Below are 70,558 nucleotides of genomic sequence, written 5' to 3' on the forward strand. Positions count from 1 at the left end.
AGAAGGTCCTAATGAAGCCTATTTAGCTCTTTCTTTGAACAGTGGGGCGGACCCTTTGGGAGGCTCCACACCTCCTAGCTGGGTACGTATCCCCACTCCTCTTATTTCCACAGGGCTCTGGCATTGGAGCTCTGGCTTAATGAGGTTCTTTCAGCTGAGGGTGACCCCCTCATTTGGGACAGGTTGGTACAGTCCTGCTCCCCTTCATTCATACAATAATGACAACATTGGTAACAGTATTTCACTACCCCTGCATTCAGTACTGCAGTGATTTGTAACCCAACACCAGCTAAAGTTGATTACTTTGAGCAACACCGCTCTATCGGCTGGATATCTAAGCAGAGCAGGAGCAAACTGTATGTACATAAACATACCAAAAGTCTCTCCCCCTCCCAGCTAGCTGTCAGGGAAGAATACATTCATACCCTGCTTACAGATGTATGACAAGGAAACTCACACGGAGAACAAAAGGCAGGTTTAAGCCTTTTATTGAGATAAATGAAACAGTAATGGACTAGTAAATAATAGTCAAATCTACCAATTACTAAAGCAAGCAAGCAGGCTGGCCGTATAGGCTAAGTGCGACTGTTCTAGTCTAGGGTTTAAAGTTTTTAGGGGGTTGGGTTGGACTGTTGGGCCAAGATTGCAGGGGAGGAGTTCAATTTTGATGAAGGTTTCTGAGTTGGTTTCAGGTTTCAGCCTCTTTGTGTGTGGGCTCAGCAGAGAACCAAGGATTAATGGGCCACAGAGGATATGTCTACACTGCAATTAAAAACCCACAACTGGCCCAGGCCAGCTGACCCTGGCTTACAGGGCTCAGGCTGAGGAGATGTTTACTTGAGGTGTAAATGTTTGGGCTCAGGCTGGAGCCTGGGCTCTAGGATCCTGCGATGTGAGAGGGTCATGATAAACAGGCCTTTAGCCCGAGAACTCAAGTCTGCGGGCATAGGCCAGCCGCAGGTGTCTAACTGCAGTGTAGACATAGATTGAACTCTCTAGCTCCAGGTCATGGAGAAGACTCTTTGGCAAGGGATAGCATGTATGTGGGGACTTTACATTGATGTTGCCTTTGTTTCAGGGGAAGGTTTCATTGTTCAGTCTGAGCTCTGGGGCCCTTGTCTGAGTTTAGGGAGTGAGAACTGAGACATGTTCTCATTCACTCCAAACTCTCTCTCATTCAACGCCTGGGTACTCTATCGTGAAGACAAAGTTACTTTCACTTGAGATGGCGGAGAGAGTGAGAAACATTTTCCAGCTTCTGTCTCTCTATAAAAGATCTTACGTTCTGAGGGATGGATGCCAACAGCCCCACTTTAAACCTGCCCCTTTGCCTGAGATCCATGATTCTCCCATGAAAACCACCAGAATGGATCTGTCATGAGCCAATAAACAACAGCTAAGGAGTGCCAGCTCCCGGCACAGGTGCCAGTGCCATGAACAGAGGGAGGCTGGGCCTGAAGCTGAGAGAACTCTCTGACCTGTGTGTTCCTGCTCCTGCTGCTTTGTTTTCCCAGCTTGCTCTCCACCCTTTACTTGGCTTTCTGAGCCAGTGTGCTCAGTTACAGCAGTGTAAAGCAGGAGGAGCTCCACTGAAATCACGGACTGACTGAGTTACAGAAGTGGCACTGTGATCTCAGTGTAGCCAGACTGTCAGGGCTGGAGCCCAGCAGGGCCCTGTCAGTGTCATGTCTTTCTTTCTAGGAATGTTTTTAGTGTATTCCTTCCTTGTGAATGTTGCTGGATCAACAGTCATGGGGAGTGAAGGGCCCTGTGCATCCCTGATAAAAACAATCTTTGTTAAACTGCAGCAAAGGAACATCAGTAATGAGAACAAAATACATACGTCCAAACTCTTGAAAGAACATTCTAGTTCCAAAAATTAAAAAGTCAGCAAACCAGGAGAGTCAAAGTGCAGGGCACATTTCAACATTTGTGATTAAAGTATATGACTGAGAGGCAAGAGACCTACATCTTATCCCAGCTCTGCCCCTGACTTTGAGTGAAACGTGACCTTGAGCGAGTCACTTTTCTCTGTGCTATCGTTTCCCCATGTTAGAAGGGAGATAATAACCACAAGGGGGTGGAGTGGCTATAAATTATTCATGTTTGCAAAGAATTTTGAAACCTGTGGATGGGAGGGGCCGGAGAAGGGCACATTGTTACTCTCTTACAGAACCACTCAATGTTTGGGGCTGGAGTGCCGAGTGAAGGGGAGGTGCATGTTGGGGACATGCTAGTAGCATCAGCTGTACTGTCCCCCAAGGGAAAGTTTCCCCCCAGATCTCTGGCATGACAGTTGTTCTGGAGCCCAGTCAAATACCACAGCACCCAAGTCCATGATTTTCCCCTTTATTTTCATTTTTTTCAAACTCAGGAAAATTCCAAGATTAAAATGATCAAAAATAATCAGATACCCCAAAATTTTACCAGGAAATGGCTACTGGGGCGAGGAGTGTTAGCTCAGCCTGCGCCTTGCCCTGCAATCCAACATGCACCGTGTGGACATCACCCACCCAGTGCCGATAACCCAGACTGTCACAGTTGGAGCTGTTGGGGCATCCCTTGTCCCTCAGCCCTGCAAGGACAGCTCAGGAATCCTGCTGAATTGGGGCAAGGTCTGCTGCTGGGAGCACGACTTCCATCTGATATCCTCCTCCATGTGTGTCAGAACAGAAGAGAGGGGCAGATCACCCAGGAGCCATTTAGGGAGGTGAGTAAGTCAGCGGTGATAAACAGACATATTCTATGTTGCACCTCTTAGACATGCAGCACAGACCAAAGGAGAGGAGGCAGAGGTGACTTTAAGCTGCTTTGGGCTACACAAACTTTGAGCTAGCTGGGAACCAGTGAAACACCTACCATGTTTGTAAATTAGTAGGGCTGTGGTTAGTTGGCACCCCCTCCCCTTGCTTGCAGTCTCAGCTGAGAGGTCAAGGATTGAATCGATCATGTTTACAGAATGCCTATCTTCATGCTAGAGGAGAATGCCTGGGTGAGGCACATATTTGAGGGTTGATAACAAGAATGGGATTGTACCAGTGCTGTCTCTGGGGGCTGTGGAGAGATGCTGTAGAGGAATATTTGCATAGTTATAATTACCAGATTGTGGACTGTGAAAGTTTATGGATGCTGCAGATAGTATAAACTGTGTGTGGATCCCAACATTAGTTTAAAAGTACATGAATACTTCACTGCTAGAGAAAAATAGCATATTAGAAAATCAATAACACACCCCAGAATATCATGAATCTATTTCTTAAAAATGATTTGTGTTGTTTCCACTTAATATTAAGCAAAACAAGAGAGCTCAGGGAGGAAGGGAAGATCGTGTGGATTTCCTCTTTGACGAAGGTGGGAAGATCTTTCACAGAGGGGGTAGAGGGTGGTGAAGTGGGAAGAAATAACAGGTGTTGGAGGTTAGTAGGATGGACGTTGTGGTGCGAAGGAAGGGCAAAGGAGACGGGTGAATAAGCTCCATGTGCCATCATAAGGATGTGTTGAGGGTCTGAGAGAATTAAAATTGCCTTGGTTGCTTAGTGACTTTTACTCTGCACTTTTAGACTCTCAGATATTTGTTTGCCTCTTAAAAAATAGGAATAATTTGCCTTTCTCCTGCATATTCCACCTTTACAAACACAATGCCCTTAATGAGTTAGCTCAGTGTGGCTACCCCCACTTTAACCATAGAGAAACTAAAGCACAGAGATGTGAACTGATTTGCCAGCATCCCCAGAGTCCCAGTCTTGACCTTGGACCATACAATGATGCACTTCATATTTACATAGGACCTCATCTTTGAATCTCCTCTTCTTCTGCCTTTTCATTTTTAAATTAAAATGTGCATTTAGGAGTTTGTGTGTATTTAGTTTGCTCGCATTCATGGTAGGAATTTGCAGCCTTCACTCCCCGGGGCTGTCTAATCCAGCAACTTTCAGAGGGAAGAAATCTGCTAAACACATTCATAGAAAGAAATGACACAGACATGAGCCACGTGCATCCTTGCTCGTTTCCATCCAGTTCTGAGTCTCCAGCCACACTGAGATCTTAGGCCAGGTCTACAGTAAAAAGTTAGGTCAGGCCCAGCTACATCACTGAGGCTTGTAGTTAAGCCAACCTAACCCCCAATGTAGACAGCGCTAGGTTGACAGGAGAATTCTTCCATTGACCTAGCTACCAACTCTCAGGGAGCTGGATTACCTGTGCTGATGGGAGCACCCCTCCCATATTGGCTACACTGAAGCTTTCAGTCAGTCAATGACTTCACTGGAGCACCTCCAGATTTACACGGCTGTAACTGAGAGGTGTACTTGGTCACTGGCTCAGAACACTGGATAGAGACTGAGTAGAGAACACAGCTGGACAAACAAAGCAGCGGGAGCAGGAATGGGCAGGTCAGAGAGCTCTCGCAGGTGCATGCCCAGCCTCACTGTATTCATGGTACTCACACCTGTGCTGGCACCTGGTGCTCCCCATAAGCTGTCATTTATTAGCTCATTGCAGATCCACACGGACAGTTTATATGGGAGAATCATGGATCTCAGGCAAAGGGGCAGGTTTAAAGTGGGTCCAACATGCCCGCCACTCAGAATGTAAGGGGTCCCTTTTCTATGAAGAGATGGAATCTGGAGAAAATGTCCTCCTCAAGAGAAAGTAACTTTGTTGTCATGATATAGTGCTTATGGATGCAGACAGAAATGGTTTGGACTGAATGAGAATAAGCCTCAGCCTTCACCCCTAACCTCAGACAGCAGATCCAGAGCTCAGAGTCTACGGTGCAATCTTCACCCAGAACAAAGGCAGCATCAGTGCAAACTCTTCTCCATGCTATGTGCTATCCCTTGCCAATGTGTCTCAGCCCTGCCTCAGAGCAGCCCAACACTAGGGACTACAGGGAGTTCAGCCTCCACAGGCCAGCTTGGGAGGAAAAGCCTGGTTCTTGCCTGAGCTTTTCAGCCTCTGACTCTGCAAACCCAAGAGATCTCCACTGGCCCACCAACCATTGGGTTGATTCCAAACACATGGAAGTTCTGGAGTTCGGAGTTCAGACCTGACTCCCAAACTACAGCTGGCTCCTGTCTGAATACTGGGCTGAACCAAAGCAAGGGACTGGCCATCCCTGATCTTGAGAGTTTTAAAGGTCCAAATGTGTGGTAGTATTAATGAACAGGAACTGGCCCCAGTTCCACAGCCCAGTAAGACAGTTGTAGGCATCAGGGCAAGAGCAAGTGGCTCAGGGACAAGTGGGCAGCTGTGGATGCAGTAAGATCAGAGGGAACCATGGTGTCCAGTTGATATTTAAATATCCCTTTTTTTACCTGTGGTTTTGCAGTGGGAAGCCCCGACACTGGTCTCTCTCCAACAAGTAAGTAAAGGCTGAGAGCAGCTGGTGAGAGTTGCCAGTGCTGGTGTCAGTCCCACCTAAGGCACATGCAGGGAACAGAGTAGATTGCCTCTGTTCCCAAGGCAGCTCTCTTCCCTGCTGCTTTGTTTGTCCAGTTGTGTTCTCGCCACTTCGCTGTAGACCCAGAGGCAGAGTCTCTGCTGGGGAGTTCACAGACGGCCGGGCCTCATTCCAGCTTCCCGAACATCTTTTCTTTATAACTTTTTTCTCTCACTTTCATGAGTAAATTTTAGCAGCTGGTGGATCAACAGCCACTAGAGACCAAAGTATTCAGTGTATTCGCAGAACAAGTTCAGCATGGACAAACTTCTCCACCCAACACCCACACTGCCAAGCAATGTGTCTCACTCTGATCTACAGGGATCACCTACTTTGGATGCGTCTGGGCAAGGGAAACATGGCTGGGATGCCAGGACACTGCTGGCATGTGCTGTTTGGTGGGTTCGCTTATTCTTGTACGTTTCAGTGTACTGTGCGCAGCACTGGAGGTTTTTACAGAACTGGTTGTATGCATCCACGCACAGTAGTGCCTTCCAGCTTTGGCTGCTTCAGAGTGTTCTCACACTCCTGGAGCATCTATTCCATTTTGTCCAGTGCTGTTAGAAGCAGTTTTCGAGGAACTTTTCCACTGCAAAGCATTGCATTGTGTGATGGAGTCTGGAGGATCAGCTGCCCCTGGACAGTGGTAACCCTTATGAATTCCCACCAAAGCTGGGTACTAATTATTTTAGATGACACCAGTTCAGTTGGACCTGAATGCAGACCTTCATCCCAGGCATTGCAAACAATTGGCACAACCAATGCTGGCAAAATGTCTGGCTCTGCTGTGGTGTGTGGACTCCAGGTGCTGTGCAGGCACTGCAGGCTTAAGGCAACCCAAGCACTGGTTTGCTGCACTGCTTTTTTGTTGATGGGGGCCCTACAGCTAAGAAGGTTGTTTGCTCTTTTTGGCCCACTCAACCACTGGCTTCTCTACTGAGCCATCAACAAGGGGGCAAGGCAGATCTGCTTGTGATGCTGACTTTCCTTCGCGGCACTAGGATATGGACTGGGACTCACTGTATCATTTCACAGAGCCCACTGACAAGTGGTTTGCTGGGAACTACTTCCACCTGCTACAGTTCTAAGTCCAAAGGGACCCCAAGAATGCCTAGGGCAGTGGTTCTCAAACTTTTGTACTGGTGACCCCTTTCACACAGCAAGCCTCTGAGTGCTATCTCCCCCTTATAAATTAAAACCACTTTTTTATATTTAACAACTATTATAAATGCTAGAGGCAAAGCGGGTTTTGGGGTGGAGGCTGACAGCTTGTGACCCCCCCCATGTAATAACCTCACGACCCCCTTAGGGTTCCTGACCCCAAGTTTGAAAACCCTTGGCCTAGGGGAAGGGCTCCATATCTCCTATCCAGATCCCCCTGCCTGAATTGCATGGCATAACTGCCTTCTTTGCTCCAAGGAGGAGCCCTCCCAGGAGACAATACAATGGGCAATTCATTTCCAGCCAGAACAAAGGGATACAAGTGACAGGTGATCAGGACCAGGCCCGGGTCACTGAGCAGCAACATTCAAGCTGTTTATCCAGGAAAAGCATTTGGTCAATTGTCTCTATGGGGACTTTGGAGGGGGACACCATGTACTGATTGGTGGACAGACTACAGGAGGCTGTCATTGGCTAAGGGACATTCCATATGGTACACCCCCCTTGCTGCTGAGGAGTATAATCATGGGAAGGAGACTGAGGGAGAGAAGGGGAGGGAGACAAAACCCCCTCCGTTCGCTTTGCTCAGGCTGCCCCCCAAAGAAATTACTCAGCAGCAGCTTCAGAGACTTGGAGGAAGAGAAATATTTCAGCCCCTGCTCCCCACACTCTGAGAGTCTCCTGGGAGAATGTGGACAGCCATCACCCTAAGCTGCTTGCTGCACTTCACGGCCACTTCACCCATACTGTGAGTGATGCCAAAACTCCATTTCAATCCCAGTCATCGGGGAACAACTTAAACAGATGGACCATTTCCCCATCTAGTCTGCTACCATGCCTCCTGCCACAGCGGGTCAGATCAATGGGCCATTGAGTCTGGGATCCCACTTTCCAGACTAGATCAGATCATTCATCCTTCAGCTCACACATCCTGCCTCCTGTGCTCCCATGGAGCCTGGCATCCTGCCCTTGTCACACTAGAGCACATCATGGGCCATCTAGACTGCAGCCATCCGAGGCTACAGGTATCTGGAGGGTATAAACACCAAGGAGGGAGAGGAGTTGTTTAGGGGAGCCCAAGAAAAGGAAGAAAGGTGTCAAGACAAGAAACTGAACATGGAGGAATCTCCAACCTGAATCAGCGGGAAACATTTCCTATGAGTGAGGGGTCAACTAATCCTCTCTGTGGGATCCCCATTGCTTTTGACATTTACACTATGTCAAAGCGCAGCCTTGAAAGGGACTGTCCTGCCTGGGGCTTCTGGGCAGCGTGTGTGTATAGCGGTGTGTGTACAGGGGTGCCCGTTCCTCTTGCTGAATCCTCACTTTGATTCACTGCTGTGCTGTTTCCTCCCTGCTGCAGACATTACGTGGTGGTGATCCCTGCAGATCTCCACTACCCATCATCCCAGGCCGCCTGCGTGCATATCAGCTATAACTCAGGGAAGCTCTATGCGACCCTGCTGCTGGAGCGCTCTGGGGGACAGGATGTCTTGTTGCAAAAAGAGATCACCAAGGAAAAGACCTTTGAGTGTGGCAAGTTCCAGGTGAGCCTCCCTCTGCCAATGCTCTCACTCCTCATTTTCCTCTCCTCAAGGATCTTAGCACAGGGAAAGGTGTTGGCTTGGTAACCTTTTCAGGCTGTACCCTGGAGTTATCCCCAGGTCAGGTACATGGTGGATACGTTTCCCACACCGACCACAGCCACTAAAGTTCCTCACCCTGCCCTGGAAGGACTCATTGCAGTGGGAAGCAGGACAGGTCTGTCTCCATGTTCCTATTCTGTCCCTGGCCTCTTTCCTGAGAGAACCAATGAGGAGGCCAGTTAGTGCCAAAGCATGATGGTGCTTTTTGTGGTGTGGGGACTGAGACCCAACAGTCCAGTTCACACAGAGGCCTCTGACAGCAGCCAGAGAATGTGTGTGCATGTTATGTACAAGCTGCATTGTCACGGCTGATTCCCAGGAAGAGAGAATCTACAAAAGAGCTAGGACTTAGCTGTGGTTTCTTTATTGAGGCTGCTGGACACAGGCAGACCCTGTGGCTCTCTCTGGTTCTCCCACTGACTGACATGGCCTGGCCTGCCTGCTAGCACCACACTAAAGACCTAGCATCATGGAAGTGGCTGCTGATTACACTGCAGCCCTCTCTCTCCCCTATGCTTCCTTGCTAACTTCTCCCATCTTTCTGTCCCCCTGGGCCTTTGCTCACCTTCCCCCATTACGTGCCAGGGCTCAGAGGCATCACTTGCTTCCTTTTCACTGCCACTGCAGTCTCCTGGCCAGTAAGGAAATGGATGAAGCCCATGCCTGGTGGTTTCTAGCTAAATCTGGATCTGGGGAATGGAGACTTTTCAGTATATGCCACTGGGTGATGGGGTGGGAGTGGGGGTTTCCACTGTTCTCCTTTCCCCTCCCCCGCTCATAGCCAGGACCCCAGGGAGCTAACCTGGGGGCTGATCACTCTCTCTCTTCATATTCAGGTTGTGCTTCCAGCTAACAGCACCGAGGAGGTTGCCCGCATCAAACTGTTCATCACTGGCCGCAGGATTGATATTCACGAGGAGAAGAAGGTTCTGATCCGTCGAGTCAACAGTGGCGCCTTCATCCAGACAGACAAGCCCATTTACAAACCAGGACAGACAGGTGAGAGCTCCAGCTAGGAGCAGGTAGTGCCCATATGTGTGGCTGTTCACTCACATATACCTTCCCCTGTACACAGCCTGGGGCAGATCCTCTTGAGAAGGGGGGTCTGAGTGGTTTTCAAACACTGTTCCACCCTTTTCTCTAACCTTGGGGGTCATTTCAGCCTTCGGCATACATTGGAATTGCCTCTAGGTTGTTTTAACTTGTGCTGGCTTGAACAGACCAGTAAGGATATGACATTCCAGGGTGCAGTCCAGAGCAGAAAGGGGCTGTGTCCTGCAACCCGGGGCGCCTCACAATGCTTTGCTTCTGTAGCTCCCAACAAACAAGTTGTTAGTTTTCAAATGATACCTCCCAAGGCATATTTTGTACAAAGATTACTACACTGGTGCATAGGTGTGAATACACTGGTGCGTTCCATCACAAAGGGCCATTCCACTAGTCTAGGAACACCAGAGCACAAATGTGCTCTAGGCCTTTTTCCAGCCTGAGCCTCTCCCCATTGTGCTACTACACCACCAGCCACAGCCACTTTACCCCACCCAGGGAGTCCCCTACCATAGCTGCCCTGCGTATAGCCTAGTCTAGTGTGAGCCTCACTGCCCTCTATTGGATGGAGTGCAAACTGCTCAGCAGTATGTCATAGGCCCTATACGGGTAAAAGTCAATGGAGATTCTCCTTTAGCTCAAGTGGATAGAGCCAGGGCTCTTGGAACAGGAGGATCTGAGTTATATCCTTGCTGCTGCTGTGAAGTTCTGAATGGTCACAGTGTGTAGCATTTGTGATGAGTGTGAAGCTCCAGGAGGCCACACATCAAGTATCAGTAGGTGAACGTGCTGGGAATGTACATGTGAATGTTTGTGTGTGCACTGGTGACCTAATCAATACTACTCACAAATGGATACCCTGTGTGTGTACAAGGTAGGGACAAAGGTAAATAAGGACTGGGATAGCAGTGAAGGCTGCAAGGCAGGATTGATGACCACTCGCAGAGCTGTGTGGGGAGCCCAGGACAGGAATAGCAGGGCAGCTGCAGGGCAGGACTGACATAAATAGCTGATGGGTCTCCATCTTCTAAATTCTCTCCATTTTCTTTTCCCCTCTCAGTGAAATTTAGAATCGTGACCCTGAATGAGGATTTCATTCCACTCAATGACACGGTGAGACATGTATGAAAGGATGTGAAAGAGTCTTCCCTGTTTCAGATCCCTTTTGTTTTACTCTCCCCCATCCTTGTCCAAGTTCTGCCTCTTCTTTAGCTCCCAAATACATACACAGGCCTTGTTTGTCAAGTGTCTGAAGAAGAGCAACACCCAGAATAACAACTGGTAACTCAGTGTTAAAGGCAGATGGGAATGGTGTCCAGTTGCTGTGCATGGAGCCCTGCCTGTCAGTAACATGGCCGTCCAACACAGAAATGTTGTAAATGTTGATTCCTTATTGACAGTCTATCAACTCTTTCTGCTGGCTGTGCATGTGCAGCCTCCACTCTAGAGATGACACAGGAAAACTGGTTTGTTAGGAGTGCACCACTGCCTGCTCTTGGATGTTCTGTGCGGAGTAGATTGTTTGTAATGAGGGCTCCCTCAAGTTCAAATTTACCTGGGACTCTTCTAAGGAATGGGCATTCCATAGCAGAGTTTGAGCTAGTGTCAGACAGGGAGGGGATTCCCTATGTGGGGACTATTGGAGAAAAATCTAGTTGCAAACATGAGGTGATTACCAACCTGGCTTTTACACCCTTCCTCTCGCCAGGCCTCATTGTAATGGGCTGTGCCACAATTTCTCTGGTGATCCTTACGCAATTAGTATTGTTTGTCAGAGATCTCAGCTCCCAGGTCATTGATCAAACTGCTCTCCTTGAGAAGCTGTGTGTTTCTAATGCATTGTTTACAGTGCTGAGAGTACGTTTCTCTCTTCTAACGTTGCTGCCTCTTTTTTCCCCAGTACCCGCTGGTGTTCCTTCAGGTGAGTGCCACACATGCACAAAAAATGATATTTTTTGATGCAGGTTGCAATAATTTGTTTACATTCTTGACTGTATAGATGCCACAGGTCTATGTTTTGAATTTTAGAAGTTAATGGTTCTAGAAAATAGATGTTTTCAGGGCTTCCCTCTGTATTCTAGAGACTTTGAACCAAGTTCTGCTCTGTTGCACCAGTGCCAGTCTGAGTTTCTGGAGATTCATACCAGTATGAATGAGTATTCACTTTGGACCTTTATAATTACAGTTTAGAATTTTAAGAGATCTTTTCTCTAGATCAGAGCATCACTGGTCGTAGAAGCTACAACTGTGTAGTCTTCAGGATTTCTAGAATATCTAGGCCATATGAAGCCCAAGAGAAAATGTATTCTAGAAGCTTTAGAACTTGGTTTCTAGAGCCAAGGCCAGTTTAGAACCTGTTAGGTAATATCATCTAGAACCCTTGAAATAGCTGGATGTTGTGGATTCTGGATCATTTAGATGCTGGAACAATTAATTATGCCTCTCTGCTGCGGGTGCAGGACCCTAATAATAACCGGATTGGCCAATGGCTGGATGTGGCTCCACAGGAAGGCATTGCAGATCTGTATTTCCAGTTAGCTGCTGAGCCCCCATTGGGGACGTACATCATCAGCGTGGCCAAAGAGAAAGCGCACAGCAGCTTCTCCGTGGAGGAGTATGGTATGCCTGGGGAGAAAGACAGCTATAGGGCAGGGGAAATTTAATCTGTGGGAGACAGATCACACCCGGGGAGAGGAACTGCATCTTGAGATGAGAAATCTCCTGTGGATGGATGGGGAAGTGCTTTCTAGGAGGGAAGGTAGTCACCTCTGATAAGGAAGGGAATCAGATCTGGTCTGATCTGAGAAGATATCCCTGGATATTGCTAAGGAAGGAGATGATTTTCTGATCCCCAGCTTAGTGTGGGCAAAGAGAGCTGTGTGTACACACCAGTCTGGTTAGGTACAAACTGTAGAGGCTATGACAGGACAATAGCAGCACTGGAGCTTTCTGTCACAGCTGGCTGATCTCCAAAGCTGACTGTACCAAGGATGTTAGGGGGAGATTTTCAAAAGAGCCCAAGTGACACAGGAGAACTTTGACTTTCAATAGGACATATGCTCCTAAATCATGTGAGTGCATTGGTTATTTCTAGGGGGCAAAGTTGAATTCGTATACTCCCCTTCTGAAAACTGCTGGAGAAGGGGTTCATAGCTAGTGTTTTCTGCCTGGTCACTATAGAGGGGCAACAGGAGCACATTGATAGCTATGGCAGCCTCTTTCCCTCTCCACGCATTACAAACAGCTGTCATAAGGTGAGGGACATTAACAGACAAATTCACTGTTATTTGGCCCCTACAGAGCCACAGATCCAACACCAACAGAGAGCATCAGGCAGGAGTGGAACTATATCTACATTTCATAAAATTAAAAAATGGGACCCCCAACTCTACTACAGTCCAGCCCATATTCATTCTCTTCATGGCCTGCTCCTCACCAGGGTGTAACTCTTCCCTCCATTCTCTCTGGTTCTTTCCTTCCAGTGCTGCCAAAATTTGAAGTGGTTTTTGAGGAACCAACTCAGATTTATGCCTTGGATAAAACGTTTCCACTCCGAGTATGTGGCAGGTGAGGTGGCTGATCTGGCGGGGGAGGGAGCTTCTAATACACTCCAGCCTGGAATGAGCAACCTCCTCACCCCGATTTATTAGGGGAACCTCAATGGAAGTATTTAACTTAGTGACTGTAAATATATTTCACCGTGTCTCAATTATATTAGGCCAAGCTCATTCCTGGTCACCCTTTGACATCTTTAAATAGCTAGAAAAATCACCCTAATTATTAATTGTATCTCATTGCTCTAGCTCCCTTCAGCCTAAAGGATCTCCAAGCTCTTGACAGAGTGCATATGCAGGGATCACCCAACCACTGAAATACAGCCAGTTCTGGGGTGGAGCACAGCAGATATTCTGTGCTAGTCACACTACAGAACAAGACAATGAGAGGGGAAAGGAAGAACACTTTCACCAGATGATACTGGAGGGGAAATTCTAGGGAGGAGAATGGGAGGAGGGATAGCTCAGTGGTTTGAGCATTAGCCTGCTAAACCCAGGGTTGTGAGTTCAATCCTTGAGGGGGCCATTTGGGGATTGGCCCTGCTTTGAGCAGGGGGTTGGACTAGATGATCTCCTGAGGTCCCTTCCAACTCTAATAATCTATGATTCATGGATGGCTGCAGATGGAATTTGGCCAGGACAGGTGGATTACAGCTTGATGAAGACGAGCAGCCCCTCATCAGACCCTGCAGTATCATGCCTCTACCATCTCTCAGGGCACTGGAGTTTAGGGCTAGTCTACACTGGCAATGCTAAAACACTGCTGTGGCAGTGCTTTAATGTGGCTTGTGTGGTCATGGCAGAGTGCTCGGAGAGAGCTCTAAAAACTCCACCTCCCCAAGGGGCATAGCTCCCAGCACTGGTGCACTGTCTACACTGGTGCTTTACAGCGCTGAAACCTGCAGCACTCAGGAGACTGTTTTTTCACATCTCTGAGCGAGAATGTTGCTGCACTGTAAATTGCCAGTGTAGATAAGCCCTTAGTACAGACTTAAAGGGTCTTACACCACTTCACACCTTGCAGCACAGGCTCCCCTAGCACTGTGTGCTCAGATACCATAGTGATGGGTGCAGGGTAAGAGCTTACACAGATAGATAAAGAGAGAGGTGCTGGGACATTGACTCAGAGGGAAGAATCTGAGAAGACTTAACAAAACCAGCAGCTTGGAGGTCGTCTATCCAAGTACTGACCAGGCCAGCCCTGCTTAGTGCTTGAGATTGGACAAGATCATTCTTATTGCTTCTACAGCTGCATCTACCGCGATACACTGAGAATATCCATGCAATAAATGAGATCTGGAGATACAGTAAAGCACACCCACCCAGAGAGATTCCCTGTTTTCTTTGTGTGTGTGTGTGTGTGTGTGTGTGTGTACACCCTTTTCCATGTGTTCTCCCATCCCCCACACTTTCTCACATAGATACACCTATGGGAAAGGCGTGCAGGGGAAGATCCAGGTGAGCCTGTGCCAGAAGAGTTGGTGGTATTTCTACGGTACCCGGCGACCTCCTCTCTGTCAACACTACCACAACCAGGTGAGCCACTTAGGAAGAGCTGAGCCCCATAGGGTGACAATTTTATGAAGCAGGAGCTGCGATGCCAGCCGAGGTGGGACAAGGGGAAGGAGACACAATGCAAGACATGTTATTTTAATTGATTTCACTCCATGCCTAAAACTTGTTTTTGTTCCCTGGCCCCATAAGCAGCTGCCATTGCCATCTGTTGTTGTTGTTGTTAATCTTGGCAGTTGTCCCTTATTTGGTAGTTCATTCCTTGCCTGTTCTATATGATTTTTCCCCACTGAACCATTTCAGATTTAATGTAACACATATGAATGTCAGAAAGCCCGAGAAGCCTTTTAACAGGTGCAACAGAGTAGACTCCTCTTCAGAGATGCCTTTCCACCACAAAAATGACAACCTCAGCATTGACACCCATTTCCTCTCCAAAACTACCAACCGACCACCTCTCTCATTGTCTTGCTCTCTTTGGTGCTGAAATCCACCCACTTCTGACACCATGTCATGTTGTGTGGTGGTGCAGACAGAAGCCAAAGGCTCAGCGCTATGTGCATACAATGGTGTTTTAGTGAGACTTACCTATTTAACTCTTGAAGTGTGTCTTGTGGCAAATTGCCAGTACTGTTCTGCTGGGTCTCACGCTTTCTCTTCTCTGGGGTAGGTTCAGGGCGCTATTGCTTGCCTCTGAACCGGTTCTTAATTACTCCACTAGTGTCCTTGGAGGAGGGAAGTGGAGAGGGAGGGACCTGGGCCCGCCCTCTACTCCAGGTCCCAACCCAGGGGCCCTGAGGGTTGTGGTGAACCACTTGAACTAGCGGTTCCTTCCCCTGGGTTACTTCCCTCTCCTACCCTTCAGCTTGTGAAGGGCTTCTTGCCTCCCTTCTACACAAGCCTGGTGCCCCTTACCTAGGGTTTCTTCTGGACTTCACAATCCACCGCAGCACTCCTCCAAACTTTCTATTTCTCTCTTATCAAACTCTTCTCTTCTCCAACTTCTGCAACCTGCACTCTGCTCCAATCAAACCTTCCTCCTTCAACTCCCACACTGTCTGACTGAAGCAGGGGTTTTTATCACATGACTGAAGTCAGGTGTTCTAATTGGAGTCAGGTGCTCTAATTGGAGTCAGGTGCTTTAAATGGCTACAGGTGTTCTAGTTAATCTAAAGCAAACCTTCCTCCCTTGGCAGGGAATAAGGCCCCCTGCTAACACTCTCATGCTGCCCTTTGGCCCTGCTGTATCACAGTCTACACAGCCTCTCGGGGTGGGGATGCTTCACAGCGTGGCTAGACTGACACATGCTAGTCCTGCTGATCTAGTGTCCTCAAAGTAGCAGCGTGGCTGCAGCCATGCAGCTATGGTTAGTGTGCTAGCTTGAGCAGAGCTAGCACTTGTGTCTCCCCGTGCTCAGAAGCACTCTCCAGCTGCAGCGTAGACACCCCTTTCAAGTGCCTTGCAGCACAGAGCAGGCTGAGCTCCCTAGGAACAGGGGTTCTGTTCTGACACAGAGGTAGCTCATTCTGTGACATCTGTCCCTCCTGCAGTGCAGTGCTGTCCCAGCACCAATCACTTTGCTCTCTCTTGTTTTCAGACTGATAAGATGGGTTGCTTCTCCACATCTGTGTATCTTTCTGTCTTCAACCAGATCTCCCCCGATTACCGCAGCAACATAGATGCAGTGGTCACATTGGTAGAGGATGGCACAGGTAACCTCAGAGGAGTCTTTGAGGGTATAGGAAAGGCACTTGAATAAACATGCACCAGTATTATCAGGACCATCAGAGATTGTCAGCCCTGTTCTTAATCCATTGGAAGCATTGAGATACAGGCACACAGGAGGCTCTGGGACTGGCCCTTCTTTGAGCCCAAAGGGGTCTCTGTGGTTAGGCACTGGAGCTACCCCCTTATGGGCTCAAGCCCGTAAGGCATGTTGCTCTGTGGGTCCATAGGGGTGGTGTGGTCTAGTCTCATGGTGGGTCACTGACAGCTCTCCTATAGCCATCTGTAATTAGGTGGGGAGATCAGATAGCCAGGGTCCTGTGAGCACCATCTCCCTGGGGGTATAAAATGTGTGCAGCCTAACAAATGTTTGTGTCACCAAAGGGCCTGCTGTCTAGTGGAATTGCCCAGTGGGATGGTTCTTTGTTTCCTGCCTCTCTCCCTCCCATCTCTTCTCCTGTCCCTTTCACTCAGAGGTGCAGGTCAATGCCTCCCGTAACTTCTTCATCTCCAGGACAGCGGGGACAGCTACGTTTGAGGAGGTTAATCCTTATTACTACACTGGCGAGATCTACAGAGGGAAGGTAACTCTTAGCTAAACCATCCAGAGAGTACAGCAGAAATAATGTGCTCCCAATTGTCTCCTCAGCTGTGTCTCCTTGCCTTGCTCTGTCCCCAACACAAGCTCTGGGATGCCAGAGACTGAGTAATTCCCAGCCAAACCACTTGGTTCAGGTGGGGTTAAAACTGAGGTATCAGTGGCTCAGGGTAAAAAATACAAACCCTGTAGAAGAATGTCAATGGCTAAAAATCCCCCCAAAGACTAAAAATCTGGGGGATTCAGAGTTCAGGGTTAGACCTCAAGGAAACCCCAAACATTTGAAAGTATAGAATTCCATAGGCCAGACTCCCAAGCAAACCCTCTGATGAGTCTGCGTGCTTCTCTTCATATGGCAATAAAGGAGATGATTTCTCTTAAGAGCAGTGCTGGTAATGCTGATGGCAACTGGGGTATTCTCTCTGCCAGTGGAGATACTGACGGCGAGTTGAGTGAGATGGAGTTGGAGATTCCATAGATTGATGAAACTGCTTTGTGTTCCTCTCTTCCCCACGTGATTCTCAGATTAAAATTGTTGATCACCAAGGCAAAGCAGTGGATAACACACCAGTTTACCTTATACTAAGCTACACCAGGCTGCGGTTTAACAAGACGTACATCACAGATGACTCTGGAAGAGCTTCCTTTGAGCTGAACACAAATGCTTGGAATGGTGACTCAGTCTCTTTGGAGGTAAGTGAGGAAGACTCTATCTTATGATTTGTGAAAGTCAGGGACTAATACCACTTTCCAGAACCAGGTTATTGCTCTGTACCCCAACCCCACCAGTTCTAATGGAGAACCATATTTCAGACTTGCATCACCTCTGGATAGTACAGTTCTTGGCTTCCCACCAAAAAACTCCTTTGATGTACATTATTTTTAAACTGTGGATCCAAGTTATGCTAGCCCTGGGCTCCTCACATAACTGCTGGCAGCCCTCAATCCTGACCTGCTGCTGTTCCAATCATGAGCTTCTCATACTGGCATAGATATGTGTGAGCAAGTTAGTATGTAGCATAGATTTACACCAGGGATGAATTTGGCCTAGGATCTCAAAGTCATGTCTAGGATCTTGACCTCCCTAGTCCCAGAATCTCTCTCATTTGATGTACTCACCCAGAGAGTTCACTGTTTATTTTCTGACAGGGGAGATTCCTGCTTCAGGACCCAGTATATGTGCCAGGGACAGTCAATGTGTATTACCAGAATGCCTACCACTTCATACAGCCATTGTACACCACCAGCAAGAGCTTTCTCAGGATCGTACGTGTGCCAGGAACAGTGCCCTGTGGCAAAAATGAGAGAGTGCAGGTGGACTTCAGAATTTATGAGAAAGACCTGAGTTATGGTCCCAAGAGTGTGGATTTTTCCTATTATGTGAGTCACTAGGGAAATGCAAGGGGGTGATGGTGATGGGTTAAAAATGCTGGATCAGAAACCTTGAGAGACTCAAGCCCTGTTTGCACAGAACAGAGAATGTGTGTGCACGCGGGCACACACACACACACACACTCTCTCTCACTCTCTCTGCCTCCCTGCTAGTGTTCCTCAGCTCTGCATTTGAGAAAGCACCTTTAGGGAGGTGAGAAGGAAGTTCAACATCCATGGCCCAACCAGTCCTTGGTCTCTATACTAAGATATCCAGTGTAGTGACCATTTATTTATTGTTTCCCTCTATTCAGTGTGGCAATTGTGCCATTAGGAACAGAGCCACTGAAATAATTTCAATAATAAAATCTATTGGTCAGCTGTCAAATGGGCAGGACTTTCACTCACTAGTGACCCTGGGCTAGATCAGAACTGGTGCCTGACAGGAAAAAGTTTTCATATCCCAGTCTCTTTATCCCCCTGAGCCATCTACTCCCCCCTACCCAGTGGCTCAATTGTAGCTGGTGCCATGGAGAGTGAAGGGCTCTATGTCCCATTCTCCCTAAGTCACCATCCATGGAGATCCTGATCTGTGTAATGCTGTCAAGCTATTGACTATATTTCTGGCATTTCCTAGCCCTTCTCTCATGCCTCTTTCTCTCTTCTCCCTTAGGTCATTGGGAAAGTGGGGATTGTCCTTTCAGGTCAGAAGACTTTCTTGGTTGGGTCAAAGAGTAAGTGCAGCCACCTCTTCTACACAGTGATCATTCTGTGCTGTGTCGCCACAAGCTCCGCTCCATGATGTAAGCCATGTAGGGTAACTTTGGGAATCTCACTCCTTGCAAGGCTGACATCTGCTAACATCTAACAGACTGAAGCTTTCAGCCCCCACAGGTGATGGTTAGAGACAGGGAGATCCTCTGGCTGATCAATAATGGCAGGTCAGAGCTTGAGGAGTTCATGGGGACACTGATTGTTTCATGGGCTTCTCTGGAATTCTCCTTGCTTCTGAGAGACCCAATTCCATGCGACAAAGGCAGGGAGAAAGGGAGCAAAATGGCAGAGGAAGAGTGATGGCAAAAGGGGAAGATCTTGGTATATTTGGTAGTGGAAACATATCCTTCTTTTCCTCTCTCTTTCTCTCCTTCTCCTCACCCCCCAATCCAGTGATGACGGGCACTTTCTTCATCCCTCTGGTCTTCACCTCCGACTACGCCCCAGCTCCTACCATTGTAGTTTATGTCATCTTCCCCACTGGAGGAATCATAGCTGATAGCGCCCCCTTCAGGGTCTCCATGTGCTTCGAAAATGAGGTAGGACTCATGGGTGAGAGCTCTGGGTTCGTGGGTGTGTGTGTCTGGGGAAGGAATGCAACAAGGTTATGAGGGTGTGAGGAGTAGACAAATGTGGGTGGCTGGGTGTAACTGAGTGGTTGGGGAAATGATTCACTGGGAATGTAGGGACCTATATTTCAATATGTGGTTTTTGGTGAGGCACTTAGGGGAATGGGAGCTGAAGAAGAGGGTTTTACCCTCTGCTCAGAAAGGTTTGAGATGTGTGACCATTCTAATGTCTTTTGGAATCAAGTTCCTCAACCACAAGCTGAGAGAGCCCTGTGTACTGCACACACAAATCTCATTCCTGAGGACTGACAGCTCCATTATTCCACAGGAGCTGTCATGGGGAGCTATGATCAGGCACGGTGAGCAAGTGTTTTAGGTCAGTGGTTCTCAACCACTGGGGGCATGCAGAGGTCTTGCAGGAAGTACATTAACTCATCTAGATATTTGCCTAGTTTGACCACAGGCTACATGAAAAGCTCTGGCAAATTCAGCACAAACTAAAATTTCATACAGACAATGACGTGTTTATACTGCTCTATGTACTATACGCTGAAATGTAAGTACAATATCTATATTCCAATTGATTTAATTTATAATTATATGATAAAATGAGAAAGTGAGCATTTTTTCAGTAATAGTGTGCTGTGACACTTCTGAATTTTTATGTCTGATTTTGTAAGCAAGTAGTTTTGAAACTTAGCAGTACTCAAGACAAATCAGATTCCTGAAAGAGGTACAGTGGTCTGGAAAGGTTGAGAGCCATGGCTTTAGGAAACTTCGGCCAGTTCCAGGGAGGGTTTGAAGAGGAGGTCTGAGTCCTTTGAATTTGACTTGGTATTCAGAGACGAGCTGGTGTGGAGAGAAGAGCACTGAAGTGATGTGCCCTCAGAAGGCTGTGCTGCTGTGTTCTGCTGTTTAGGTGCCTCTAATATCATTAGTTGCATGTTTTCCCTACTCCCCATTTGTCCTTACTCCTCAATTGTCCATCCCTTCAGAGTCCATAGCCGCTTCATTCTCTCTTGAAGCATGAGGGGAATCCCAGGGGACTACCTTCACCTGGACTATGTGGGGCTCCTCTCTGCTCTAGCCACCTTGCAGGCGGATCAGCAGAAGGGATTCTCTCTCTGCCTTTCTCCTCTCCCCTCTCATGTTCTTTCCCCTTGTGCCCTTTAAGGTGACGATAGGGTTCTCAGAGGATGAGGCCCTCCCTGGATCTGAGGTCAGTCTCCAGCTGCAGGCAGCTCCCAAATCCCTCTGCGCTGTCCGAGCCGTGGATCAGAGTGTCCTACTGATGAGGCCAGAGAAAGAACTGAGCAACTCCATGGTAAATTACTCTATGTCTATCTGTCTCTGTGAAAGGAACAGTGAGAGAGAGAGAGAGAAAATAAGAAAACTACATTGCATCTATACAGTGCTGTCCTTCCAAGGCACTCAGAGTGCTCCATGAAGGGAGATAATAGCATTATCTCTGCTCTGCAGACGGGGAATGTGAGACACAGGCAGGGGAAGTGCCTTTCTCAAGATCGCAGAGTCATCATCAATCCCAAAGGGACAGATAGAGTGCCACGGGGATCCATTTTTTGCTTAGTCCTTAAGGTGGTTTGGCTGGATATTCAGTTGTTGATCTTAATGCGTCACCAAAGCTTTTGATGAATACATGATCATCAGCCATGTAGCAGCATTCTTTGGTAAACAAACTTCATAATTCATTGGTCTGCACACAGTGCACAGTGGTAAATCCAGGATTAGTTCCTGTCTCCCAACCTCATGCTCAGTATACCAGACTATGTTGCCTCACCAAGAAGAAAATAGGAGAAATGGAGAAAAGTGACTGAAAGCCTGTTTGGAGAGTCTCTCTCATATGTTGGGTCTAAGTTTTCCATACATGATAGCATGGAACAACCATTCAGACACATCTTTGGTGTGTTAGAAAAGGTGTATGTTGGTTCATCTTTCCACTGACTGGTATTTTTTTTCTCTTTTTTGCTTTTCCCAGATCTATGGGCTGTTCCCCCATATTTTTCGTGGTGGATACCCCTACCAAGTGTCTGAAGATGACTTCTTATGCTGGTCTCGAGAACCTCAGCAGCCTGACGTGTTTATGGTGTTCAGAGTAATGAACTTTGATTCTTCCTCACTGGCTAGGTGGAGCAGGCCTCTGAAATTATAGGTTATTAGGAAACAGCCCTAGTAATCATTTATATTCCATTGATTGGCTGGATGGGTCACCTGATATTAGTGCCAATAGGAAATTTAGCTATTGCCAGGGGCGGCTGGAGGCATCAGCAAAGCAAGCACCTGGTTGGGGAAGCCCATTTGCAGAGGCAGCAGAGCTCCAGCATGGGAGCTGAGACCCAACAGGGGGCTCTGGGAGCTGTAGTTCCTTGGTTAGCTCCCTGCCTATAGAGCCAGCCCTGGAGCAAGGAAAGAACTACATTTCCCAGCATTCCCTTGGCCACTACCAACTGGAAAGGAAGGAGGGGGACCCCATGCGGCAGCATGCTGTGAGTGGAGAGTTGCACTGTGAATGGTAGGGAACCATATTTTAACATTCAAAAAACAGGCCACTCCACAGGGAGGTAAGCCCCACCCTGCCACTGTCCACTCCCTCTGACTGCCCCCCACAGAACCCCCCCAACCCATCAACCCCCCACTTCCAGTCCCCTGATCACCCCCTCCTGGGACCCCTGCCCCTAACTGCCCCAGAACCCTCCCCCTATTAAGGCTGTGGTCCTTGTCACCTGAATTCCCCGTGCTGTAGAAAAAGTAGGATAACATTGAGCAATAGGAAATGCTTCCCAGTGGTTATTAGGACTGGGATTGCTATTTTCAAGCAAGCCATTGCCTGTTTGTTTGTTTGTTTAAAAAGGACAGACAGTGAATATTGTATTGGCAAATTCCCCAGAGAAAGGAAGAAGTGGAAACAAAAGAATGAATTAAGGCACCTCACTACTTTCCTCAATTTATGGAGGAGAGCCTTATGATACTGCATCCAGATATCCTCTAATCACACAAGCTGAAATTGTTCCACGTCACTGCAGTCTCTGTAACCATATGGGAACCAATCCGTCTGTGTTCGTGCACATCCAAAATTTCCTGCTGAATGACCTGCCTTGGGAGCGAGTTACGCAGTGACCCAGGGCTGTGGCAGGAAGGAGGGTGTGCGCTGGGGGAGAGGCCCAGGGCTGGGGCAGCAGGTGGGGTGGGGGCGGGGGAGCACTGGTGCGGGGGAATGGGGGAGCCCAGGGCTTGGGTGGCACGGGGGTAGGGGCAGGCAACTGGTAGGGGGGAAAGGAGAAAGCCCAGTGCTGGGGCAGCAGGGGGTGTGGGTGGGGAGGGGGGAGATCCCAGGGCTGGGGCAGCAGGGAGTGTAGGGGGGAGCCCAGGTCTGGGACAGGGGGCAGCCAAAATTTTTTTTGCTTGGGGTGGCAAAAACTTAGAGCCGAGCCTGGTTATTGCACATTGATATACCATTGGTGGGATGGTTCAGGGCTCCAAACTTTTATTGGTCAGTTTTACTTTAGTTCTTCATTCTCTATGGGTTAGCGGGTTAGAATGCCTACAATGAGATGGCCAATTCAGCACCAATGCCTCACTAGGCAGTTTGCAGAGGGCATCTGACATTAGTGGCCAATAGGAAACAGTCTTGTTGTGCAATGAGAAACCCACTTATAAGAGATGTATATGGGAAAGATGTCCACCAAGAACACTGCTGTTTCCCCATAGGCCCTACAGACTTTGAAGGAGAATAAACTTGCACTGGTTGAGTCAGGCCTGATAAATCAACTCAAGGGGCTCCATTGTCTCACTGCTGTGGGTTATGAGTAATTCCCACTTGAATCAAAGTGAGAGACTCATCATATAGCAGAGGGAGAACTGGGTCCTTGCTTTATAAGGAAAATGAGCAGCCTGAGGGACACAGGGCTGATGACAGAGGGAAGAGAAGGATGGGCTTCTGATATCTAAACTCTCAGCACATGTTCTTTCTTTCTTTCTTCAGGAAATGGGCTTGAAAATCATATCCAACACCCATATCAAGAAGCCGAGAGAGTGCACAACTACTGTGGCTATGACAACAATGACGGTGACTGAGTTGGAGAGCACAGTCCCCATGCTAACCAGACCTACATCTCTCACAAGTGAGCACATTGTTGCTATCCTTTCTGCCTCCTCTTACTTCTCACTAGAGGGCTCAGTCTTGTAGCTGAAACCAGCACAGAGTTCAAGGTAAGCAGTCCATGCTTTGATTGCAAGTGATAGAGGAGAACAGAGACACAAAATGTTGCTTTGCCCTGAACTTGCTTTCTGGACTGTCTGTGACTGAGAGGTTCATCCCTCTGAAATGTCAGTGAATTGGCTGTTGTTTAAGACATGTCTTTCATCTGATTAGCTGACATTCACACTTTGTGTCTCTGAGCCAAATGAGAGACTCAGCTACTCTGAATATGGTTCTGAGGTTCCTATAAGTAGGAACCTCGTCTTCATCAAGTAATGTCCCTATGGCTGTTCCACTTCAGGTATGCATGTGCTCCAAGCACTTTTGATCAGAAATTTTGATAACGGGGTCCGTTTGACCCGTGCATGCACCTTTCATTACCTCGTGCCCTGCCCTGAAGCTATATAGTGCTGGGCAGGCAAACTGCCCTCAGGTCCTTCTCAACCACCTCGGCTTGAGATGGAGCTTTAGTGTGTCTGCCCGGTGCATGCCTTGGCTAGATGTTGTACCTAGTTTTTAGTTTAATCTAGTTTATCAGTTAGCAAGTTTAATTTATTTTATTATTTTGAGGATTGTTTCTCCTCTCCCCTCTCTTATGGAGACTTGCCTTCCTCACTAGGGCATGCCTGGTTCATGAGGGTTTAAATGCTGCCTCACTTGCTGGGAGGCCATCCCAGTTTGTGATGAACACTCAAAGGGCATCTGCTGCCTTGAAGAGTTGCACATACCACAGAAGTATAACATCTGTTTAGCCCTCAAATCCAGGGCAAGAAGAAAAAAAAAGGAAATCAAGTTGCAGCTTCTTATGATGGAGGATGGAGTGTTCCCTCTGCCCCACTTCAGAGCCTGATCAGGAGAACCCCACTGTACAACATTCTCCAGGCAGATGTAGCACGTCTTCAGCATTGGCACAACACTCTCCCAGGAAAAGAAAATCTCTAGAGACCTCTAGAAGTCCCAGGAAAATGAGCTCTGACTCACTTTCTAAGGAGTCTGCTTCCAGAAGACCTCACTCTCCCAGTAGCTTGACCACATCAGAAGTTTGATGTTGCAACCCAGTACTGTAGAAGCAAAGAGTTCCTCCTGTACTGGCAGGGCCAGGAAACCCTAAAGCTTGTCTGAGAGCAAACATGGCTCCAAGAGAGCTTTGGTACCATCCGGATAAGGCATGTATTCCATACAAAGAAGAATGGCACCATCAGACATAGCTTTACCCTGATTGGGTCATTGGTATCTCACAAAGCTAAGCCTCGATCTTTGTCAGTGCCCACCTCGGAGTGCACAAAATCCTTGGTACTGTCTGTAGCTAGAGACAGACAGAGCGCTACGTTGGTACTGCCACACCAGTCAGTACCACAAGAATTTAGGTACTCAAAGGACTTATCTATGGCAGATGAACCGGAGTCTCCACTGCTTCCGGGCACTGAGCGCCTCTTGGTACTGAGACTCATGTGGTCTCTGGACCCACATCCACCCTCAATACCATCCGACTCACCACCCTTTTCAATGGGAACTTCTCTACTGGATAAAAAAGAGGATGATGGGGACCTCCCTGCAGTATCTTCAATATCAATCCAGGGCTGTCCTACTTATCCACAGAAGAACCCCTTCTCTGATACCTGAAGAGAGACAGAGAGAGGAATTTCGGGGAAGACATCATGGCTGTTGGAAACAACCTTGGATTCCACTCCCTCTCCTGTATGAGTCTCTGTGGCCATATTGGGATCCCTGGGGTGCTTACTGCCAACAATTCTCCAGGGCCCTGAGCCCCACCCACTGGATGATAAGGAGATACCATCTTCTCTTCCCCAGAACATATCTCAACAGAAGGAGACATTTCAGGAACACAAGGTGAAGGCAAACAAAGAGACTACCCCCCAAACTACCATCTCATCATCTTCACTTGATGAGGTGGTAATGTCTCTTCCTCTGTCAATGGCTGATGATTTTTGGCAATTCCAAAACTTCATAAAAATGGTGTCAGGCTCCTTACAGATACCTCTTGAGGAGGTTAAAGAACTGCAGCACAAGTTGCTCAACATTCTTTGTTCAGCAACTCCAACCAGAGTTCACAGCCCTGTCAATGAAGCCCTTCTCAATCCTACAAAAATGATTTGGCATACTCAAGTGACCATACCACCAACATGCAAAGGGATGATAAAAAATATGATGTGCTCAATAAGGCCTCTGAATTCCTATTCTCCCACTGCCCTCCTAATTCTCTGGGGTGGACACAGTGAGCGAGCAGGATAAACAACATCATAATAAGTCAGCTCCATTTGACAAAGACCAGAAGTGGTTTGGACCTTTTAGGAAGAAATTCCTATTTATCTGCAACCCTACAATTCTGTATTGTGAATTACCAGGCACTCATGGTGAAATATAATAACATGAACTATACAAAATTAACTTCTTTACTTCAGCAGTTTCCCTCAGACCAAAGGAACAGTTTCAAGCCACCATGGGAGTGGCTTGTCTCTGATAAGAGACAATCTTGTTGAAAGTCTCTGGGTAAGGGCAAAAGTGTAAAAAAGAAGGGTAATGTCATAATAGGAGTCATCTATGGACCATCTAACTAGGAAGAAGATGTGGATGAAGCTTTTTTTAAACAATTAACAAAATCATCCAAAGCCCAGGGCCTGGTGGTGGTGGGGACTTCAACGACCAAGATATCTGTTGGGAAAACAATATAGCAGGGCATAGATTAGTCAACAAGCTCTTGGAATGTATTAGAGATAATTTTTTATTTCAGAGGTGGAGAAAGCAACTAGGGAAGAGGCTATTCTAGATTTGATTCTGAGAAGTAGGGAGGAACTGGTTGAGAATTTGAAAGTGGAAGGCAGCTGGGGTAAAAGTGATCAAGAAATGGTAGAGTTCATGATTCTAAGGAATGGTAAGAGGAAAAACAGCAGACTAGAGAATGGATTTTGAAAGGGCAGACTTAAGAAGCTGAGGGATTTGGTAGGTAAGATCCCATGGGAAGCAAGTCTAAGGAGAAAACAGTTTGAGAGACTTGGCAGTTTTTCAAAGAAACATTCTTAAGAGCACAAGAGTAAACTATCCAACTGCGTGGAATAGATAGAAAGTATGGCAAGAGACCACTCTGGCTTAACCAGGAGATCTTCAATGATCTGAAGCTCAAAAAAGAGTCCCACAAAAAGTGGAAACTACATCAAATTATGAAGGATAAATATGAAAAAGCAATACAAGCATGTAGGGACAAAATAAAAGCCAAGGACTAAAATGAGATTAAACTAGATAGAGAGATAAAGGGTAACAAGAAAACACTCTACAAATACATTAGAAACAAGAGAAAATTCAAGGATAGGGTAGGCCCGTTACTCAACAAGGGGGGAAAATAATAACAGAAAATGTGGAAATGGTGGAAGTGCTAAATGCCTCTTTTGTTTCAGTTTTCACCAAAAAGGTGAGTAGAAATTGGATATCTAACATAGTGATCACCAGTGAAAATGAGGTGGGATCTGAGGCTAAAAGAGAGAAAGAATAAGTTGAAATGACTTGTCTCTAGATCCAATGCAGCAGATGGAAAAGCAGTTTTCTCTTCAGTTCTGGGCTCCATTCCATGGCTCCCTTCTCCCTGTGGGGATACTGATCAGGAGTCACTTGAAGGGGAACACCGATTGGAGCACTACTCAAAGAAAGAGGAGAGATGACTCACCCTGTGCAGTAAATGTAGTTCTTTGAGACGTGTATCCCTTGGGTGCTCCAATACCTGCCTTTCTGCCCCTCTTCTTTGGAGTTTCCTCTTTGAGACTTTTTGATAGAGCAGGAACTGAGGATGGTTCACCTGCAGAGCTTTATGTAGTCTTGGTGTGGGGCACAAGGTAGTGAAGGGCACATGCACAGGCTGAACAAACACTGCTAATGAAAATCTCCAGTCGAAGGAACATGAGATGTACGTACACCCTGAAGTTGAGTCCCCATAGGGACACACATCTTGAAGAACCAGCAACCACACACCACACAACAGAGATACCAACCCAGGAACCATCCGCTGCAACAAACCCCGTTGCCAACTCTGTCCACATATCTACTCATGTGTCACCATCCACAGAACCTAACCACATCAGCCACACCATAAGGGGCTCGTTCACTTGCACATCCACTAATGTGATATATGCCATCATTTGCCAGCAATGCCCCTCTGCCATGTACATTGGCCAAACTAGACAGTTTCTATGCAAAAGAATAAATGGACACAAAGCAGATGTCAAGAATTATAACATTCAAAAACTAGTGGGAGAGCGTTTTAACCTCCCTGGACACTCAATTTCAGATTTAAATGTGGCCATTCTTCAACAAAAAAACCCTTCAGAAACAGATTTCAACAAGAAGCTGCAGAACTGGAATTCATTTGCAAACTTGACACCATCAAATTAGAGCTGAATAAAGACTGGGAAAGGCTGGGTCACTACAAGAAGTAATCTCCCATCAGCTGTTGAGTATGGGCCATCCACCCTGATGGAATTGGCATCGTTAGCTCTATGAAAAGTAATTTTTATTCCATTGACATTCACACCTTCTTGTCAACAGTCGGGAATGGGACACATCCACCCTGATTGAATCATTGATCTCCCACTTGGTAAGGCAACACCCATCTTTTCTTGTGCTATATGTTTATGCCTGCCCACTGTAATTTTCACTCCATACATCTGAAGAAGTGGGTCATAGCCCATGAAATCTTATGCTCTAATAAATTTATTAGTCTTTAAGGTGCCACAAGACTCCTCATTATAGTTACTACACAGAGTAAGTAACCTCTCTTTTGTAACCTCCAGCTTTCCTCGGGAGTCTCACAACAACAGGACATAGGACCACCATTTCTCCACCTGCACCTCCAGTTGAGGAGAAAGTTCGCAAGTATTTCCCAGAAACATGGATATGGGATTTGTTTTCAGTTGGGTAAGTAGAGCAGTGCCAGATTTGGTCGTCTTAGCATGATCTGGATGGCCAAAGATCCAGTCAGATTTTAGTGTTCTACAAAAGTGGGGGAAAGTGCGGAGTCGCACACCTAAGGAAATGTTTAGATGAATATATTATGGGTTCTTTAACTGTCAGGCTGATGGTAATAAGGTTTGGTGGCTGAAATTTCAGTCAGTTTTATTTTGTTAGATGTCTATGATCGTAAGAACTTGAATCCATTCACTGGAGGCTGGTGATGTGTGAATGCAGAGAAAAAAACCTGTTATATCATTATGGTGTTTGTTTGGGTATGATATTATACTATCCCACTACTGAGAGCAGCCTGTTTTAGCCCTCTAGGAACTGTCCTGCACTCGCCCCCGCAGAAGGACAGGGTAACTAACAGAGCTATTCTGTCTCTATCTCCTACAATTCTTCTTTTGTTGTTTTCCTTTGTATCAGACTGGGTTCTGTTCAGATCATTGAGAAATAGGGCCCAGGTTCTGCTCATCTTGCCTGCTCTGGGGCAGCTGCCTGTAAATCCATCTTGTCTACCCATTGTCCTCATAGAAAACGTCCCTGTTATGTGCTTACTCCACATAACATTCTCATTATACACATCTCTGGCAAAAAATGATTCTCTAGGGTCAAAGAAAACATTTCCTACTGTTGGAGACATAAATCTAGTTATCTATTGGCAGGTTATTTTCTCTTCTGTGATGAAGCATTCGGTTATTGTCTTAATAGTCACTATGATGTCATCTCTTGACTAACTCAGCAACACTCATTCAGTTCAGAATCACTGCTACTATGTGTTGTAAACTTGGCATGGACTTAGGGTTGCCAACTTTCTAACAGCACAAAACCAAACACCTCAGCTCTGCTTCCTGCCCCGCCCCTTCTCTGAGGTCCCACTCCCCGGCTCACTCCATTCCCTCTCCATCCATGGCTTGCTCTCCCCCACCCTCACTCACTCTCACTGGGCTGGGGGAGGGTGTGAGGGCTACGGCTGGAGGTGCGGGCTCTGGGGTTGGGTTGGGGATGAGGGGTTTGGAGTGAAGGAGGGGGCTCAGGGCTGGGGCAGGGGGTTGGGGTGCAGGAGGGGGTGCAGGCTCTGGGAGAGAATTTGGGTGTGGAAGTGAGCTCAGGGCTGGGACAGGGAGTGTGGGCTCTGGCCGGGCGGTGCTTACCACAAGTGGCTACAGTTGGCACCCAATGGGCTAGCACCAACTTTGTGTCCTGACTTGCAGTCTGCTGACCCAAACGCTGGAGCGATGCCCCAGTGCTGGCTGTGCTCCAGCTGGCTGCATGAAGCGGCTCAGTCAGAGCAGGGAATCCCTGTGCACGGCCTGAGGGGAGTCTTGCCCCAGCCTCCAGTGCAGGAAGGCTCAGGCTGGTAAATCTCCAGCTGGGGGGGCGGGCACAAGTGCTTTGCCTCCCCACCCCATGCCCAGTGCTGCGCATGGGCGGTGTCACTGTGGCCTGTGGTGCAGGGCCGCCCAGATGATTCAGGGGGCCTGGGGTAAAGCAATTTCGGAGGCTCCCTCCATAAAAAAAATTGCAATACTATACAATACTGTATTTTCGTGGGGGCCCCTGTGGGGCCTGGCGCAAATTGCCCCACTTGCTCCCCCCGATGGGCGGCCCTGGGAAAAATAAACCTGCATCTCGGCACAAACCCAGTTTTGAGAAAACTTCTTTACAAGGTATCACTGGTTCTCAGCATCAGCTAGTGCAAAAAGGCACTAAAGCTCATTAAAAGGGTTGGACAAATTTTTTCCATCAAAACTTTTTCTGGATTGAAAACTAGGTGGGGGTTAAAGAGCAGAAAAAAAACATGGACAGTGTCTGCTTTTCTTCAAAATTTGTTGTGGTTTTTTTAATGGAAAAGCTGAAATTAGTTTGCCAAAACCTGAATATGGTTTGAGAAGTGTTGTTGGCCAATATTTGCTGCTTGCTGTGTTCGATTGTTAAAGAAACAATAAAAAAATTCTGCTTAAAAAAATCCAAACTTTGAACCACCTCAGCTTGTGACCAAACACCTGAGCCCATCCAGTCAGAGATTTTCCAGGTTTCTGATACCCCGCTGGCTTCCTTGATTCATATCTGTCTCTGTAACTTTGGGTTCGTTTAGGTTAGAACATAAGAACAGCCATACTGGGTCAAACCAAAGGTCCATCCAGCCCAGTATCCTGTCTAGCGACAATGGCCAATGCCAAGTGCCCAGAGGGAGTAAACCTAGCAGGTAATGATCAAGTGATCTCTCTCCTGCCATCCATCTCCACGCTCTGACAAACAGAGGCTAGGGCACCATTCCTTACCCATCCTGGCTAATAGCCATTAATGACTTAACCTCCATGCATTTATCTGTTTCCTAGAGACTGGCTCCATGGGGTCCTCACAAACTGGAGACGGTTACTGTGGGTTTGTTTTAGTATAGCTTACGTACATACTCCACAAACTGAGCATTTTTGTTTGTTCCAGAATCTCGCGATGAGCCTATGTGTGAACACTGAAATGCTCAAAATAGCACATGCATGTGAATGAGACACAGGGGTACAAATGAAATTAATCCAGGGGTTCTCAAACTGGAGGTCAGGATCCCTCAGGGATCACGAGGTTATACTGGGGGTCACAAGCTGTCAGCCTCTACCTCAAACCCGCTTTGCCTCCAGCATTTATAATAGTGTTAAATATATAAAAAAGTGTTTTTTATTTATTGGGGGGGGGGAACACTCAGAGGTTTGCTATGTAAAGGGTCACCAGTACAAAATTTGAGAACCACTGAATTAACCCCTCTGAAGCCTCAGAATGCAGGGTGGGGTTCTCCTTTGGTAGGGTTGGGAAGGATATTGCTCTTCTCATGCGATCCTCCCCCAGTGCTAATTTTGAATGAACTACCTCCCCTGACGTGAATCTCCTATGGCACTGAAGTTAAAATAGAACTATAATTGGCATTAAGAAGTGAAAGGGATGGTAGCCCTAATGGAAAAGCTAACAGCTGCTCTTCTGCAAGCGTCAAACTGCTGAATGAGCCTTAGGGTAAGGAAGGCTGTGCTCCCAAACAGCCTGCCCCTGCCCCCTATCTGACCCCCACCCACTTCCTGCCCCCCCAATTGCCCACCCCCAGAATCCCCAACCCATCCTGCTCTTGTCCCCTCACTGTCCTCCAGATACCCCACCCCCAACCACCCCCGGGACCTCACCTGCTCCCTGTCCCCGGACTGCCCCAACCCCTATCAACCGCCCCTGCTGAGTCCTGACAGACCCCCAGAACGTCCACAATCCAACCCCATTGTTCCCTGTCCCCCAACCTCTGCCCCCTTTCTGTGCCCTGACTGTCTCCAGGACTTCCTGCCCCTTAGCCAACCCTCCTGGCCCTGGCCCCTTACCCCCAGCTCCCCCTCACCCAGAGCCTCAGCGCAGCTAGAAGCTTCCCTCGACAGCGGTGCAGCATGGCTCCGGCGTGGCCCTGAGCTCCGCCCTGCTCAGAACCACGTGGTAAGGGGGCGGGGCTGCGAGGTCCAGGCCAAGTGGACGGAGCTCAGGCCCCACTGGAGCTCGCAGCCCTGCCCCCTTACCACGCGGCTCTGAGCAGGGCGGAGCTCAGGGGCCATGCTGCCCCGCTGTCAAGAGAAGCTCCTAGCTGCGCTGAGGCTCCGGGAGAGGTGCAGAGGTGAGGTCGGGCTGGGGCAGGAGCCTCAGCTGTTCTCTTGGTGGCCCCTGCGGAGCCCGGAGCCTGGGGCAAATTGCCCCACTTGCCTCCCCTTCTGGGCGGCCCTGCTGTAGTGCTGGATCTCCGTGGGATCCTCACTGCTGGTTTGGACCGGCTGCAAGGGGCACTGTGCAGCACTGGGCTCCTCACTCTGAGTTCCTCTTGGCTGCGGCGCCTGCCCTTCATTCATCGCAGCCAGAAGTAGTGGCCTGGCTTGAGGTAGATGCCAGAGGTGGCGGTTTGGCTGGAGGGTTGAGTGTCTGAGCGGCAAGCCACCTAGGAGCTGGACCTGCCAGCCACTTCTGGGAGCCATGTGGAGCCAGAGCGGGAAGAGAGCCTGCCTTAGCCCCGCTGCGCCTCCGACTGGACTTTTAACAGTCCAGTCAGCAGTGCTGACCAGAGCCACCAGGGCCCCTTTTCAACCGGGCGTTTGGGTCAAAAAACTGGACACCCTACATAGACTCTACAGGACAGGATAGGCTCCTAACATGCCCTCACATTTTAACTGTCTTCCTAGCACACAAGAGTGGGAGTCATGAGACCTTGATTCTATTGCTTGGCTCTTCCACTAACTCTGCCTGCCCTTCGACAAGTCACTTCACCTCTCTGTTCCTTGGTTTCCTCACCTGTGAAATAGGAGTAATAATATTCACCTATGTCTGTAAAAGGCTTTTAGATCCACAGGTGGTGAATGCTGTCTGTGGAAAGTGCCAGGCATTGTTATTAATGAAATCTCTCTGTCTAGTGGTAAAATCTTGTTCTGTTGGAGTGAGCACCTGAGGCAGGGTACCCTTGCCCTAACTAAAGACAGTCTGACTCATAATAATCAGGGGACAGAATTATTCCAGTCAGACATTTTAACAGTGAAAGTTCCAGCTCTGAGCTCTACAAGGCTCAGTTTAGAGATTCAAAGGTCATCTACAATTGTCTCCAAGTTGACTTCAATGGAAGTTGAGGGTATTTAGCATTTTGCACGATAGGATTGTTTACTGATGAGTCTAACAGTGAGTCTTTGAACAATGAGTCTTTGAAAATTCTGTCTGTGGTATGAGTGCAGAACAGAGATGGGCCCAAGCCACAAAACTGGGATGTGGGTTTGGATCCAGATTTCAAAGGCCCCATAGTTGATGTTGTTCTGATTGCAGTCATTGGATTGGGTGTTTTGGGAATAAGGGCTCTGTTCCTTCTTGAGACATGACTGCCTGGTGCCTTCTAGTAAAGGATTTTGTCTCTGCATGGTTTTTTCCTCTCAGTCCCACTGGAAACAGGGATGTCCCAGTCACAGTGCCTGACACCATCACTGAGTGGAAAGCTGGGATGTTCTGCACATCAAGGGTGGGCTTTGGACTCGCCCCAACCACCAGCCTCCTGGCCTTCAAGCCCTTCTTTGTAGAGCCCACATTGCCGTACTCTGTGATCCGGGGAGAGACTTTCACCCTGAAAGCCACTGTCTACAACTACCTGCTGCAGTGCATCAAGGTGACTCCTGCTGGTGGCTCTGTAAGGAGTGAGGGGTCAGGGTGGGTGAGCGGTCACATTGGTCCCTTACTCACCCTGGGAGCAGGTGGGGATAGCATGTTCCTCATCATCTCCTGGACTGTTTGCACCACTGCTGTCCCTTAGATCAACGTGACCCTGGCTGAGTCCCCAAACTTCCAGTTGGAGCCATGCGAGGGCTGCATCTACACCAGCTGCCTGTGCGCCAACGAAGCCAAGACTTTTCATTGGAGAGTCACAGCTAAACAACTAGGTGAGGAGAATGGGAGTGGTGGTGGTGAGGGAGAAACAGCCAGAGAGGAGGCAATTGTGCCAATTACTGGATTGCAGTGCAGATTGCACTGGATAAGAAGAATGGAGTATGTAGCCTTTTAGCTTTAGGGAACCAATTGCCACCTAGCCTCAGGTCAGGGGCACTGGCAGGATCAGGAATGGGCCAAAGAGCCATTCATCTCTAGGACACTGGTTCCATTCATTGTCTCTGGTAGGTGACATCTATAGCAGTAATGGAGGGTGTTTTCCACAGAGGATGGCTGCTGGACAATCCGTCATTTCTTGTTTTCAGGGTCAGTGAACATCACCCTTAGCACAGAGGCCCTGGCCACCAAAGATCTCTGTGGAGGGGAGGTACCATTTGTACCAGAGAGAGGACGGACAGATACACTGATCAAACCCCTTCTAGTCCAGGTCAGTTTGGGACTGGACTTAGCTCTTTTCTCATAGCTAAAGGGGAGGACGTCTGAAATCAGGTTTTGCTCAGCCTCCATATTCAGTGGGGTGAAGTTTGGGGTCTGAAATTGCCCCCTCTTGTTTAGGAGAACTAACTGGCATCTCCAGGCCTGAGCCAGGGTCTAACTGGGTCCTTCCAGTAAGGATCAAAGGACATGCTTCTGAAGGAGATTTCCTCTACTTTATGCCAACCCTCGATCCCCTTGTGCTCCCTTCTGTGGGCACCTTCATCCCCCTTATGCCCTGGGATCAGGGCTTGCCTTGTGCCCACTGATCCTGCCTCCTCTATGCCCTGTCTGAGATGCTGGGATAATGGCCGCAGCCAACTGATTCCTTCACATAGGCCCCACTGCAGTGGCCCCTAGCCTGGGAATCAGCCTTGTCAAGAGCTCTGAAGTCCTTGAGTTGCATGGAGCAAGAAACCAGACAGATGTCTGAAAAGGACGGATTCTCACACAAGTCTGCCATGAAAACACATGTGGTTCATAACCTATTTGTAACCCTCTGTCTCTCCTCTCTCCACCTCCTCTCTTGTCCCCAATGTTGCTGTTTCCTCCCCAATAGCCAGAGGGAATTCTTGTGGAGAAGGCTCACAGCTCCCTGCTTTGCCCTAAAGGAGGTAGGTGGGCTGCTCAAGTGGGAAAAAGGGGCATAAGCAGATGCAGGTGTGTAGGGGGGACTCTGTTGCCCTGGGAAAGTTGGCTTTGGAGCAGCCTTTGTGTTTTATCTGAAGGGGGCAGGTAAGATCACATCTTGTCTGTGTAGAGCCTAGTGCAGGATTGTTCCTTGTTCTTCAGGGGTTTGTCCAGTCCTAGCTTTAAATGATTGAAGTAATGGGGTTGTCGCCCCTTCCCTTGGGGAGGCACGTTTCTACTGTCTCACTGCAAATAAATGTTTCCTCATATCCAGACTCAAATTTTCCCCTTTCACATGACTTACCCCTTCTAAGGCTCCTTGCTAACCAGCTCCTGGGTTTTCATAGACCGCAATCATGTCTGCTGCTTTGTCATCCTGGCCAAGCTATACAAGTTGATTCCAATTTGAAAGGCAATGGGAGCTCCCTCTAAATAAGGACAACTGGATTGAGCCTATAATATAGATGTCCTTGCTGCTAGCATAGAAGAGTGAAAGCTCCTTCCCTGGGGCGACTAGACATGGCATAGATACAGCTCTGAACTGATCCAGTCTATAGAGAACAGTTTTGCATTGGCCCCTAGAGGATGGACTGGAGGGGATTTCAGAGTTTGGTTCCCATCTCCATGTTTTCCATGGTTTATGATGAGGCCATTAGCAGAGTTAGAGAGATCTAGAGGTCCAGATAAGTAGACTAAACATGTATTTGCCTCTGAGGTTTGAACTGTGATGGAGTAACTGAGGCAGGAAGAATCAGGGAGGTTGCTCTGGGCAGTGGGAGCTGCAGGGGAAAGGACTCTCGCACCCACAGTGGGGGAAATAAAGTGGAGGAAGAGAGAACTCTGGGCTAGGTGAGTGGATGGAGCAGGGAGGAGAGCAGAGACAGGGTCTGTGGGCCTGGCTGGAAGTTCTGTGGAGGGGTATGTGAGATGCGGGAGCACAGCTGGCTCTAGTGAGAGAGTTTTCTGGGGATTCTGGAGGCCAGTTTTTTTGCTTCTCTTCCTGTTTGACACCTGTGTCTCAGTAACTCCAGTGCAGGATTCTGTGTCCCTGGAGCTGCCCCCGGATGTGGTCGAAGGTTCAGCCAGAGCCACCATCTCTGTCGTGGGTAAGGAATTCAGCCCTGGGCGTTGTGGGCAGGGGGTTCTGAAGTGACTCTGATCCAGACCTTATATCTCTGAGTATGGCCCTGGGAAAGCCCAAACTGTGAACCCCCAAAACTTCCACTGATATTTGACAAAGTCCCGGCCATTTTCCTCCCATTTCCATGTCTGTGTTTCCTGGTTCTGGCTGGGGCTGGATGCACCAAAATACCCAGCAGGAGAGAGGCTGTTCTTCTTGTGGGAGCCTCCAGCAGGGACCAAAACCAGCAGCCAGCACCCAGGGGATCGCACGAGGAAAGGCCTGGATCCCCCCGTCTCCTCGGTGTGTCAGCCCTGAGAGGTTCCGGTAAAGTCTGAATTATAGACACTGAGCTTCTGAGTGCGGATCCCAGCCCAGGCGCTGAACGCTGGGAAGGGAATCTCCCCTCCCCCATCTAATGGACCATTCCACCAGTGAGCGAACCCAACTCTTGTTATAATGGAACAGTCCAACAGGGAGGTAGGAAAACACCTTCCTTAGAAAAGAATGGTGTACCTGAGAGGGAAAGTACCACCCTGCCCCTATATTGCTTTAATGGTAAAATAACCCCCCCGCATGCATGCACACAATGGAATAGTCTATCAGAGATGTAAAACACCCCACCCTCTGGGAATATTTGCAGTGGGAGATAAAAATAACCCCAGTGTAATGGAACATTCCATTTCCCGGGGTAAATATAAACCTTCATTGTAGTAGAACATTCTACCGGGTGGAAATACCCCATGCAGCAATGGAGTCCTCCCAAGGAAAGGAAAATACCCTTTAACGGAAGGTTCCACCAGAGTGAGAACAACATCTCCACCCCTAGTACAATAAATCATGGAACATGCTATCAGACTGGGCATAAAAACATACTTCAGGCTGCAATTCCAGCAGGGGATGGGGCTACCATCACCATGCTATAATGGAACATTCCAACAGGAGAACTGACCTCCCGCCTCTCAGCTAATCAAAATGTATCCCTGTTGCACCATCTGGGTTTCTCTCTGCTTTGTCCCGCCCCGGCAGGTGACGTCATGGGGACGGCGCTGCAGAACCTGGACCGGCTGGTGCAGATGCCCAGTGGCTGTGGGGAGCAGAACATGGTGCTGTTTGCCCCCATCATCTATGTGCTGCAGTATCTGGAGAAGACGGGGCAGCTGACCCCGGAGATCAGGGAGAGGGCAACGGGATTCCTGCACAGCGGCAAGTACCCTGAGCCCAGCTCCACTAGTGTCCAGTCTGGCACCAGCCATGCCAGTAGCCCCTCTCCTGCTCCCACCCTGTTCAAATCCATTCCTCTGTCTGGCACTCATGTAAATACATGTCAGTGATCTTGTAAACACTTCATTACCCCCACTCAGTGACCACTCTGTAAATATCCTCTCCCTGGCGCTGGTGGGTGACAGTATAATTTTCTGTACCTCTCTCCAGGGTACCAGAGGCAGCTGCTCTACAAACACCATGATGGCTCCTACAGCGCATTTGGTACCGTAGACCAGGACGGTAACACTTGGTAAGTTCTGGGGTAGCTCTCTCATTTCCTGCAGTCTGGGAGCTGGGAGCCTATGAACTGGGGGACTGGACTGTCATTGATGCCTCAGGACTCTTCCCAGTGCTGCATGGGGAAAATTATAAGTGTCTTGCTGTGCATTGTACATGCCCCTCCTACTTCGTGATTAGCCCAGAGTGCCCCAGACAAGCTATGGGAATGCAGCCGGCTCTGGGACAGAGGACAGTAACTGGGCAGAGAAATGTGACTGAGCACATGGCACAACAATGTGGGAGGGGAGCTCTGAGCAAGGACTGACCTCCTTCTCCTCCTGCTCCCTCTTCCTCACTCGTCGCCTTGTTCTTTCTCTTTCTTCCTTCCTCTCTCCCTCTCTTTTATCCACATTTCTCATTCACTCTCTCTCTCCTCTCCCTTTGCCTCTCCTTGTCCCCCTCTTCCATTCTCTCTCTCCTTGTCCCCAGGCTGACAGCGTTTGTGGCCAAGTGCTTTGGCCAGGCCAGGCCATACATCTTCTTAGATGACAGGAACATCCGGGATGCACTGAGCTGGCTGCAGATCTACCAGTTGCCCAGCGGCTGCTTCAGGAGTGTGGGGAAGCTCTTCCACACGGCCATGAAGGTAATGGTGTGGCGCCTGCAGGCCCCGCTCAGAGCTCTACAGGTCGCCATGGGGCTTGACTCAGCGCGGCTTCCTTGACGCTTCCTTCTTCTCTGCCCTTGCGGGGATCAGTTCCAGGGAGGGAGGGGATTTAGGGGAGATCGAGGGGGGTCACTGGTCCCCATCCTGCTTGAGCCCCTCTTCTAGCTCTGGGTGTTTCTACTTCTTGCAGGGTGGCGTGGATGGGGAGGTGCCCCTGGCTGCCTACATCACTGCAGCACATCTGGAGATAGGGGAGGCACTGAATGTGAGTATTAAGGCCCTCCTGAGTCCTGCAGAGCTCTGTGCCGGCACTTCACTCGCCTGCCTGCCTTGCTGGGGTGGGCATGGGCAAGGCATTCCTGTGGGGAGGAGCTCACACCTGCAGTCAAGAGGAAGGCACTGCTGGGGTAGGGAGAGAAGTCCAACCACTCCACAGGGAGGGCACTGCTGGGGACAGCTTGCAGTGTCCCATGGGGAGCACATCACTGGGAGGGAGCTCACGTGGATGGAGTACTGTTGCTTGTAATCACACTAATATCCCAGTACAGTCCCAGCGGTGGTATGAGGCATTGGACCGGAATTTGGTGGCTATTTGTGGAGGGGCACCCATGTGTACTCAGGCAAAGCAATGTGAGGATCGTCCCAAGTGCCAGCATATGCCCTTGCATATAAAGCCATGTGCACTTGTTCCTCTGTGTGTGTCAGCCTGCCTGTGTGTAAGTACCCCCACATGTGTATATGATTGTATGTCTGTGCAGCCATTGCCTATGTGTGCTTTCTCCCTCCACAGAGCACTGTGGTGAACAAGGCCTTGAGCTGCCTCACTAGTGCCCTCCCCAACATCACCAGCACCTACACGCAAGCACTGCTGGCCTACGCCTTCGCTCTGGCCCATGACACCCAGCGCACACAGGAGCTGCTTGCTAAACTAGACCAAAAGGCCATCAGAACAGGTACCAGGACTGCACGGCATTGATTAACACACAGAGATGGGGCATGCTGGGGAGAGTGTGATCGATCAAAACATGTGTCTTGCACCCCAACACCTCCCACCCCTGGCCTGTGTCTGGGCCTCACAACCTGGGCTGTGACTGGACATTATGGGCCAGATCTTTGAAAGAGCCCAGCTCCCATTTACGCACCAAAACATATGACCAAATTTTCAAAAGCACCCAGTCTGTTGGGAGCTGAGCTCTTTGAAAATCTGTCCACAAGCATCACAATGGGAGAGTCATGGATCTGGCTGGATGCGCCCTTCTGAGCCACCTACTGAACTGCTGTGAGGGGAATCCAAGCCTCAGGGTCGCTGGGTCCCCAGGGCATTGTAAGCTTACTGAGCCTGAATAGGAAAGTAAAGATCATAAAAACAATAAACATCTGAAACTGTAATGGCCATCACTTTCTGTAATGTCTCACCCTTCCCTTAGCAGTCCTTAGGGACCATCAGTGGCCAGGAAGGAAGGCAGGGTGTCACCTGACTTAGGCAGGCTGTTACATGGTGGGTGACCTCTCTCCCTCATGGAGTCAGCTTCTGTGTGACCTTGCCCTCTCTTGCCCCGCATTTCCCCTTCCAGTCTGGCTCCCTCTGTTTCTGTATGTCTCACTATGTAAACCCCATCCTTTGCTCTGTCTTTTGGGTAACTTTCTACTACTCCTGCCTTCCTACCTGCATTCAGGAGGGAAAGCTAAAACTGATTTTCTAAAGAAGCAGCTGCTTTTAAATTTAATCTATGTGCGGTTTAAGTAATCCCCACTGTCCCTGTCTGCTGCGTACCTGAACAGGTCCTGTCAGCAGTTGTAGATCCATATACATATCGGCATTCATGATGCAGCAGTATTTCATAATACAACTTCACAACATCAAGCAGAATTCGTAAATTGTACAGATATATTCCCAATTTGTCACAGGGAAGTGCTGGGCTCTTTTGAGAATAAACCCTTGTTTAGGTGCCTAAATGGAAGCTGAGTTCTTTGAAAATCTGGTCCTGTGTGTCTAGGTCTGTGATATGCCACGCAGAGGAACTGAGTAGGGAACAAGAATCATATTCGTTACTCTTCTGTGTGGCTGCTTGGGGGGCATATATCTGGCAGCCTGGGTGGCTGTCCACCTTGCACTCTGGGTAGTGGCCAGAGGCTCTGTGTAGCTAGGAGGTATTTACCTCTTGTGTATGTAGTTTTGGTGTATTTATCTAGTAGTGTGTGTAACTGCAGGTATTTGATGTGCAAGGTGTTTACCTAGGAATCTTGGTCCTTCTGGTGTAATATGTAATGATGGGTTTTTTCACCCAGTAACCTTGGTAGCTGAGAGGTATTTTCCCAATGTTCTGTGCCACCCCAGGGTATCTCTATGGGAACTAGAGTGAAGGGTTTGACTGAGTGGGTCCCATTTACACCACAGTAACTCTTAACCCATCCAAGATCTGAGGATTTTATTCTCCTGTTTTATTCCCCTTTTCCCAGGAGGGCAGATTCACTGGAGCCAGGCCCCCTCCCAGTCACCCAGTGCTGGTGTGTGGTCCCAACCCCAGTCGGTGGACGTGGAGCTGACGGCCTACGTGCTCCTGGCCTTGCTCTCCAAGCTGAGTGTCACTGGGGCTGACATTGCCATAGCCTCTGGCATTGTGGCCTGGCTCATCAAGCAGCAGAATGCCTATGGTGGTTTTGCCTCCACACAGGTAACACAGGGGGAGGTGATGGGCCGTGATCCCACTGGAGAGAGAGGTTCTGTGCTGTGGCTATGGGAATATGACAGTTAGTGCTCTGGGGTGTGAATGTTTCTGGATGCAGGGACTGGGAGGATGAATCCTGGAGCTAATGCCCTGGAGTGCAGGGGTACACTGAAGGGATGAATCCTAATTTCAGTGTCCTCAGTTGCTGAGATCCCACTGTTCTGAGTGTTTCACACTTCTAGCTTCAAAGAGCACCCCTTTCTGTCTTACATACAAACAGTGAGGTGACTGTCTCTCTCTCTCCAGGACACGGTGGTTGCCCTGCAGGGTTTGGCCAAATACGCAGCCCTGACGTACAGCGAGAAGGGAAACGTGGAGGTGACTGTGAAGTCCAAGGAGAGTTTTGAGAGGAAGTTCCAGGTCACCCACAAGAACCGGCTGCTGCTGCAGCAAGCAGTGCTGACGGAAATCCCCGGGGAGTTCTCAGTGCAGGCCCAGGGCAGCGGCTGCATCTATGCCCAGGTGAGATGCACCTTCTTTGGGGAGGGACATAGTCCCCATGGATGCCCGTGTGCAGGGCCTCATTGGCAAAACACATTTTCATGGTCAAAGAGAGCCATTTCCCTTGCTTTCTCAGCAGCCCGGTCCCAGGTCATGCTCAGACACATGGAGTCCTCACTAACAGCAGCTTTCCTTACCATCCCTTTCCCCACTGCTGTACCCCTGCCCCCCAAGGGTGATCTTCTGACAAAATGTGGGTAAACATAAAGATGGCTGGTCTCACACTGTTCCCAGGGTGCTAGGGGAACTGGAGATTGTGTGTAGGTGTGATGTTTGCCCCTAGTGGAGAAGAACCCTGGTCCCAGCTATGCTAGATGAGATCCCCTATAGCTCCTGGGCTAGAGGCCTGTATTCCTGAGACTGAAACAGCAGGGTTCTAGCCCAGCTCCCCATGTGTGGTTTATGTAGTTGTTGTGTCTGGGGTTTAAGGATCTGAGCAGTAACTAGAGCCAGTGGAAGGACATGAAATGTGATTAGGGAATCCAAGTGATGAGTTGGGTTCACTCTGATCTATAAGGACTTACTAGTGAGTATATTGGCAGCTACTGGATATTAGTAAAAATGGTACAAATCTTGTTAGCTTTAAAAAGCATGTTGATAAATTGGAGCGGGTTCAGAAAAGAGCTACAAGAATGGCCTGTGGCCTAGAAAGCCTTCCTTTGCGGTGAAAGACTAAAGAAGCTCAATCTATGTAGTTTATCCAAGAGAAGGCTAAGAGGTGACTTGATCACAGTCCACAGGTACCCATGTGGGCAGCAGACGTCTGATAGTAGAGGGCTCTTCTGTCTAGCAGACAAAGATATAACAACATGCAATGGCTAGAAGTTGAATCTAGTCAAATTCACTTTAGAAACCAGGTGCAAATTTTTACCAGTGAGGGTGATTAACCATTGGAACAATTTATCAAGGGGTGGGATGGATTCTTTCAATCCGAACTGGCTGTCTTTCTCAAAAACATGCTCTAGCAAACAGCAGATATGGCCTTGCTGTAGTAATTACTGGGTGAGGTTCTATGGCCTGTGTCATGCAGGATGTCAGATGAGATGGTCATAATAGCCTCTCCTGGCTCTAAATTCTAGGTATCTACTAAATCTTTATCTCCAAATGATCCAACTAAAAAGTCTCTGTAGCAGCCTGTTTCTCTCCTCTGCAGACAGTGCTGAGGTACAATGAGCCTCCCCCACAGGTCTCTGTGACCTTCTCTGTGCGCATCACCACACAGCTGATCGACTGCACCAAGGGTGACATGCGCATTGTCACCATCCGCATCCATGTCAGGTGACCCCAAGATTTCCCCTGTGTATACATCGCTGACCGGGGACGGAGCCCCTGCCTGGAGCAGATCAGGGAGTGTCAGAGACCTGGTTGGGTTTAGTGGCTGGAAGGGAGGGAGAGACTGCACATTTTGCAGAGGAAGAAGGGGATGGAGGGCGAATTTGGCAGCTGTGAGGGAGGAAGGAACCAGGTGCTTTTGGGAGGGGCTGTAACCATGAAGTGTGGTTGGAGTTGACTTGCTTGTTGGTAGAGGGACGGCAAGGAGGGAAAGGTTCCCCTTTAACATCCTCCTAGAGACAAAAGGGTGTGGGGAGATACAGAGAGGAGAGTTGCTCAGGGAGACACAGGGAGGCTGCGTCTGTTCAGAGCAGGGAAACCATCTTAAACACCCTCCTACAGCAAGCGTGTATGCCAAGGAACTGTACAGGGCCTAGTGCTTGCATGAGGAGGAAGGAGGGGGTAGGGAGGAGGTGGAGGAAGATTTATAGCCTCATTTAGCCCCTGCTCACGGGGTCTTTGACCATCTGTATCCTTCCTCTCTCCCCGTGCCCAGCTACATCGGGAGCAGAGTCACTTCCAACATGGTGATTATGGAGGTTTCCCTATTGTCCGGATTCAGCCTGGCTTCGGGCTCCCGCACATCAGTAAGGCACCTGGGGAGCAGAATGGGGGCATGGTGAAAGGGCCTCATCCAGTCAGTGCTGGTGGGATCCATACTTAGCCAGGGAGAGGAGGCAGGTTCCACAGACGGGTTTCTGGGCTCCACCCTGAATGATGATGTCAGCCCCTGTCTCCCTCAGACATTTAAACCCCAAAGCTGGCTGTAGAACCCCAGACACATGCCTTGAGAAGGAGCCCAGTCCCAATGACCCAAACAAATCCCTGTCCCTCATCTCACAGGAGCTGAGCGACTATGTGGAGAGTTCAGCCCTAATGAGGGGTGAGAGCTCTGATGAGGGCCTGGCTAGGGGAAGGGTAATAAGAGCTCACCTGCTTTCTGGCTATAGAGGTTGCGAGCAGGGAGGCTGCTCATGGCCAGAGGGGTGAGGGGGGGACATTTCAATAGGAATTCTCACGCTCGCCCCCTCAGAGACCCAATTCAGCCATTACCTTTCATCTTCTCTCCTGTCCCAGTTGCAGAGCAGTCCCCTGGTGAGGAAAACGGAGGTTAGCCAGAGTGGTGTATCAATCTACTTGGACCAGGTAGGTCTGATTGAGATCAGGACTGGAATAGCAGGGGGCTGCAGGGCAGGACTGAGGGGCATTGGTAGAGCTGTATGGGGAACCCAGGGCTGGACTAGCAGGGGGCTGCAGGGCAGGACTTAGAGGCATTGGCAGAGCTGTGTGGGGAGCCCGGGGCTGGACTAGCAGGGGGCTGCAGGGCAGGATTGAGGTGCATTGGCAGGGCTGTTGGGGGAGCCCAGCACTTGAATAGCAGGGGGCTGCAGGGCATGATTGAGGTGCATTGGCAGGGCTGTGGGGGGAGCCCAGCACTGGAATAGCAGGGGACTGCAGGGCAGGACTGAGGGGCATGGGCATAGCTATGTGGGGATCCCAGGACTGGAAGAGCAGGGGGGCTGCAGGGCAGGACTGATGGGCATTAGTCAAGGCTTTTCATGGGTAACCCTATCACAGCACCTGAGTTCCTGATTCTCATTAAATTCCTGCCCAAACTCCAGCAGAACCAACACAGTCAGTTTCTGGAGCCAAATTTAGGGAAGTAATATAAAGCCTCTCCTCTTCCCCTCCCCCCACCTCCAGCTGAGCAATACGACTCAGACATATGCCCTGCAACTGGAACAGGAGATCGAGGTGATCAACCTGAAGCCAGGACACATCAGAGTCTATGACTACTACCAGCCAGGTGGGTTGCTGAGCTGCTGGGGCGTCTGGGCTGGTGGGGATGGGGTGTCTCTGCGCAGGTGTAATTTGGATTCCTTGTCTTCCTGTGCAGAGGAGCAGGCCCTGGCTAATTACAGCGCTATCTGCAGCTGAGGTAGGTGTGAAGTCCGTGGACATGACTCTCTGCTCCCCTCCCTGCCCCCTGTGTGCATCTGGCACTAGCCTTTGTGCCCCTCACACAATGCCCCCCCCAGGTTGGCACGATGGCCCCTCCTGCTGCTAGGAACAGCCCCCAGTGTCTCTGCGCTGGAAATGTCTGCCTTCCCAGCTCTCAGGGGCTCCCTCTCCCTTGTCGTATTGAGCTTTCCAGAGGAGTTTTTAGTGTACTCCCCATGTGACAGGGCATGTTCCTGGGGCAGGCCCCACACCGATGACAGCAGTGGGACTTTGGTACCAAGCGTTAGACCTTTGTAATGTGCTCCTCCTGTAATGTGCTCCTCCTGTGCATGGGGGACATCTGGGAGCTTCAGGTAGTGCAGAGCATGGCTGCCCATGTGTTGCATGGTGTGTCATGTCTGACATCAATACTCCGTGATCACCCTGGCTCCAAGTAGTGCTCCCATGTGGAGTTCATGGTGCTAGATCATGGTGCAGAAAGCGTTAAATGGTTTGGTACCTGGCTCCCAGAGAGCCCCATTTCTCTTCCTGGGCCATTCTGCTGCAGCTGAGAGAGCAGAGTCATTAGAGCTGGAACTCCTTCAGATTAAATGAGAGAGGTATTCTCATTGTGAGCCCACAGCTCTGGAATTTGCTTCTCACCCCCGAGTCTGAATAGCTGAGTTCACCTTCCAGACACACTGCAAAGCCCACACCCCTTTTTTTGTACTGGCTTGTAGAGGGTTCCTAAGTGGAGGTGGAAGAGAGTGGATGGTGATTTGGGTGGTATAATTTCTTGCTCTCTGTCTCTCTCTATGCTCAGTATCATCTCTTCAGTCTCACCATTTCAGTCTCCTTTACTCTCATTTTATCTCTGATTCCCTCCCCCCCTTAATTGTCTCCTGGGTAATCTCCCCCTCTCTGTTCCAGCACACAGGGAGGAAGATGTTGGATGGAAGTTGTGCTCCCAGCAGGAGGTTCTGCCCCCATTCAGCAGGATTCCTGAGCTGTCCTTGCTGGGCTGAGGGACAAGGGATGCCCTGACAGCCCCACCTGCAAGGGGCTGGGGCATTGGCACTGGGTGGGTGGGGGATCTCCATGGGCTCCATATTGGATTGCAGGGCTAGGCTCAGGCTAACATTCCTCACCACAGTAGCCATTTCCTGGTTAATTTTTTATGTCTGATTATTTTTGATCATTTGAATCTGGGAATTTTCTTGAGTCTGAAAAGAATACAAATAAAATGGAAATCACATACCCTAGACACTGTGGTATTTGATTGGGCTCCATAACAAGTCATCCCAGAGGAAATTTGTGGGTAATTTGTGAGGCTGACACTACTGGTATGTCCCTGACATTCATAGAATCATAGACCAGAAGGGAACCATTGTGATCATCTAGTCTGACCAAGTGTACAACTCAGGCCGTAGAACTTCCCAGAAATAATTCCTAGAGCAGATCTCTTAGAAAAAAACATTCAGTTTTGATTTGACAATTGTCGGTGATGGAGAATTCATCACAATCCTCGATAAGTTGTTCCAATAGTTCATTAATCCCACTGTTAAAAATGTATACTTTCTTTCTTGTCTGAATTTGTCTAGCTTCAGCTTATAGCCACTGGAACATGTTATATCTTTCTCTGCTAGGCTGAAGAGTCCATTACTGAATATTTGTTCCCCCTGTCGATATTTATAGGCTGTAATTGAGTCAACCCTTAATTTTCTCTTTGTTAAGTTTAATAGATTGAGCTTTTTGAGTCTATTTTCTGATCTTTTAGTCATTCTTGTAGCTCTTCTCTGAACTCCCTTCAGTTTATCAACAACCATTTTGAATTGTGGGCACCAGAACTCAACACAGTATTCCAGCAGCTGTCTCACCAGCACCAAATATGGAGGTAAAAGAACCTTTCTACTCCTACTTGAGATTCCTGTTAATGCATTCCAGGATCACATTAGCTTTTTTTGCCATCACACTTGGAAGTTCATGTTCAGCTGATTTTCTATCACAACCCCCAGATCTTTTTCAGTTGCTGTTTCCCAGGACAGAGTTCCCCATCCTGTCAGTAGGGCCTAAATTCTTTGTTCCTACATGTACACATTTACATTTAGCTGTGTTAAAACACATATTTGCTTGCACCCAGTTTACCAAGCAATACAGATGGTTCTGAGTCAGGGACCTCTCCTGTTCATTATTTACCACTCTCCCAGTTTATGTATCATCTGCCAACTTTATCAGTGATGATTTTATGTTTTCTTCCAGATCATTGATAAAAAGATTAAATAGCTAGGGCCAAGAACTAGTCCATGCAAGACCCCACTAGAAACACACCTGCTTGATGATTATTTCCCATTTACAATCACATTTTGAGATCTATAAGTTAGCCAGTTTTTAATCCATTTAATGTTTGCCACGTTAATTTTATATTATTCTAGTATTTTAATCAAAATATCATGCAGTACCAAGTCAACTGCCTTACCGAAGTCAAAATATATTATGTCAACGTTATTACATGTTTCTGCCAAACTTGTAACTTCAACAAAAAAAGATACCAAGTTAGTAGGACAGAATTTATTTTCCATAAACCCGTGTTGATTTACATTAATTACATTACTCTCCTTTAATTGTTTCTTCATCAAGTCCTTGCTCCGTTATCTTGCCTGGGATTGATGTCAGGCTGACAGGCCTGTAATTATCCGAGGCATCCCATTTACCCTTTTTAAAAATTGGCACAATATTAGATTTTTTTCAGTCCTCTGGAACTTCCCTAGTGGTCTAAGACTTATTGAAAATGAACATGAATGGTCCAGGAAGCTCCTCAGCCAGCTCTTTTAAAACTCTTGGCTACAAGTGATCTGGACCTGCTGATTTTAAATGTCTAAATTTAGTAACTTCTGTTTAATGTCTTTCAGAGCCATTAGTGGAATGGAAAGAATGTTATCACTTTATGATGAGACTATATCATCTGTTTTTCCCCAAATACAGAATAGAAATATTTACTGAATACTGCTTCTTTTTCTGCTTTATTATGGATAATTCTACCATTTCCATCTAGTAATGGACTAATACCATAGTCAGAATTCTTTTTGTTCCTAATATATTTAAAAAACATCTTATTGTCATTAACTCTACTGCCGATAAAGTTCTCCTTGTGTCCCTTTGCTTCATTTATCAGTTTTCTACAATTCTTAACTTCTGATTTATATTCATTATTATCAGCTTCCCTTCCTTTCATTTGTTAAATATTATTCTTGTATTTTTTTTATAGTTGCCTTCACTTCCTCTCTAAACCAGGTGGGTTTTTAACCAGCATGGCCTTCTTCCTCAATTGTGGGATTGCAGATTTTTGGGCATCTAATAAAGTGTTCTTAAATGATTTCAAAATTATCATTCACATTTTTCTAATTAAATTCTTCCTCCCAGCTGATTTCCCTAATAATTGTTTTCATCTTTATGAAATTGGCCCTATTAAAGCATCAAGTATATATATTACTGGTCTGGACTTTATGCTGTTTGCACAGGATAAGTGTGATCAAGTCATGATCATTTGTATCTATGCCTTCAGCATCCTGCTCAATGTAGACTGCAATTGGGAGTACAGTAGAACCTCAAAGATACGAACACCAGAGTTATGGACTGACCGGTCAACCAGACACCATGTAAAACAGGAAGTAACCAACCAGGCAGCAGCAGAGACCAAAAAATATAAAAAAATAAAAAGCAAACACTGTACTGTGCCTGTATTGTATCTTAAAGACAAGCAGATCTGGGCTGCCTATTCCACCTCCCTTCCTCCAACCCCTACGCATTGGGCAGTCACTTACAGCAAGACGCTGGGGCTGCCAGCCCAAGGCAGCCAGAGACACCAGAGCAGGATCAGCGCTGAGGTTTGTACTGCTTTCACCCTTCCCCCCTGCTGGGAGGCGGACAGGCTGTTTTTACTCCCCTTCCCACAGGAGGGGGTCACTGTTTTCACATATACCCACTGAGAGGGGGATAAGCTTGCAAACTCATGCTGGTGCTGAGTAGGAAGCTCAGCTGCTGCTGAAACCTGGCCTGGAGTGTCAGCTGTTGGATCTGGAGCCCGAACTGTGCTTTGTTTGGCATTACAAACATTTCAGAGTTACGGACAACCTCCATTCCCAAGGTGACCGTAACTCTGAAGTTCTACTGTATATAGCTTCTGGGTGCCCGGTCCCGTTTCTGAGGCAGCGCCCTGCTGATTTTGCACTCCTGCATCAGTGCGAGGCTGAATCTGTCCTGTGATGTCTCCTATGGTCCAGCTGCTCTCATCCCAGCATAAAACAGACAACTGGAGTGAGGGGAAATATTTCAGGGGGTGAGAGGCGGCGTTCTGGTTTCCAGAACTCCCGTAGGCTGCATGAGCACAGAGGTGAGAGCTCGGGGTGGGGGGAGGAGGAGTTTGCCATCTGTCCTTCCTTCTCTCATACTCCATATCATAGGTGCTGACTTTTGTTTTTGTTGATGGGTGCTTTTGAAGAGGCGTGTGTACTGGGGGGAGGTGGCTCTGCTGGTTTTGGGAGAGGCTATTTTCAACATATTTACACACTTCTTTCATATTCTAGTTATTGAATATGGTGTCTATCAGTGGTATCTTTACCATTTTAATAATGATTAAATTGTTATGAACTACATAATTACCTTATCATGAATTACAGTATAGTAAAATCATTACAATCACCTACAAGCTGTCTTCATGAACATCCCAGTTACAGTTTACATCTCGCTATAGCTTTCTGGATGAAACTCTCAGCAATCTTATTTATATCTAGTTCCCTGGTAGGGTCTTGATGCACATTAAAGACAGCTACATTATTCAATTGCGTCTGTCCCACTACTGACTGGAGATAATTTTTAAGTCTTCTGGCGCTAGAGAATGAGTTTTCCGCAGTTCAGGATGATACCTGTATCATCACAGTGAGAAGAATTCTTATAAATGTGCTCTATGCTGAAAACAGTGCTTCCAGAGTGTGATGGGTTGAATCACAGAAACCCCCTTGGGGCTGCCAACTGATGTGCCAAGACTATTTCTGCCCCTGCTTTCCTGCCCTGGCAGCTTAGGACTTCAGTGTCCTACCTGGTTTGAGCCAGACCCACTAGCCTACTGCAAACCGAGACCCAGGTCTGAACCACGTCCCCTAACAGCTGGAGGCTTAATTGAAAGCAGCTGACAGAAATGTTCCTGTCTTTAACACTCAGATGTCCAACTCCCAATGGGTCCAAACCCCAAATAAATCCGGTTTACTGTATAAAACTTATACAAGGTAAACTCATAAATTGTTTGCCCTCTATAACACTGATAGAGAGATATGCACAGCTGTTTGCCCCCCAGGTATTAATACGCACTCTGAGTTATCAAGTAAAAAGTGAGTTTATTAAATACAGAAAGTAGGATTTAAGTGGTTCCAAGTAGTGACAAACAGAACGAAGTGATGACCAAGATAAAATAAAAATAGAACACGCCAGAGTCTTATGTCTAAGAAATGAATACAAATAAAACCTCACCAGTTCCAGTAAGCTTCCTTTTACAGACTAGTCTCCTGCTAGTCTGGGTCCAGCAATCGCTCACACCCCCTGTACTTACTGTCCTTTGTTCCAGTTCCTTTCAGGTATCCTTGGGGGTGGAGAGGCTCTCTCTTTAGCCAGCTGAAAACCAAATGCTCTACTAAGGTTATTTAGAAATCAAGCCAGTACACGGCCAATATTCATAACTTCGAATACAAAAATGATACATGCATACAGATAGGATGAATAGATTCAGTAGATCATAACCTTTACATATATATGTTACATGGCATATGTAGCATAGAACATATTCCAGTTATGTCATATATATTCATAAGCATATTTCCATAAAGCCTTATAGGGGGGGCAGGGTCACACAGAGTACTGCAAATGACTCCATGGAGCTCTTTCTTGATGGATAACAGTTAGTTTAGGCACCATCATTTTGTACGTATAGTTGGGATTATATTTTGCCATGTGCATTACTTTGTATTTAACATTCAATTTCCATCTGCCATTGTGTTGCCCAGTCACCCAGTTTTGTGAGATCCCTTCGTAACTCTTTGAATCAGCTTTGGACTTATAAAATTACTCAAGCTAGTTATCGTCTCCATATTTTGCCACCTCGCTGCTTATCCTTTTTCCAGATCATTTATGAATATGTTGAACAGCACTAGGCCCACTACAAGCCCCTGGGGGAGACCACTATTTACTTCTCTCCATTCTGAAAATGGATCATTTATGCCTACCCTTTGTTTCTTATCTTTTAACTGGAGTGCCTGGCAATGCTTTCAGGATCATCTAACAATCCTTTTTTGATTTAATGACAAGCCTTTTGTTATAATCACTCTGCCTCTGTTTATAAACAAACTCCCTGCCCAAGGGCAGAAGCTGGGAGCAGCACAGAACCTATCACATTCCACACTCAAGCTCCCTCTGGGGCTAGGGCATGTGCTGTGAGCAGAACTCAGGTACGAAACTCAGGGGAGGAACCTCTATGGCTCGTGGATGCTGAGCACCTCCTATTTTTCTTCCATGGGTGCTTGAGCCTCGGAGCACCCACAGAGTTGGTGTCTATGCTCCATATCATTTACCTGAATGGGACACCTTTCAGCCATCCCTTGGAGTGAATGTCTGTCACTGTGCCATCCTCAGATGGCTGAGGTTTCATCACTTCAAAAGATAAGCAGAATTCAGGTAAAAAATGTGAGGAGAAAAACCACAGTGCTGCAGGGAGTAATATGAGTTACTCAGCAAAGGTGCGCTCCTCTCTGAGTCAGTGCTGTGGCCACAGCATGAGGCTAAGGAAAGAGATGGGTCAAGCCAAATTGGTTTGATTTCTTCCTAACTGACTTGGTCATGTATTGGATTTTGATTACTAGAGCTGAAGGCCAGATCATGTAGTCTGGCCTCCTGCATACACAGGGCAGAGAACCTCACCCAAGTATTCACAGTCTACAGTAACATGGACTATGTTTTACATTTTCCCTGTCCCCTCCTCAGTTGTGTCTTTCACACTGAAATTATGTTCTCCAGTGTCTTCAGAAAGCATCACACCTCCATCTGCTTCCCCCCCATCCCTCATCCACCATATGCAGTTATGACTAGGAGGTCGCATACTTGGTTGCTTATGTAGGCCAAACTGCATACACAACTGTTCCCTTGCCACACTGTGGCTGAGTCCCTGACTCCCCAACTCTAGTCAGATCCCTCTTGATTTTATTTAAAATTAGGACATCAAGAAAGCCTGGTGCCCACTAAAATCAAGCTTTTCCAATGTCACCAAAATCAATAGAGCTTTGATCAGAGTCTAGGGCCCAGGGGCTTCGCTGGGGGAGTACCTGGATGGATTGGGGGCAAGAAACCTGGCTGGGGTTGTGGCTGGAGTTAAGGGTGGAGGGTCCTGGCTGAGGTAGTTGCCTGGCTGTGGGGAGGGGCCAGGTATGGAGGCCTGGCCAGACTGGGAATGAAGGGCCTACAAGGGAAAGGGGGGGCTGGAGTGGATGGGTGATGGCTGAGGGGGTGGGCTGGTTGGATCAGCTTCCAGATGCCTAATTTCCACTAAAATTAGGCCCTCAGAGTGCCCATTTGCTGCTGCAAGAAGAGGAAACTAAACACCAAACTAACCCACATACTAACCCTGAGGTAACTGCTTCACTCCTGTATCCTCAGTGACCAAATGGTGAGATTAGTGGCAATTAGGCTTTCCTGGACTTCTGATCTTCACCAAAATCAACAGGGTTTTGCCCATTGATACCTAAAACATTCCCTGAAATATTGGGATTGACAGATGCGGCCTTCAGAAGTTATTGTGTTACAAACAGGAATGCTGTGGGTGCTGTGGTTTGCAAGCCCAATAAGGGAAGCAGGCCTCTCTGAAGGTTATAGAGCAGGGGCTGGGAATCAGGACTCCTGGGTTCTTTTGCAGTATTGCTAAGTCTTGCGATTTTTTCATGACTGGCAGGATTTTGGTTGGACTTGAGCCAGTCTGGCAATGATGCAGAAGTTTCAGTCTGTTAGGTAATTTGAGCGCTCTGATTGGCTGCCTGCCTCATTTGCCCACCTCATGGAGCAGAACAACCAGTGAAAGCTGCTGCAGGTGGAGCTCCATTCCGCTCCCAATATAGCAAACAAAAGCCATTCTGGGTTCGTCTACATATAGAGACTTATTGAGCGGCAAGCCAGGGTGTGAATCAACAGCACACTCGCCTGCTGACTACTGTTGCTGCATGGACCCTACTACCACACTCTAAAAGTTCCAGAGTGCGCTCTGATCTGCTGCTGTCTGAAACACAGCTTGGTGTGTGGCAAACTAGCACAACGTATGTTCATACTCTGGAGGGCCCAGGCATGTGGCCATGCTCTCTCACAGAAGGGATGGAGTGAACTAAAGAGCCTAGCAACTCAGGAAAGCCCCACTCCCTCCTTCCCCTTCCTCTTCCACCTCCCCCTCCCTCCTGTGAACAATGCGGACAGGAAGGTGCATTTGCACCTCCCCTCTCTGCAGCATGAGCCTAGAAAGGGGCAGAGAGAGGGTGAAGAGCCTCTGCAACCATTCACCCCCACAGTCTGGAAGGGGGAGACAAAATCCTGCTGCAGCCTGCAGGCTAAGGACAGCAGGCTAAAGAACCCTAGGAGGAGCAGAGGTGGGGCTGGGGGCTGGATTGTGGGGGTGAGGGACAAACTAATGAGTTGGGGGCTGGAGGAGTGAACTGAGGGGTGGGTAGGTGGGATAATTAATTGCTGGGCAGATGTGGGGATGAGAGCACCTGTAGCAGGAACCAAAATCACCTTATCTGCTATGTTTGGTGTGGTGGGAAACACGAATGGTCACACGCACACTAGAAATGGGCCAGGGGAGTTCAGCAATCAAGAGACAGACCAGAAAACACAGTACAGACTTTTTTAAAAATCTCATTCATTTTTCAGCCAATCTCATGATTTCGGGGGGGGATCGGTCTCATGAGTTTTGATCCCTTGAGGTTGGCGGTACTGGTATTGCTCACTCTATTGCTGACTCACTGTGTGGCTTTGGTTTTCCCCCCAGTGAAACGGGTTTAGTAACACTGGCCCTGCCCCATTTGTGTAGTGCTTGGATCTCCCAAACTGGACATGGAGCTGGAACATGTCAGACTGCTGCTCCTTCAGCAGTTAGACATCTGCCCTGGTACTTTGAGTTGAGAATATTGGGAAGAAAATGAGGTGAAGTAAGTGCTTGATCCATTCACTTCTTTGCTACCTGCAATTTAACAGTGTTGTTGGATATTTCTTCTTCTGTGTCTCTTGAAATTCTTTCCAAATTTCAACAGCATCAATCTTTCTGCAGTTTGTCCAAGGCTATGGAAATAGGTTTCAGTATATTCAGCATATGTTCTACATTTTGCTTTAGTCCGATGTTTGGCTGTGCTAGTTCTATCTTATTTTGTCACCATTTTCTACATAAATTATCAGCAGAGTAGGACAGTTCTTAATAAATAGCTCCAAACAGTCAACTGCTGAATTCCGTCATACATTTTGGGATAGAATTAGTTTGGATCCGCCTGCTCTTTTCAGTGAAGCTGAAGCAAAGTGGTTGTTGTGGAAGTATTTTGCAATTTCAACAACATTTTCCTTTATTCCTCAAGTTGTACTTAAGGAGTCTTTGGCTAAAAGATGCATCAAATGAGAACTGCATCCATATAAGTTTCGGGTTCCCTTCATTATCTTCTACATTTCTTCTCATCTTTGCTACAATTGCAGCATTGTCTGTGACAAAGCTACACACTTGACACTTGAATTTTTGTTCAGTTTGTTATAACTTTTGCCGGTACTACTTTTGGATATTCTGCAGTATGGGCATTTCCTGATGTATCAATTGTTTCCCCAAGACAGAGAACCCCATCTTTTGTTATCACACAAGCATATATTACTGGATCATTGTGTACATTGCTCCACCCAGGGCAGTCCTTATCCATACGCGAAGTACGCAGCTGTGTAGGGCACCAGGAAATTTGGTGCCCTGCACAGATACATGCTGTCCAGTCCCTGCTCCAGCTCTTCCCCAGGGCCTCCACCTTGTCTCTTCCCTGCCCCAGCCTCGCCTCTTCCCACTCCCCTGAGGACTTCAGAAGCTGTCAGGCTTGCACTCACTGGTAAGTAGAGTGACCCAGCCCCAGCCTGCTCCACTCCCCTGGCTCCCAGCCATGCCACTGGCAAGTGCTGGGGGTCAGTTCCCCCCCTCCCCAAGCCTGGGAGCCAGGGGAGCAGAGCAGGCTGGGGCCGGCTCACTCCACTTCCTGCAGAAGTGGCCAGCCCCCCATCCCCCCTCACCCCACATAGAGGTCTGGGTCCCCACACGCTCCCCCTCCCCTCTGGGGGGGGGGACTGAGTAGGACACCAAAATAGCTAGGGACGGTCCTGGGTCCACCCCTCAAAACTCAGATTAACAAATTTCCCATCAATGTGTTTTGCACACTGTTCAATTTCATTCTCATACACTGTATCCAGCATCCTTCCAGCACAGGTGGAGTGTAGTCAGCATGATGCTTGGACTATCTCAATTACTCCCCTCATTAAGACTAAATGGGGGGGGGGGGAATGGAGCAAACTTGGGCCAGGAAGGCTGCATCCCTCAAGAGCATGCTCCAATGGAGGGCCTGCTTAAAATAGGACGTTGGCAATCAAGTGATGGGAGAGTGAAGGAGAGGCACTTTGCAGAAAGGAAACCAGTTAGTATAATCTGGGACAGAGAAATCCACAGAGGAAGGGCCTGGACTGTGGGCAAGACCTAACCAGGCTGCCAGGAGTTTGACCTCTTTTTCTTTCCCCTTCTCCCTGACAAGGGGAAATCACTGGACAGTGAGAAAGGAACAAGAAAGTCCTAACTGATTATCTGAATAGCTGAGACTGCTTGAGCAACCCTCCATGGAAAGGGAAGCTGAGGGTAATTTACATGCCGGAGGTTGTGTGTGTGCAAGTCAGGAGTGGTTGCTCTCACAGCAAACCCGTGTAAAAGGCACCCCAGGTTGGAGAACTGAGAGGACACAGCTGTCCAACAGTCCAGATTTTACTCTGGGTAATGTTACACATGCCAGTTATATTTTCAACACAAACATTTCAAAATTCATAAGTAATCCACCAAAACCACAAATCTATTATTTACTAACATAGTAAGACATTGCAGACCATCCATAAGAATGGTGCAAAAACAAGTTTACTAATCACTTGATCCAGATTGCTCAGACATATCTACATCATCGTCGTCAAAGTCATTGCTTTCTGAGGAGCATTTTTCATAATGTTTCATGCTGACATCCAGGCCTTGCATCTTTGTCAAATTGTTTACATTTGGCACATGTTCCTTGTTTGCTGAGAGGTACAGGTATTTCCTGAAAATGTTCTCAAATAGGTTATTGTTTATGATCTGCAGCCATTTCGGTTTTTTCCCTCCAGTTCCCAGGTGTTAAAATCAACACTAGCGGCTGCATTTTGAAGGATGTTGGCTCTTCTGCCCACAGTGGCCTGCTTTTACACCGGTGTTACTCCTTTCTGCTTGCACATTCTGCTCCTCCTCCCTCGTTCCATAACCTCACCCCCCATGCCTACCTCCAGAAAAACAAAAGAACTAACAAAAATCCAAGACTTCTGTGCATGTAACCCACATGCTTTCGAACTGCAGTATTTGATTTTTTTTAGAGAGAGAGGGAGACATGAGAAATTATTGGATTTCTGTTTGTTTGTATCTCTCATGCAAGGAGACAAGGCAAAGCCATTTACCTGAAGTGCTCAGAACCATGTGCTGGTAGTTACTAGGTAGATCTGTGTTTTTCCATGAGCTGGAGGGTAAGTTTCCATGGTAAGCGGAGTCATAAATAGTCAGTTTGAGAACTGAGTCAGAGCTCAGGTATTGAGAAGCTATAAAATAGCAGTATGAGATCCTGATGACGAGATGTTATTTCCTGGCGTCAGAGGCCCATAGCCTGTGGTGACTTTCAGTCTTTTGCACCCAGCAGCACAGCTCTTAGTCCCCCAAAGGATCAAGCTCTTAATACAGTACGACAGTAGACATTTGCAAGGCTGTTGCTTGGTTTTCCCCACATACTTTTACCCAAAACTATGCTATTATGTCCATGTCCAGCTCTGATGCGGATTTTGGGAAGGCAATTTTGCAGTTGCTCTTTATATAGACTTCTAGTCCCACCTCCTTCTGATACCTGGTTTGTGAGTTATCTGAATGGGAAACAGATTTGTAACCATTTGAAAAAGAAAATATAGTTACTTACTGTCATATTCTGGGATGCAGTTCAGACCAGTGAAAGGTTGTGTCCCTGCTTGTCCTGTAACCCTGAGTGCTTTAAAATGTTCTGCTGCGGTAGCTCCTTGTATGAACACTCCCAGCCAGCAGACAAGCGTGCACTGAGTGTCTCTGTGTTGAGCAGCCCTGATTCAGCAACTCTGACTCCCACAGCCTGCTTTTTACACCAAAGTCACACTCTGATATCCACCAGCCTTCATCACTATTAGTCAAGTGACCCCAGCACACTCCCAGTCCCAAATTTCCCCAATGCCATCTGCCCTGAAATGTCTGGAACATTCAGAGCAGTAATAAGGTCTGTTACTACTATAAAGAGACAAAAGCAGTTTATTGCTTTAACTGGTGTTAATAATTACTACAAGTAAAACACAGCACTAGGTTGATATAAAATAAAAGTAAAACAAGTTTATTTAACCAAAAAGGGCGGTTTTAAGAGAGTTCGTGTATAAGGGATAAAGACAGAAATGATTACAAGGAAATAAATGTGAAAAACATTTCTAATGTGTGGTGGGGTGTTCACCCCACACAAGACAGAGTAGGTTAAATTAGGTTAATTAACTGGATAGGCTGCACCTACTGGAAAGCTAGGGATTGAATGGTTGATTGAAAATGGAGCTCACCTGAGAAGGAACAGGTGGGGTTGGTATAAAGCCAGGAAGTTGGCTGCAGAAAAAGGTTGCAGATGAAGTGGTCTGTAATCACTTCCTGGGAGATGTGTTTGCAATATAGACTCTGGCAAGAACCTGAAAAAAAGGGGTGAAATAGTCACAGGAAGCAGAGGCTGTCTGACTGGTAACCCAGGGAGGGAGGCAGAGGAGAAAAGTAGGCTGGAGCCTAGAGAAAGAGCAATGGGGTCTAGGAGTAGGCAGATTGTGGTTGCTGAACAGAGGGTCCCTGTGCTGGAACTCAAGAGTAGTGGGCAGCCTGGGTTCCCCTAGCCACCACTGAAGAAAATGGCATAGTCGTGAATTAGGGAATGGCCTGGAAAGGCAACTTGACAGTCAGTCCAGAGAGACTTGAATATTCCTGGAAGGGTAAACACATATAGTGGCTGGGAGTGGAACCACTTCATCTCACTATGCCACCTAGCAGCTGAGAGCTGATTAATAAGGAATTAGCATGGTCAGGCCCGCAGGGCAGAGTAAAACCCAGGTCCATGGTTGGGCAGATAGGAAATCTATGGCCCAGCTCCTTTGCAGACAACCAACAGGTTCAGGCCCTCTGGGTGGAGCAGAGCAGAAGCAGGAAAATGCAGGCTGTCCAGCCCAAGGTGGGTAGGCTGCTACCCCGGGGTGGGGTTGGCAGCAGGGGGTAGGGGGACCTGGCCCACATTACTGCACTGGGTCCCAGTGGCAGGGAATCCCACCATTGGGTCATCAGGGATCCTGCCAAAACATGCTGACCATAGCTTCAGCAACCACAACTAGACTAATATCTGGTTTCCCTCGGCTACTTCCTACCCTTACCTGTTCATAGGGGATTGTCACTCACGGGCCCTCAGGGTACTCAGCTGCCAGCAGGACCTCAGAGTATTACTCCAGTGATAGGGGTTGATGCAGCTCAGTCACTCATTCAGGGGCCAGCAGCATCCAACTCCTTCCCTGATTCCCTCTCAACTGAGCTGGAGGCCCTGCCTCTTATACTTCCTGTTCTGCCCCCTGCTTCCGGGCTGAGGGGTGGGTCCAGCCTGGCTCTGCTCATCAGTGGTCAGGGGTGGTTTCTCCCTGTTTGCATCAGAGGGAGGCCACTCCACTTTGCTACTGTGACCTGACCAGAAGGCCAAGTCATGAAGAAGGAGCAACCAAGTCATGAAGAGGGAGCACACGGCGTCCCAGTAGGCTTGCCAGGAGTCTCCCGGAATCAGGTTCGATCTCCTGGAGGCTACTGAAGCCAACCCGGGAGATTTCAGGTGCTAAAAATCTGGTAGCGCAGCAGGCCTTGGCTCTGCACCGCTCCAGGAAGCGGCCAGCATGTTCCTTCGGCCCCTGGGGGGTTAGGGGGTCTCCGTGTGCTGTCCCCCCTCTGAGTGCCTACTCCTCAGCTTCCATTGGCTGGGAACTGCAGTCAATGGGAGCTTCAGGGGTGGTGCCTGCAGGCAGAGGCAGTGCATGGAGCCCCCAACCCCCCCCCAGAGGCTGCAGGGACATGCTGGTGGCTTCTGGGAGTGGCACATGGAGGGGGCAGTGTGCGGAGCCCCCTTGCATCATTTACCTCAGGCCTTTCCTGGTTGGCAGCACAGCTAATGGGAGCTGCAGAGTCAGCACTCGGGGTGTGGGCAGCATGCAGAGACCCCTGGGCCCCCTCCCCAGGGGCCACAGGGACATGCCAGCCGCTTCCAGGAGAGGTGTAGGGCCAGGGCAGGCAGGGAGCCTGCCTTAGCCCCACTGCACCGCTGCCTGATATAAGTGCTGCCTGGCTGGATCCTGCATCTGTCACCCCATCCCACACCTCAACCCCCTGCTCCAGCTCTGAGCCCCCTCCAGCACCCAAACTCCTTCCCAGAGTTTACACCCACTCCTGCACCCTTGCCCCACCTTCCAAATCCCTTGGCCCCAGCCCAGAGCTTGCACCCCTTCTCAACTCAAATCCCCTACCCCAGCCCAATGAAAATGAGTGAAAGTGGGGGAGAGTGAGAGACGGAGGGAGAGGGGATGAAGTGAGCAGGGTGGGGCAATGGTGTTTGAGTTTGTGTGATTAGACAGTTGGCAACAGTAAATCCCAGAAGAGCAAACAATGGAAGGGGTGGGGTAAGAACTGGGCGGAGCTAATCCCCTGTGCAGCCAGGAGGAGGTGCCCTAGTGATGAGTGGACCCCATTGCATTGTGACTAAGACTTAACAAAATTACCATCTTGCTTCAAGGTTAGATTCTTACCAGACTTCCTCCCAGCAAGATGTCTGACCTCCCCTTGAGTGCTCAATTCTTTTGTCATCTTAGGTGAACGATGCCAAAATGGCTTTCTGTCTCTGCTTTTCTTTCTCAAAGTTCACTGTATCTCTTGCAAGTGGCAGGAAGACGTCATGATGTTCTTCCCCTCCTGTGGCCTTTCCATCCCACTGCTGATATCTATGTAAATGAGGCTTCCATTGTTTTGATTCCACCACGCTTAATTTACATCGGAGGCAGGTAGATAGCTGCCTTCCCTCTGGTCTGAGGGAAAACTGGTTTCTCTCCTTGTTTGTTCACAGACTTTAAAGCATAACATTGAGTATCCAGAATGCGTTATATAGTGTTAATACAGACATCTCACAATGATAATCACTGGTGTGTCACCAGTTAACATATAGCACCTTACATAACTCATTTTAGGCACAGATTATGACAAGAGTGAGTGGGGTTACATGGGGCATGTCAGGCCAGCTGAAACTCACTGGTACCTACCCAGGGAGTTCCTTGCCATCTGGCACTGGGGTGCTCTTAGGTTCACACTTCCCTGGATTGTAACTGTTGTCCTTCAAGATGTGGGTGCAGAAGTGTATTCCACAACCCACCCTCTGTCCCCTCTGCATCAGGGTCTCTACTCTTGATGTTCAGTCATGGCGGCGCTGCCTTTCAAAAGCCAGGAGAGAGGCTAAGGGCCACAGGGCATGAGCAAAGTACTGCCCAGCAAGTGCTCTGGCTTTGGTGCAGTGGGCATGCACACACCTGAGTGATACACATGTCTGTACCCACAGCTCAAAGAGCAACAGTTACAGTCCAGGGAAGTAACCATCTCTTTTCACTTCCTTTTTAAATGTTGTTATTTGGGTGGGTGGGGTATATTGGTGGGGTATAAGGGATGAGTGATCTGTCAGGAACGGTGACACAGGCTGGCTGGGGCACTTGCGCACAGGGCAATGGGGTGTAAGGGCACTTTGTTTTTTATGACAGAACTAACAAGTCATGCAGCAGCTGACTAACGCTAGCCTAACCTTCTTCCAGAATCCTAACCCTGCAGTCACTGCTTACTCTGCATCCAGTGTGGCTAAAGGGTGATTTTAGTGGAAATCAGATTACAGACAGACTGAGAAATGCCACTGAGTTGAGTGTTGGACCTCGCTTCTCTCAGCCAATTATCTGTATTGCAGTAAAATCCACAGACCCAGTCAGGATTGGGGCCCAACTCTGCTGGCTGTGAAGACACAGTCCCTGCACCTCAGAGCTTCTGTTTCCCATTCCCCAACCACCCTGCACTAGAGTGCTGGGTGAAAGGGTGTGAAGTCCTGGATCAGGCTTTGGATTAGAGGGTTGGCTCAAAGGCTTAGAGTTGGGATTTGAATTTTGTGTTGAAAGTTCTGGGGTCCAGATCTTGGATTAAAAATCTGAGGCTCCAAGGTCTAGTTTTGAGCTAAAGGTCCTGGGCTGGAGTTTCGAGTTAGGATTTGAGTTCTGGGTTAAAATCCAGTTTTGGCTGGAAGTTTCAGAGTCAAATTCCAGTTCCTACTTTCCTTGTTATGAAGCAAATGAAGAAGGATTGCTAAATCCTGTAAGCAGAGGTAAGTTTTAGTTTTGCAGTTTGTAATGTGCTGGAGAGATCCATTGGCAGGACCTGTTGTTGGAGCAACTACTGAAAATCTTCCTAATCTCTCAGACATAAGCCACTACACCCAGGATTCCACCCTGCATGCAAACGAACAACAGGTGTGGGCTGCCAGTCCCGGGGTAAGTTCCCCATAAAGCCCAAGAAGGGAAAGAAAGAAGGTTGGCTCAGCTCCGGAGGGAGCTCTCTTCTCATCCTGTTCCTGCTCCTTTGTTTACCCAGGTGTGTTCTCCCCTCTTGACTCAGCCCCAGAGCCAGAGTCTCTGAGCAATGCAGAGGCAAATCCAGCACTCTGGGATTCTCTTCTTCTGCTTTTCACTTACACTTAAAAAATATTGCACAGCTTTTCCTGCAAAACCACACAGCTAACATTGCTTCTGTCTGTGGCAATGCAGTATTGTAATGTATATACTCTGTGGCCTTAAATGGATGGAGCCTGAGCTGCTCAAATATATGCTCTGTGCTGCCAACAGATAGGTACAGGTTAACAGACCAACGGAGGAGCACAAGGAAACAATGAGACAATATTGGTCAGCATGATGGGTAGTGATCTCAGGATGCACATTATCTGGTCAGCTCTTGAGAACATCTCTCTCTCTCTCCACAATATTTCTAGGACACCTAGTATCATAGTAGCTAGTATCTTTGTGAGAGATCCAGGCTTTTCCCATGGAAACAGATCCCATGGTGTGGATCTGTTGCAAAAAACACCCCTAAATGCCAGCTGGGGATGTTCGGCAGGCACTGCCAGTGCTGGGTGAGGACCATGTACAGTACCTTAAGTTTGGGTCAGCACCAGGGAGAAAGATTCTGTTCCTGCTCCTGTTTCTGCTCTTTTGTTTATCCAGGTGCATTTTCCCTCCTTTTCCACGGTTATCAGAACCAGAGTTTCAGCTGGGAGAAGTGATATGCAGCTAGACAAGACTCCTGTCTATCTTGGTTTTATGACCAAATTAGGCAGCAAGGCAAAAATGTGCCAATTTCCTTTGTCACGTGGCAGTTTCCCCATCCTATATTCAAAAGAAAAAAAATGTTCCCAGTGGCTAATTGACTCAAGCACTCAGTTGGTGGCTTGGGATAGTTTTGTGATACATTTCAAAACTACGTGGCTGTTAGACTAATATACAAGATTAGACTCAACAGCTGCCTAATGGAGAAGTTTATGGCTGCAAATGTTGTGACCCTGAGGTATTCTAATCCCTGCACACTATAGCAGTTTTGCCTGATGCTTAGGAATTTATATAACAAGAGTATTTGTGAAGATGCTCGGAAGGCAAGTCAGACACAGAAAGCAGAGATGGCCCCAAATTCTACTGCTGCAGTTGGAATTTCTAACATCCTAAAATTTGGGAGTGGTTGGGCTGGGAATTTTGTCCTGGTCCAGTTCTATCACCAAATTTTCGTGCTGAAGGATAGCAAACACCATTGCCACCCTTTGGGGAAAAAATTAGGGATGCTGTTGTTGAGTGAAAAATTATGTAGTAAGCTAATTTGCATACAGGGACATACATTGTATGTAATAATATCCATTTAAAAACAATGTAGATTAAATACTGATAGAGGCAGCAAATTGGCAGCCTTAGTGAAGAAAGTTCTCCGTTTGTCTACAAGGTGAGCTGCTCATGCACACCACCCTGCCAGCTCTCCTCTGTCCTGACAGCAGGAGTCTGCCCCATGGGTAACAGGTAGGTCAGTCTCTCTGCTGAGCCAGACAATCAGTGCAGCATGGTGCTGAGTTTGCATTGTGGGAACTGGAACTGAGACCCACCAAACTCATCTCATAAAGTGGCCATTAAGCTTCCATTAGATGGGAACACCCTTCAGTTGTTGGGCTGGATTCAAACTGGTGATTTATAGCTGAAAGACTGTGTAAGCCATTAGCGATGTCCTAGAACATTCAGGCCCAGATCCCCAGGGGTATTAGGCATCTATGGAATAGAAGTTAGACGTCTAAATACCTTTGAGGACTTGGGCTTCAGTCCCCAAATAGATGCCTCCATGGCAACCAGCCACTAGAGAAGAGTGTGGCCCATTTTGCCAGCGGGTTAGATGCCTTGTTACACAGCAAGGGAATGTTGGGGATCAGGGTTCTTGGGTTCTGTTCCTAGCTCTCAGAAGGGAGAGACAGGCTAGCAAAACACTTGTGGTGGATTTGGCCGCTTCTTTGGAAAAGGCAGCATGGCTGAGCTCTGCTGTATTAGAGCCCAGGATTCTATACCCAACTCTGCTAAGAGTTACTTTATCTGTTGAATGCCTATTTCTTGGGAGAGAGATGGACCCTTGCTCAATAATCAAGTTTGATGTGTGCAGAAGTATTAGAAGTGCCGAGTAGACGAGGTGAAACTTGAGCTCATGGATTCAGTGCACTGTGCCCTTAGAAGACAGGGTCATCTGTGAGGGAGGGCTCTGCTCTGTCTTCCAGTCTCATCTCCCAGACTAGTGCAAAATTGGGAAACTGGGTAACTCCCTGTTCCAGGACTCAGGGAGCACTATGACTTGGCTGCCCATTTTCTACAGCACCTGGTCTCCCATACAAATCCTGAGCAGGCCCTGAACCTTCTTGGCACATGAGAGCTGATGGGATCACAGGATTTGAGGGTGGTATGGTCAGAAGCATTCACTATGAAATCCAGCCAAGTGTGCATGCAAGAGGGGACTCATGATGATCCATCTCAAGGCAAAACAATGGAACAGAAGTTGCAAGCAGAACAGTGAGTGGGGTCAGCTTAGCAAATGTGAAATCTGCAGCTGCTCAACGGGGTGAAAAGCCCATTTGTCTTAATGACACTAATTGATGTGGGGGGGGGGGGCGGGGAAGCATGGGAACCAGAGGAGGCCAGTGACTAGTGGACAGAGTCCAGGAAGGCTTGGATTGGCTGGGGAGCATCCTGTATGATACACCCCTGGATCTGGGAGACTATAATTACTGGAGCAAATGAGAGACATGTGATCCCTTGGACTCTTGTTCCGCTTCCCCGTCCCTGGGGAGAAACAGCAGAACGCAGGAAGTCTGGAGTTCTCCGAGTGAGAGAACCAGCTTCATCACCAGCCTCCCTTCTCTCCTGACCTCCATCCTGAGACACTCCACTTCCCTGTGTTCCCCATGGGCCTCCCATGAAGATGTGGGCTCCCATCATCCTTAGCTGCGTGTTCTACACCATGGTGACAGTGGCACAACCGTAAGAGATGTTGAAATACTTAATCAGTAGAGGTAACATTGAGGTGGTCAATGGGACCAGGATGTCACAGGAGGGAGGCAGCAACCATTCCTGTCTGTTGTCTGAAGGGACAGGCTTGGAGGTGGTTTGCAACATCCTACAAGCCTCTTATAGGACCAAATCCTACCAACCTGAGAAAGTCCCACTAAAATATATCAGAGAAATGTGATGATCATCTGGGTATATGGAAAGTTGCAAGGAGGGAGGGGTTGGCAGCTTAAGGGGGGAGGACCTAGGAGTAAAGGGGATGACATTGAACAAAGGAAGGGGGATGGAGGATTTGGGTCTGGCTGAGCAGAAGATACTGCCCAACAGCAGGGTCTGTGAGACTATGGAAGAATTTTCCCCAGAGAAGGGATGGGAGCTTCATTTCAAGTTGGGACATTGGGAACTAGGACTGGACAAAGTCCTGGAGAATAGACCGAACAATCCTGAGCTGGCTTCTGGAAGAATGGTCCAGATGTTAGAGATGGGTCCTAATCAGACCTGAGATTGGAATGACCCAAAGCTCTGGGACTGATTTGGATTGGAAGTTCACAATTGGTCCATATCTCTATAAGGGCAGAGCCAAGGCCCCATGTCTAAGTGTGCCCAGAACTTTGGCTGGTTTGGATCTAGATCCAGACCTGTACATTGCAGTCAGGCCCAGCAGGTCTGTCCCCAGCTCTGATTTCTAGGACTCCACCAGGGAGAGGGGCCCCACTGGGGATGGTTCCCTTGTCCGAGGTACAGGTGATTTCTCTGTGCCAGGAGAGCTATGCAGGGCCCTCACTTGTGCTACTGTATCATGCTCCAAAGGGATACAGCAGTAGCCCCTGAGTGACATGTGCTGGTGGCTCTCAGTTTTGTTCCGAGCAGGGGAGGTGTCTACATTGTAAACCCTGCAATATTGCTAGCACTGACTGGTGCTGGGGGTGGCAGTGAAAGCAGAGAAGCCATAGACTGCATGGGGCCTGGAGACTCCCCTCTGCCCCCACGGCAGAATCAAGTCCCAGAGTCAGAGTGCTACCTTTCCTGAGGGATAAATATAGGACTTCAGCCTGTGGGTTTGTGGTTAATGCATAGGCTGGGAGTCTGGAGAGATCTGGTTCTCCTGGCTTGGCCAGTGACTTTGTGTCCTTGGATGGGTCACTTCTCCACGTTGGTTTCCCCACCTGTCAGATGGAGTTAATGCTGCTGGAGGTAGGAGCAGGGTTCTGAGGAGGTATAGAGAATTATCTCAGGGGCGTGGCAGATGGAGCCTGCTCACATACGCAGGGTCTAACTGATCGGCATTTTTAAGGTCGGAAAAGAATTGTCCCCTGGGTCAGATTGGCAGGGACCTTGGGTTTTTGTTTTGCTTTCCTCTGCAGCATGGATCACTCGCTAGGATCACGTGGCTATATCTCATTGAATCAATTCTCTGTCATTGTGGGAGCCTTGGGCACGGATTCAACCTTGGTCCCTCCTCCCCTCTGCCTGTGGCACATAATAGTCTCCCAAGGGCTGTCATATTTTAACAGAAACCAATGTATTGGGCTCAATGCAAGGGTGGCTGAGTGCAAGGCTGTCCAGAGGATTCAGGGGGTCTGGGGCAAAGCAGAGGAGCTGTGGTGCTTGTACTCCATGGTGGCGGTCTGGGTCTTCCCTGGCATTTTGGCGGTGGGGGGCCCTTCAGTTGCTCCGCATCTTCGGCAGCACTAAAGGGCCCCCTGCTGCTGAATTGCCAGCCGAAGACCCAGACTGCCGCTCAGCCAGGGCTCGCGAGTCCCCTGCGGGGCCCAAGGCCTGGGGCAAATAGCCCTACTTCCTCCGCCCGCCCCGGGCGGCCCTGGGTGGGTGGGGGTTACTTGCCTGTGATATGCAGGTCAGACTAGATGATCTGGTGTCTCTTCTGGTTTTGAACTCCAGACAGGTCTGCACAGAGGTTTCTGGGGACTTGGGGCAAAATCTGAAACTGAAGCACACACCCCTTCCAAAACATAACCACTGAGGGGAGGCTCTGGGCAGGAGGGTTTGGCAAGCAAGCCCACTTAGCACCCTGCAGTGGCTGCTCCTGTCCTTCAGAGCTGGGCACAGCTCCTTGCTCTAGATGTTGCAATCTGGCACATGGGGTCACAGAGCTTCTCAGCTCTGGCACAGGTGGGCCTCCATCATGACAGAAGAATGGCTGGGCCAATCCTAAGCGGTTCTGCAATGCTGTGTGCCAGGCCACAGAGCCACTTACTCAAATTTGGCCCAGACTGGCCTCCATCATGACAGAAGTGTGGCTGGGCCAAACCTGAGTGGTGCTGCGCCCCCTTTGCCCTGCCAGCACCTCCAAAGTGGCCCTGACTCTGTGTCCCACTGCAAGGGGTTGTGAGGCTAAATCCATTAATGTCTATAAAATGTTTTGAGTTCCTGTGATGGAAGATGGTATGAGACAGATGAAATCCCAAAATATTTGCTCAGAGAAAACTCCCATTGGTGTCAAAACTGCCAGTGACCGAGTAATAAATTAGTACAGACCTTAGGGTTTGGCCTAAGGTTAAAAAATGGACTTAAAAGGGAAAAAGGATATATAGATCTTCCATCTTCTTTTTTTAATAGAGGTGAGCTGCATTTCTAAGCCATACAGCATCTTCCCTAATTCTCCTCACCACACCTGCAGGGCTTGGTCCTTCCATCTTTGCTAGGGATATGTTCCAACTTCACCACACAGTGGATTTTGTTAACCCGGAGATCACAGAGTTATCTGACAGCCTCCCCGATAACATACTGGATTGCCTCTGCAGCCATCACCATCCCATGGGAATTAGGAGATTATGGGATGATCCCCCAAAATGTTTGACTAAATTTCTCTCTCCCTTGAGGTCAAAATAGTCTCTGGACTCCTTTCCCTCCTCCTCCCCACCAGATGGTGCAGGGAGATCATCCTTCCACCAAGGATTCATTTCTTTTGTGTTTTACACCTAGGTGTAGTTTGGCACATGGAAAATGTGACACATCACTTGATGGGGGGGATTTGCTCTTCACCTCTCCAATAGCACTCAGGCCCACAGAGCTTCCTGCACTCACCCATGATCCTGCAGGACTGATCACAACCTGTCCTTGAGGGTGAGATTCGTCAGAGAATGGATGCAAACATTGGTGCCAACTCCATGGGTGCTCTGGGACTGGAGCACCCTTGGGGAAAAAAATAGTGGGTGCTCAGCACCCATTGGCAGCCCCCACCCCGATCAGCTTCTCCTCCTCCCCCCAGCGCCTTCTAGCTGCCAGCAGTCCCACTGATCAGCATCTCCCCCTCCCTCCCAGCGCCTCCCGCCCACCATGGATCAGCTGTTCATCAGCGTTCAGGAGGTGTTGGTGGGAGGAGTGAAGGGAGGCACACTTGGGGGAGGGTCTGGATTGGGGCAGGGCAGGGGCAGCTGGGGAAGAGGTGAGGTGGGAGCTTGGGGGAAGGGGTGGAGTGGGGGCAGGGCCTGGGGCAGAGTGAGAGTCAAGCATCCCCTGGCAACTCATAAAAACGGCACCTACGGATGCAGATATCAGGGTGAGATCCTGTTTCCTTTCCACTGGCGGCTTGCTCCTCATTGAATTTATTGAATTTATCACATGTTCCCCTCACGATTCTACAGAATTTGTCAAATCCACTCCCTGATCCTACAGACATTGTTATATTTTCTCCCAGCCAATGTGATACATGTTGTCACCCCCATCCCTCCATCCCTATAAAAGTTGTCACGTGGACCCTATATCATTAGTACCATTCGTTCCCATGAGGGTGAGCATATAAACGTCATTGTTTTTCTTTTCTTTGTGCTTCCTGCAGGAGATACCTGATTGTCATCCCAGCTGAACTGACCTTCCCATCAGTCCAGAGGGCGTGCTTGGACCTGAGAGGGGTGGACAAGCCCATTCGAGTGGCCTTGACTCTTGTGCATGCATCCAGGAGCCTTGTCCTCTTCCGAAGGGTCATCCGGAACTATAGGATCTTAGAATGCCCCAAGTTTAGGGTGAGCAGCTCTCCCAGGGATGAGCCAGGCTCCCATTTCTGACAGCTCCCAGGCTGCTGTGTCACATCATAGGTTCTCTCACCAGAAAAAGAGAAAGGAAAAGATTCAGAGAATGAGAAAGTGAGACTAATGCAGGAGGGTGAAAAAGGAGGAGGAGGGAAAGTGAGGCAGAAAAAAGCCAGGAAGGGTGGTAAGTGGCAGCCTGCATACGCTCTTCTTTCTTTCTGCATTTATCTGTGTGGCTTCATCATAATGCTCCTGTTTGGTGAGGTGAACTGTGTCTGACATGCTGCCCTGAGTACCAGATACATGACTTAGAAACAGCAGCATTCCCCTGGCACATGCCTATTAAGGAAGCTCTGGCCATCTTGGCTTTTCCCCGCTGTGTTTCTTCATTTACCTCTCCAAATGTCTTGCCTTATGTTCTCGTCTCTGCCTGATTTTTTCCTTGATAGGCATTTATTGGTCTTAAAAGGTACTGAATCGGCAGCCCCGGGGAGTGGTGTCCTCTGTTTATCCCTGAGTAGGCAAAGCATGGTACTTCCTACATATCATGTCCACCACCCATGTGCCTCTGTCCTAAACCATCTCTACGAGTGAGGGGGGATTTCAGCCCCCATGAGCCGTTCAGTCACTGACATCCACACAGAGATGGCCAGTGAGGGGGACCAGTTAGTGCTGATTTGTGGTGTCCTGCTAAGGATTGGAGTGAGCCCCCCACAACTCATTACACTGGTGAGACCAAGCAGTGCACAGACCACCATACAGGCTGCTCCTGCACTAGGGCAAATACCTGCCTCCCACCTGCGCTAACATCTGTGCCATTCACACACCTGCCAGGGCTCCACAGCCCAAACCCAAGAGCAGAACAAAGGCACCATTCACTGTTCCAGCAGATAGAGCCCCCTGGCCACTGAGAGAACGGATTGCATCAGTGGCAGGTGTCCTTCCCGGCAGGGAGGGAATTAGTTGGACGAAAGACGCCAGGGAGCAGGGGAGAAGATCATCTGCTTTGATACCATTGGGACAGGGGAGAGTGCGCTGCGCTCCTTTCCCATCCCCTGGTTCTCTCCAGCGAGCAAACGATGGCTCCCTCTCTCCGCATGCAGGTCCCGTCTCCCGCTGGGGGCCGGGAGGAGGTTTGCACTGTCCAGCTGACCATCTCCAACAGCCGCTACCTCAGTGTGAAGGAAGAGAAGAAGGTCCTGATCCGCAGGGCTGACAGCAGCACCTTTGTCCAGACAGACAAACCCGTTTACATGCCAGGGCAGAAAGGTGAGAGCTGTGAGTATATCATACCTGCCAACTCTCTGGGCTTGGTCAGGGCTGCCCCACGTTTGTCTCCACAGGCCTGAGGCAGCTGCTGTACGTATTGCCTGCTGGGAGAAGCAATGGTGGGGAGCAGGCAGGCAGGAGGCCTGACTTGTCGGTCCTTCCTCAATCTGTGCCTGAGCTGCTTCACCCTCTGCTGAGGGCTCTGGCCACGAAGCATCAGCTGTGTGTCCTGTCTCTGTGGTTGACAATAGGGGCTGGGGAATATTTGGGGTGCTCATGCATGTGATGGGAGCACATGGGTGGGAGGGAAGAGAGACCACAATGGAGGATATACAGTGTGGGGAGACAGGCACACAAGGACAGAGGATA

General features: G+C 48.5%; 2 protein-coding genes and 1 long non-coding RNA gene across 3 annotated transcripts in view; 2 read left to right on the forward strand and 1 right to left on the reverse strand.

The window, feature by feature from the left end:
- The first annotated feature begins 2,631 nt into the window (after nucleotides 1–2,631).
- On the forward strand, nucleotides 2,632–46,339 carry LOC116823844 (alpha-2-macroglobulin-like protein 1). Its single transcript, XM_032778721.2, has 36 exons — nucleotides 2,632–2,710; nucleotides 7,965–8,148; nucleotides 9,084–9,246; nucleotides 10,355–10,407; nucleotides 11,195–11,215; nucleotides 11,754–11,913; nucleotides 12,777–12,861; nucleotides 14,270–14,384; nucleotides 15,959–16,073; nucleotides 16,561–16,670; nucleotides 17,210–17,377; nucleotides 17,834–18,064; nucleotides 18,729–18,789; nucleotides 19,223–19,368; nucleotides 20,573–20,722; nucleotides 21,395–21,511; nucleotides 23,399–23,537; nucleotides 28,414–28,537; nucleotides 33,506–33,731; nucleotides 33,876–34,002; nucleotides 34,315–34,436; nucleotides 35,043–35,097; nucleotides 36,136–36,219; nucleotides 37,263–37,439; nucleotides 37,668–37,749; nucleotides 38,208–38,364; nucleotides 38,576–38,650; nucleotides 39,176–39,338; nucleotides 40,846–41,060; nucleotides 41,361–41,576; nucleotides 42,769–42,893; nucleotides 43,444–43,534; nucleotides 44,025–44,093; nucleotides 44,652–44,754; nucleotides 44,845–44,886; nucleotides 45,819–46,339. The coding sequence occupies exons 1-35, from the start codon at nucleotides 2,658–2,660 to the stop codon at nucleotides 44,883–44,885; spliced, it is 4,323 nt and encodes a 1,440-aa protein (XP_032634612.1). The 5' UTR covers nucleotides 2,632–2,657; the 3' UTR covers nucleotide 44,886; nucleotides 45,819–46,339.
- LOC116823846 (uncharacterized) lies at nucleotides 43,465–48,941 on the reverse strand. The gene is made up of 4 exons (XR_012656835.1): nucleotides 48,710–48,941; nucleotides 45,409–45,488; nucleotides 44,001–44,039; nucleotides 43,465–43,543 (listed from the first exon to the last, which is right to left on the reverse strand). It is a non-coding gene; the product is annotated as an uncharacterized LOC116823846 (long non-coding RNA).
- A 21,217-nt stretch (nucleotides 48,942–70,158) lies between these two features.
- The window catches only part of LOC116823807 (alpha-2-macroglobulin-like protein 1), a 39,547-nt gene continuing 39,147 nt past the window's right edge, over nucleotides 70,159–70,558 (forward strand). The window contains exon 1 of the mRNA XM_075071010.1: nucleotides 70,159–70,189. Coding sequence (XP_074927111.1) covers nucleotides 70,174–70,189 — 16 coding nt within the window. The 5' untranslated portion in view covers nucleotides 70,159–70,173. The remainder of the gene's footprint in view (nucleotides 70,190–70,558) is intronic.

The sequence above is a fragment of the Chelonoidis abingdonii genome, chromosome 1, assembly GCF_003597395.2.
Source record: "Chelonoidis abingdonii isolate Lonesome George chromosome 1, CheloAbing_2.0, whole genome shotgun sequence".
NCBI classification, from domain to species: Eukaryota; Metazoa; Chordata; order Testudines; family Testudinidae; genus Chelonoidis; species Chelonoidis abingdonii.

Excerpts from the sequence above, each read along its gene's own strand:
- LOC116823844 (XM_032778721.2), top strand. The coding sequence starts at position 2,658 with ATGTGTGTCAGAACAGAAGAGAGGGGCAGATCACCCAGGAGCCATTTA. Across the intron at positions 28,538-33,505 it reads TGGGATTTGTTTTCAGTTGG|TCCCACTGGAAACAGGGATG; the intron begins GTAAGTAGAGCA and ends TTTTCCTCTCAG. Across the intron at positions 34,003-34,314 it reads AGTCACAGCTAAACAACTAG|GGTCAGTGAACATCACCCTT; the intron begins GTGAGGAGAATG and ends TCTTGTTTTCAG.